This window comes from Gavia stellata, chromosome Z (assembly GCF_030936135.1).
Source record: "Gavia stellata isolate bGavSte3 chromosome Z, bGavSte3.hap2, whole genome shotgun sequence".
NCBI lineage: Eukaryota > Metazoa > Chordata > Aves > Gaviiformes > Gaviidae > Gavia > Gavia stellata.
Window position 1 is genome coordinate 16,212,993 of NC_082637.1, and position 71,796 is coordinate 16,284,788.

Below are 71,796 nucleotides of genomic sequence, written 5' to 3' on the forward strand. Positions count from 1 at the left end.
CTTCAGCAACACACTGTAACATATTTTCTGGCTGTTGCTGGGAAAGACTGCGCTCACCAAAAACAAAGAGATGAATGGATCCCTCAACTACACCCAGGTCTGGGACTTAAGAGAGTCCTACTTTTCCCGATTAAATCCAAACTACATTTTTATAAGACTCTTGAATTACTTGGCATTTTTCATCCAGCTTTCTTGTCTATTAGGCCACAAGCTACAGAGCTCCATTTTAGAACATGGAAGTAATACAAAAGAAATTCTTGATGAGTTTAATGGTACAATATCCCCACCATTACCGCATAAGTACAACTCAAAGCTCTCTAACAAGTTTTAGAAACCCATAACTCAGAATCTGATGTTATACCTACTTATTGCTAACTGAACTCCAAATAAGAGAGTGACTACTGAACTTATTCCAATCCTGAACTTTTTTTTTTTCTGGGCAAAAAGGGACTGGAATGCATTTCAAGACTGGTCTCTTACAAAAACCCACACTTCAGTGCAACCAGCAATTTAGTTGACTCACAAATGGAGACAATACGACACAAAGCATATCTTTTTAAATGTGAGTGTTTTATTACAGGACTGTGTTCTGTACTATCTACACTTAACAGAAACACCAGAGCTTGTTATACACCCTATGTATTAAGAGTGAGGTTTTTTATCCTCAAAGGAGTATGCAGCCAATTATGTAAGACATCATTTATTTCATGATATATTTAAGAAAAAAGACCATACTATATTAAGTGCACTAAATAAATAAAAATGTTAATTTTGAATAATGAATTTTATAATTAAGTGCTATCTATGCAGGATTTCACGCCACACTAGTTTGTAGTAAAACGTTATACCTGAATCGACGGTAGACCTTTTTCAGGTGCCTCATGCGACCAGTACCAGTGGTATTGCGTCTTTTAGCCTTTGCACTCCAGTTATCTAAAACACACAAGTTACTGTTACTCATCTGCACTAAATAATTAGGATGCATATTACATCTGTGTAGCATAATTATTCAATCTGACAAAAACAAAAAAATAATTATAAATTAATTCAGTTTCTATGTAGTAATACTGCATGTTAGCTAGAATACAGTTAAACCAGCATTAATTTGAAAAAAGCACTGAACAATGCAAGATGACACAGTGTTCTTCCTTGGTTGAAAAAAAATCAGACTACTGAACAAGACAAAGAAACCCAGGCTTTTAATCTCAAGCTAGTTAAAAGTTTGTTACTTACACTTTCTCTTACGCTTAGCAGGATAACCACATTTCCCACAGGTAGATTTCTGCAGATGGTATGCCTTGGACCCACATCGACGACACAAGGTGTGTGTCTTATTTCGTCGCTTACCAAATGACGATGTACCCTTCGTCTGAAAAGCATTTCAGGACACGGCATGTTAGACATATCACTAGCACTTCCAAGTCACGTAACTAAAAAAAGAGTAAGCTCCCCTAAAATACACGCACAAATCCACGAAGTCCAATGAACATGTCAGAGGCACACTGAACTGACACACCAATACAGTTTCGCCTACAGACATACTTCATTTTTTTAAATAATTTCCTTACGCCTCTCGTCGCCATTTCTCATCCCCCCCCTGCCCCGCCGCCCTGTGCCGAAATAAAACGAAGCCACCGACTGGTTATCTCCAGCTCTCATCTCCCCCAAATTCATCACTAGTAAATAATAAACTGCTTTTTCCAGAAGAAAGCTTATTTGCTTTACACAGATCAGCCGCACGCTCACCACAAGAGGCTTTGGCGACTGAACCCCCTCTTGCTACATTATCCGCACGGCTGCCTCTGCCACGGGGAGAGCGCCGGCCCGGCCAGGCCCGAAGCAAGCACGGAGGAGACCCCGAAGGAGCCCTCAAAGGCGCCCGGGCGGCAGAACCGCCCCGCACCCCACCGCGGTCTCCCTGCCCGGGACGAGACGCCCCACGCTCCCAGCTGGGCCACCAGCAGCAGCAGCCGCGGCGGCGGCCACCGCCAGGCCCTCAGGCCCCGGCTCCACAGCCTTCGCCCTGCAGCGCCGTCCGGCCTCCGAACCCGGCCTCAACAGGGTGCAAGGCCTCCCCGCGCCCCAGACAAGGCCCGGAGCCCCGTAGGGACCGGCGCGGCGGCGGATGGCAGCGGATACCTTACGCCCGCGCCTTAGCACTCACCATCTTGCCCGGCCGCCAGCACCGAAGAGGCCGAGCCCCGCCCCACTTCCGGTATAGCCCGGCAAGCGCTTCCGGGGGCGCGACGGCAGGGTCCGGTCCGGTCCGGTCTGGTCCGGTCCGGCTCGGTCCGGCTCGGCTCCGCTGCGGCCTGTCTGTGCCCGGGAGTCCCTCCCGTCCCGACAGGCCCGGTCTGCTGGGACAGTGCGGCCCACCGAAGGCCCCGGTGAGGCCCTCGGGGGCCCGGGCCCTGAAAGCTCGGTTGCCCCCGGTGAGAGCCCCGCAGAACTGGTCGGTGGGGTGTTGCAATGTGTCCTAGGCCGTGGTCCGACTGCTCTGGGAATAACGGCTGAGGGGTATCTGTGTGTAAATAAGCCTCGGCCTGGTAAAGAAAATGTTTAATACACCTAAGCTGACATACTGGAACATAATTTTTAACTCTAATGCTGCTTCTCTGTAGTAATGCCAGTGCTGCTATTCAGAGGTGCATACAGCTCTGCTTCAGACTGCAGAATCAAGTCCTGGTCCTACTTAACACCTTCAGCTAAAATGATTTTAATGAATGAAATTCAGGGATGGGGTGCTCTTGGCTGTCATACGTGCTTTCAAAGTGAGCTGCCTTAAAAAACAGGCAGCCTTTCCTGCGCGCTCTGCTTATCCATGTACCCCCCAGGCCCCCACGTGCCATGTAGCAGTCTGCTTGCAATCGAAAGCATTTCAATGGATGGACATCATTAATGCAAAATCGTTTTTTATTCAGATGCACTATTTAAATTCTCACGTGCCAGCCTACCACGCATATTCAGTAGATTCACAATCTATAAGCAATTTTATCCAAGAAGAGTTAATTTGGGGGAAATAACATGCACAGAGAGAAATTGAAGAGATTTGTGTTTATCTATTCACCAGTTCAATACCTTGTTATCTCAAACAAAGTCAGAAATTGATGATAAAGCCAGTTTATTGATCCTTGATTGTAGAATTATATAACCTTGTAGACAGCTCTTGATAAAAGTACGTATTTATCTGGCAGGCTAGATCTTACTCCTTCTGCTTCTGGTTTACTGAGTGAAAACGCAGTTATTCCAAAATACAGCTGTCTGGGCCTGCCACAAGCCAGCAAACTGTGAGGAACCCTCCCATGATGAATGTGTGGACAGTTGAACCCCTGTAACATGGAGTTTGTTGTCCAGAAAATGGGATCATCCCATCGCACAATCCCCAAAGCAGTGAAGCTGTGTCCAACTGCTGCATTTTCACTCCTGGACAAACCAGCCTTGTACAGTTGTCTCAGTGTTAGTTTAGCCTCACTTGTTTCCTGAGCGTGGCCTCTCACTGAATTTCTTTGGTGCTAATTTATGTGCTGGGAGGCTTTTGTCCTTTGCTAAGGTTAAGGGCAAAAAGCCATTTTGACTTTAGCTGCATTGTTTACAGACACACAAAGGTGTGGTCCAGGCTGTTCACTCAGCTCTCATTTTGGTTGACAATTTCTATCACCTAAACAACACCAAAGGCAGAGGTCTTTGCTCATATTCATTTCACCTTACCTGAAAATCCAGACATTTAGTCCATCCATGGTCCCGCTGTAGTTAAAGGAGAGAGAGAAATGGTTCCAAAGGGTAAATCATCCCATCTTAAGTTAGGTGTCTAAAGCAGGCTGGAAAAATCATCCTTGGGAGGAACCTTTCTCCTTCCATTAATTCTAACAGGAGCCTAGGCAGCCCCCTTAGGCTAGGCACATGTCTGGCTGAAGTTAGGTGAAATGAATTTTGCCCTGACTGACTTAATGCAAATGTTTTCATAGCAATTATATCTTCCTTGCCAAAAATCAAAAGAGCAAACTCAGTGTCCTATGGATGAAATGCCATACAGGAAAAAAAAAAAAATCCCAAGTAACTCAGACAGTATGAATACATCCTACAGGCTGGACTAGAGCCATATTTCTCCCAGCAACCTTGCTGTGTGTCTTTTAACTAGTGCCTCCTTTCCTCTTTCTTTCTTGTTAGATCTCAGAAATCTGGAAGATGCTGTGAAGACATTGGACAGATGCCATGGCAACAGCCTCCAAAGGGAATATGTTGGTTTGGCTGCCTGCAAGGATACACTGCCAGAGGAATTATTCTTGTCCTTTGCAGGATAAAAATAATCTTGTTCATTTACATGTCTTAAAACCTGTTGGGAAAGAAAGATTTTTGGTATCGTCATGCAGTTGTCTTTAGCATTCAGAAACACTGGATACTTTTAGGGTAGAGACTGGTCAGAGCTGTGGCTGACTCAGTGCCATCTCAGAAGCTTGTAGTCCCTGTGCAGGTCACAGGTGAGGATAGAACTCACGGCCCATAGTAAACTCCAGCCTGCTCAAAACCCACAGACTCATGTACTGTCAGCTGCTGAATGGCTCCAACCTAAATTCAGCACTGGGTAATTCACCCTTCTTTGATGCATAGGAAGTAGTCCAAAATTTAGAAGGTGACACGTCTGGATTTCAGTACTGTCTTTTTGATGTAGGAAACAGCAGTCTGTCACTGCAGCCGGTGTCCCGTTGCAGCTTTCGCACAGTACTTTTGGTCCAGCCAGGTCCAGTGATGGGAGAAACTCTCTGTCATGCCTGCAAACACCGATCCTATTAAGCATCTAGATCAGGGTTTACTGAATACTGTGGAGGTGAGTGCCTTTCTGTATCCGCTAGCACCATGTTCTGCAGCCTGTCCAATCTGGTTGGGGTTGAAAAACTGGAGCAAAAATGCAACACTGGATATGCCCATCTGCTTTTCCTTCCATCCCTCTGGGCTACAAGTCCCTCTGCCTCAGGGCCCATAGACCTTCCTGACCTCCTTGCTCTGTGTTGGCACTTTGCTGGGGAAGAGGAGAACCACCATTTCCAGTCCCTCCCACAAATAAAGCAGAGCAGCCTTACGGGTAAGTCCAGCTCAGGGACAGGGAGAACAAAACCAGGGCTGGCTGGGCAGTAGAGAGGAAGGTGGTATGAGCACCAGATAAACCTCAGTGGCATTTGTTTTGCGCAGGTTTGGTATCACGCTACTACATCACACCGTCACCAGGGTGCAGAACAGCCATACAGTCCCGAATGTAACCATGGTGGGATTTGCTCCAAAAAATAGAGTAGTTGTACTCGTTCTGTGAAACTTGAACACTGCTAAAGGACTTGTGTGTGGCAAATGCAAGACTGATACCCAAGCAATTTCTGTCTAATATCATATGGCATCACTTATTTGTGCACATGTGTAGCGCCCTTTGCACAAGGACGGATGACTTCAAGGGACAGGAATAGTGAAGATACAAGCTTCGTATATACTAGAACCTAGTCCGTGCTTGATACCAATTATCTTAGAGGTGCAAACAAGCTGAAGTCTTTCTTTCTAAATGTGATCTCTTAGATCAAATGAATGCCTTTCAGTATCCTCTTGGATATTGATGTCCAACAGGATAACAATGTCTCAGGAAGGCTGCAGGAGAACTGAGGAATTCAAGGACAACATTTTCATGAAGGTCACTTCGGATGCCTTTGTTTCTGGATATCATCTTGATTTGCAGAGGTAGACACCTCGGTTGGAATTAGTGGGAAGAAACTACACTGAGTAGCTGTTACCAAGCAGCCACAAGAAATGTAACTTTATTTGTATAGTATCCAGATCCTTCAGTTTGAAAAGAAAACTTTCATGTGTGAATTTGAAGCAGAAACATTGGTCACCACAAGATGTCAGTGTAGTTCAACTAAAAATTTTCTCCTGAACAAGTCGGTAAAAACTCTGAACAGTAACAGTAAATTAGGTTGATAAATTGAAAACAATATTATCTGTACAGTTCTTAAATCTCTATGACAATAACAGAAAATATGAGCAAACAGCAATGCTTATGAAAAAGGCTGTTGCATCCTGCTAAGAAACTAATGATTATAATACAAAAGGCTTTCTATTTGTTTAAGATGAAAATGGATAGAAGAAAATTAAACAGCTGTCACTAAATCACAAAATTGCTTGTTAAAATATAGTGGAAATCAAAAAAATTATAAAACCTCTTTGTATAACAAAGCTTATACAATGTGTATAAAATACATTTGATACTGTTGCTTCCTATAGCCAGTCCTGAATGGGAAGGGGAGAGCCCCTTTATCACAACTACATACTCTTCCTATGCATTGAGACTCTTCTTTTCCATAAAAAACAGCACAAGATTTGACCTCACATTTAGCACACAGAAATCAATGCCAGAGTTTAATAATAAAAATTACTCGAACTCACACTAAAGAAAGTCTCCAAGCGTTTTTCTCATTACTGAATTAGAAATTTTCATAATCATCCTTTCTATTTGTGATGGCATGAATAGGTTCATACTGATGATCACATAACACCTCTTCTACAATGCTCATGAGCGGTGCTCATACTGGTCAGTTACATTAGAAGAGCAGTATTTTGTTATTACCACTCCTTAGCATTGGACAGAGAGACCAGATAGTAGTCTTCAGACCACTGGCAAATGCTTGGAGAGTGTCACTAAATACTGGGTAGATCATGGTTGAAGCATGACTACCATGACAGACATAGCAGGAGCAAGAGCTTCCCACTCATTTCCTCAGCTGCCTTTAACCTTTACCTTAGGATAGCTGGGGAGGATCCTAGGTCCTTCCCCACCAGAAACCTCACTAAAATCTTTCTTTGTTGTTCCATCTAGCTAGGGAAACAGGGGCAGCATACGCTGTACAGGAGAAGAGGCTGCAAACCTGGGGCACACCTGTTACACAGTGCAACAGCATAATTCAGAATTTTAAAATTTCCCTAGGTTTTTTTTAATGCTTATACTCAGATACATTAAAGGGTTGTAATGCATTGTTGCACCAAAGCAGTAAGTCTCAGAGAGGATTCCACTGGCAAGCCTCAAGTTTGCAGTGGCAATCTGGACTGAGCACCAGAAGGGGTGCATAGAAGAAAGCCACAAGTTCCTTTACAAGGTGACAGTCATTTTCTTCTCTTCTCTGTTGCATAACAACTAAATATTTTTGTCTTGTTAGTATTATTTTTATATAAAAATTGATCTTTTTTTGTTTGATACTGTTGTCTTAAACCTTTCTTTCATTATTCATGCACAAATATATGCACACACAAGCCTAAAACAAAATTTTCACTGGAGATGCACAAAAAGCATTTGAGCCACCAGAGTCTGGACTTGTAGTCTGCATCGCGTTCCAGGTGGAAGGGCCCAGCTTCTAACCACATCCCCCTTACATTGCAGCAGAAAATATTTTAGTTAGTCATTAGGAAAATTTTTCTATCGGTACAGAGTGCAAAGCACTGGACTTAATTTTCTTTCAGATGGTTCTGGAGTTTTTGAGAAAAGACTGGGCGAATGGTTGTCCGAAATGGCATAGATGTAGCAGATCTTATAGTGGGAAGGCAAATAGGCTGGGTGATCTTCTGAGGTTCCTCCCAGCCATACACATCACTGCTGTGATTTTATAAGAGGCCTCTAAGTATAAAGACATAACTGTATCTCCAATTGCCCTGGCTGTCATGTTCTCAGACAAATGCATTTGACCAATTTCATGCTTGGAAAAAAAGGTCTGATCTTGATGAATTCTGCCTTCAAATTTTGTCTGCTTTTCCCATTATGATGGTTGGCCAAATAAATGCTATGGCCTCTACCTTACAAGCTTGCCTTGTGCTGACAGGCCTGCTTTTTAAACATCTGTCCTTCCCCAGGGTAATGTAGGTATCTGACTTGCATTTTCAGAATTATTCTAAAGCACATTAAACCCAAAAGATTTATTACTGAACAAATTAAAAGCTGATGTTGTCCAGTCATATGTGTATATATGTGTGTATCTCTCTGTGCAGGCACATACACATGGACGGTACACACTTAGCAGTACTAGCAATGTTTCCCTTTTTTTTTTTTACTAAAAAAATTATCAAAAGTTTGTCTGATTCATGGCTAGACAGAGCTTATATCTAAGCCCAGACGTTATGGCTGAAATTTGCTAACTTGGAAGCCCAGTGTCTAAACATAACTTACAGTGTCAATTCTTTTATACTTCCAAATGTTCTGATACAAATGATACATGGGTGTACTCTTTCCTGCAGAAATGTTGAAGGAAAAGTCTTTGTCAGAAGCTCAGGAAAGGAAGCCATCTTAAATTTAAAGTTAGATTCAAACAGTTGGCTATCTCACCCTCTCAGTTTTCTCACTTTTTATGTGGAATTACATGCTTGCCTAGGTATATCTCTGCCATCACATTCCCTCCATGTGTTACTCAGCTGTGCTTCAAGTGCATATGTTGCAATTAGAAGTACCCAAGTGTGTGAATAAATAAAAAACTGCGCACAAATTGTGCATTAGGTAAATATAAGGTGTCTGATTTTCTTTCAGAAATATGTATTTACTTCACACAAATATTCACTGTTCATACATTTCAAGTTTTACTTTAGATTTAATGTTCAGGGGAAAAAAATACATATGTCTGCAGTAAAGTGGAATGTGAGAGAAGAAAACATTGGAGAAAACTGGGCACTCATGTTAAATCTGAAAACCAGTAAAATAAGCCTAATATAGTATTTGTTATTTATTTACTTTATCTCACATCTCACTTCAGTCATCCTGAAGAATTTACATTTATCTTGCTCTGGGACTACTACAAATGACTGCTTTCCCTGCTCACTCTATCCCTTCTCTAGAAATAAAAATATAAGCTCACTTTAAAGTAGAAAAACGTGTGACTTGCATAAAACTCTTTACCCTATACGGAATTGTGGGGTTTGCCTGTAATATTTGGTTGTGAGACACAAACCGTAAGATAAAAAAGCTTTGCAGTGAAACAAAGTGGACAAATGCAAGTTCTCTGTTTGTTGAAGGTAAAGCATGTTTCCCCAGGTAAAATAAGTTCACCTTCCTTCATCAAAATCACTGTTGCATTTTATTATTTTCACTAGCTGAGAACCTTCCTTAAGTACAACTGCTTTGCTAACAAAGGTCAGCTCAACTCTGCAGTTACTAACGTTCTGTTTATTCTGGAATATGTTTTCCCTGTATCAGCTATTTTCAGCTTTGCATTTACTGGAACTGAGGCATACTGGCTCCATCAGGGAATTCCCCTAACACCCATGCACAATTTCTCTCTTACACTATTTCACTTTAATAAAAACAGAGGACAAAAAAGTGCCTGGCCTTATTAGGATGTGCAAAGAGGACACAGAAAAGAAATGGAGCTTTTTGAACTTTTCCTTACCTGATCACAATATGGAGGTCACGATCCTGTGGTCACAAGACCTAGACTGGACTAGCACGTGCAGCACAGCCAGTCTGCTGGGGGGGAAGGCTGTGCACCAGCTCGCAGAGCACAGGGAGATGCTGTTACTGGTCTGCCTGCCGAGGCAGCAGATATGCAGAAAGGTTTTCCAAAATGTCCAGTTAAGTAGCTCCCATTATTATGACTGGAGCTATACCTTAGCACCTTTCTGTCTCTGAAAGGCTGCCTTTGGATGAAGCAGGGCAAACTCAGCTTCGCCAGCACTTACGCAGATAGTGGATGGAGAACATGCCAGTACTTACAGTTTTAGATTTAGTTTATCATGTTAGTTAGTACTTGTTAACTAATTGCTGTAAATTAGAAATGTTTTTCAGTTGTGCTTGAACATATGTGAGGGAGACATGGAGCCTAAAAAGTGGCTGCTTGAGAAGGGAAAAATGCCTAGAGAATGTTGCACTGTAAAAAGGTCACAAAACTGTGACAAGTCCAAGCCTACTTATTCTTACTGTATTTCAACACCAGAATAAAATGTGGTAACCCTCGAAGCAACAAAATTGGTAATTGACTTTTTCTGCTGAGTCTCTCAACCATTTTACAAGTTTGTTACTGACTTCAGTCAAAACCAACCACTAACCTTTCTCAAGGTACCTTTCTCATGGCTGATATATTTTTTAACGTGGCAGTATTTCCCTGCCCTGGCTTCATTACTGCCTCAGAAGACGCCATATAGTAATCAAAAAATGGGAAGAAGTGTGTACCTCTCTTGCCATGAGCCCACACAAAGGAGGAAACAGGAGGCTTCCTCATCTTTTGCAATCACAAGCCTTACATTTTCCATTCTCTCTTTGGAATGATCAGTATTTATCTCTTTTTTTGATAATTTCTAAAAATCTCAAAGCCATTTGCTAGCTCTAAAAAGTCTGGACATTGCTGTTTGCTGAATACTTTTTCCTAGCCATTGGTTTGCTGAATACTTTTTCCTAGCTACAGAACCTCCACCCATATTAGAAACACCAAACTTTTAATCACTCTCATGATGGTCTTTCAACCAAATAAGCACAGAATGGGGTGTGTTTACAGGCTAATTAAGAGCAAGCACCATCTCCAGGAATTCAGATACTTTCAGAGATATTGAGTGATATGGTCTGCACTACCAGATAAAAACATTTCCAATTTAGACAACCCCAAATCAAGTTTTTCCATACTAATCAAAATTGGTACATACCAGTAATTGCATAGCTTGACAGGCAGAAATTGTCTGAGAATTTTATATCTGGAAATAAGAAAGTACATCATTAATACAGGCACAGAAGGAGATATGTATTCACCTACACAAAAAAAAAGAAAAAATATATATATAAAGGGAGTACTTCGACCCTCTACTTCAGTGCTGCTCCTATGAACTGAACTGCAAGTACAGACGGAAGCCAGAATAACTCACAAAAGGACATCACGTCAATTCTAAGGGCTCATAAGGTTGTTGTAGAAGAAGTGACAAATGTTGAGCACTCCTAAATTTCTCTGGAGCTCAGGTGAATCTCTGCAACTATATCAGCCTTTTTTTGTTACTGGTATGTGTTTCCATTTATTGCAGTCTGATGGTGGTTGTATGCATAGCCAGCCCAGAATCAGGGAGGGCAAAAGTCAAGTCTATGTCATTTCTGTTTCTAAACAATGCTCTACATCTCCATTGTCTCTATGAAAGTATGCAAAAGCTTACTTTATTTGTTGAACTTTGGTTCCAGCTGGAAGATACAGAATCATAGAATGGTTTGGGTTGGAAATGACCGTAAAGGTCATCTAGTTTCAACCCCTCTGCCATGGGCAGAGACACCTTCCACTAAACCAGGTTGCTCAAAACCCTGTCCAACCTGGCCTTGAACACTGCCAGGGAGGGGACATTCACAGCTTCACTGCGCAACCTGTTCCAGTGCCTCACCACTCTTACGATGAAGAATTTCTTCCTTGTATCTAATCTAAATCTACCCTCTTTCAGTTTAAAGCCATTACCCCTTGTCCTATCACTACATGCCCTTGTAAAAAGTCCCTCTCCAGCTTTCTTGTAGGCTCCCTTCAGGTACTGGAAGGCTGCTAGAAGGTGTCCTCAGAGCCTTCTCTTCTCCAGGCTGAACAACCCCAACTCTCTCAGGCTGTCTTCATAGGAGAGGTTTTCCAGCCCTCTGATCATCTTCGTGGCCCTCCTCTGGATTTGCTCCAACAGGTCCATGTCCTTCTTATGTTGGGGGCCCCAGAACGTGGTACGCCAGGTGGAGTCTCACAAGAGTGGAGCAGAGGGGCAGAATCACCTCCCTCAATCTGCTGGTCATACTTCTTTTGATGCAGCCCAGGATACGGTTGGCTTTCTGGGCTGCGAGCGCACATTGCTGGCTCATGCCCAGCTTTTCATCCACCAGTACCCTGAAGTCCTTCTCCGTGGGGCTGCTCCCAATCCCTTCATCCCCAGCTTGTACTGACACCCGGGGTTGCCCCGACCCACGTGCAGGACCTTGCACTTGGCCTTGTTGAACTTCATGAGGTTTGCATGGGCCCACCTCTTAAGACTGTCAAGGTCCCTCTGGATGGCATCCACAGAATCACAGAATCACTAAGGTTGGAAAAGACCTGTAAGATCATCAAGTCCAACCTAAAAAAAAAAAAAAAAAAAAAACAAACCCAAACACACCAAAAACCAACCCACCCAACACCACACACCACCATGCCCATCAAGCCACATCCCACAATGCCACATCCACATGCTCCTTGAATACCTCCAGGGAGGGTGACTCTACCACCTCCCTGGGCAGCCTATTCCAATGTTTCACTACTCTCTCAGTAAAGAACTTTTTCCTAATATCCAGTCTGAACCTCCCCTGGCACAACGTGAGGCCATTTCCTCTAGTCCTGTCACTTGTCACTTGGGAGAAGAGACCAACACCCACCTCTCTGCAACCCCCTTTCAGGTAGTTGTAGAGAGCGATAAGGTCTCCCCTCAGCCTCCTCTTCTCCAGACTGAACAACCCCAGCTCCCTCAGCCGCTCCTCATAAGACTTGTGCTCCAGACCCCTCACCAGCTTCGTCGCCCTTCTCTGGACACGCTCCAGCACCTCAATGTCCTTCTGGTAGTGAGGGGCCCAAAACTGAACACAGCATTCGAGGTGCGGCCTCACCAGCGCCGAGTACAGGGGCACGATCACCTCCCTACTCCTGCTGGCCACACCATTTCTGATACAGGCCAGGATGCCGTTGGCCTTCTTGGCCACCTGGGCACACTGCTGGCTCATCTTCAGCCGGCTGTCAACCAACACCCCCAGGTCCTTTTCTGCGGGGGAGCTTTCCAGCCACTCATCCCCAAGCCTGTAGCGTTGCATGGCGTTGTTGTGACCCAAGTGCAGGACCCGTCACTTGGCCTTGTTGAACCTCATACAACTGGCCTGGGCCCATCGATCCAGCCTGTCCAGATCCCTCTGCAGGAGGGTGTAAGCACCCAAATCCCCGGCTGTGGCACCAGTCCTGTAACCATTTGTTTACTCGCCAGATTCAACTGGCCTTTTCAAACCCCTTCCCTCTGACTAGGAGGATTGATGAAAAAACTAACTGTGCTCCAGAGTCCCTTACCACCACTGCCAAGGCTCTGTAGTCCTTCTTAATACTTCTCACACTGCTCCTGGCTGGATCGCTGGTGCCCATGTGAAACAACAGCAGCGGGTAATAGTCAGTGGACTGTATAAGGCTTGGTAATCTCTCAGTGACGTCCCTGATATGAGCCCCCAGTAAGCAGCACACCTCTCTAGAGAGTGCGTCAGGTCAACAAATGGGTGCCTGTGTACATCTCAGAAGAGAGTTGCCTACTACTATCACCCATTGACTTTTCTTAGTTGTGCTGGTTGTTTTACAGGGAGCAGATGGGGCTGCCTCAGCTCCAGCGTCTCTCCTGGTCTCCTCTTCAGTCTGCAGAGCAGTGGAGCGGTTCTGCAAGGGCATCTTAGGCTTCGGGGAAGTTTCTTCCTCCTGCCGGTTCTTCCCATTGCAACCGCCCATTCTTCTGCATTATTGGCCCACCTCACTTCTGTGTGTGCTGTTGGGGGAGTTTTTGGCTGTTTGGCCGTGGGCTGTGGGTCCACTGCAGACTGTGGTTGGAACAGCAATCTAACTCCTTCTCAGCCTCCCTGATGTTATGCAGCCTTCTCACCACCTCCCGCAGCTCAGCCACCTGCTGCAGGAGATCCTCCACCCGGACACACCTTTTGCTGGTGGGTCTGCCACCTGTCCCTGCCCCAGGAGAAAGGTCTAGGCACTTCCTGAGGTCTGCATTGCAGCCTACCCCTTCAGCAGCTCTGTCTGGGAGGAGGCATCGGCCACCACTGGGGTAGATGGTGCAGACCCCCCAAGCCAGAGCTGCACCCTTTCCTCTCAGACGAGTGCCCACCATTCTGCCTTGAGGGTCAGGTAGGATGAGTGCCCTTGACCTGTGCAGATGGTCACAGAACGGTGCCCGGTCGCTGCATTATGTGTGCTTCAAGTCTCCCATGCAGCCAGTGGAATGCCCCTCCTTCAAAGAGGGGCCCTCCTGTGGGAACTGCGGAGCCCTGGCTGATGCGTCACACCTGTGCCTGTCCCGGTCGCAGCGCTCCCGGTCGCTGGGGCTGCCTTTTGTGGGGGTGGAGGGCGGCCGCCGTTACTCCTGGCCCCACCATGCCTTGTCAGCCGCTCTGGTGAGAGCTGCCAGCTCCTGGCAGGTCTCTGTGCTCTCCCGCGGTTTCTCCAGCTCCAGAAATTCCCCTGCACGCCACAATCCCCAGCTCTGCTGCAGAACGCACCTGCACCGGAGCTGATGGCCTCTGTGAGTGACAAAAGCTCGTTCCAGAAAGTTGCACAGTAGTAGTTAGGGTTAATTACTGACTTCTCGAGTAAGATGACAAAATTTTAATGAATTTCAGATGGTCCTAAAAATGTTGTAGTTCAAAAAGACATCCTAAAAGATCTGTTTCTTTGAAGTTCTGCCTTCATTTTCTTCCCTAACGCTCCTTTATAGGAGAGGAATCTTTGTTCTGCTGGTTGAAAAACATTATTTAGGTTTTAATTTCAAGAGACTTGGAAATTTTCAGAGGGAGAGTGATGGACTTTGATGAAAGATTTTTGTTCAAAGTTTGCTGCTAGAAGCATTTAGCTTTCCAACTAGTTACAATAATAATTCTATAAATATGTAACGAGCATACACCACTAATTCAGAAAGAACCAGAAATATAAAAGCATGGGCAATGTTGCTAATGGCTGATGTTTGACATTCTAATTCAGTCTACAAAGAACACTTAGAAAGAGATGATATTTTGAAAAGCACCAAGACATCAGGCTAAAAGAGACCTTCTGGATCATCAACGTGAGATGCTGCTGGCTCGGGCAGTCATATAAAGCTGCTTATGAATTTATTAAACTGTATGAGTTAAATTCATATTTAAACAATGTAGAAAAATGCAAGAAAAAATCAACAAAAACGTCAATCATTGGATACTTGTGTTAGCTTATTTAAAGTGCTGAAATCATGAGACCACCTCTGGTTTGTGAAATTCACCTATTTTATGTATGTGTGAGCCTCTTTGTTGCTGGGCAGGCAAGCGAGAGCATATAGGTCTGTTGTAGACACAATATTTCTGCTTCTGCACATATCTGGCAGGTGAACTCTCAGAAGAGCTTGTGCAGAAGCCCTGACCCCTGTGAGCTCTGTGGGCATGATTTTCAGGTTGAGAAGGACTCAGGGTGGACCTAAGCCTGCTCCCAACTCTCAGTGATGAAGGCCATTGAAAATCTCACTCATATTTACTATCCATACTTTGGCTGCAGTCATCTTCAAAGGCAGATGGTCTGAACCATAGCAGTTTTTTCAGCCTGAAAGTGGGGTGTCTCAGGGAGGCAAGTATCAGTAATGGTAGAAATGAAAAATAAATACTCAACTTCAATGAACTCCTAAATCAGGCCTCTCTGGGCAACGGATGACTAGATAGGATGGTGAATTTGGATGCCACTGTCCTGTCCAGGAGAGTCCTGTGAAGTAGTGAGCAGTGGGGTGGTTTATATCTGCTAGTCTAGGATAAGCAGCAACCAGAAGAGTTTGTGCAAGGTCGTGGTTCACTGGCACTTGAGCAGATGAAGTGGCTGGCTGCACCTACAAGCAGAAGGCTCTCCCACTGCTCTCCCTTCTCTCATGCTTCCCACCTCTTTTCTCCCCTCTCTCTCTGCCATGGCTGTATGTTTTTACCCTTTCCCTGCGTCTGTTGCACACCAGACCTTCCTGGGAGATGATCTAACTCATTAAAACAGCACAAAACCACCCAGATTTTTTTTGCTGGATTTATTTTCTGTTGTTGTTATAAATTAAACTGGCTTACTGAGAGGACTGAAGTATGCCAAAGTCACCACCAGATGTGCAGAAGGAACATGTGGTGGGGATTGGAAGTGAAAGCAGGGAAAGATGTGGAAAAAACAGAATAGTAACTCAACCATTTGGGGCAGTTTCAAGCTGCTAAATTTGTTCACCATGTCTTGTGTCCTAAGATCAGATCTAATGCTAAAGAACAGTAGTTACTTGTTTGCCCAGTGATAACCTTTGTGTACACACAAGCTGCCCTAGACAAGTCTGATTTATTACCTATATACTAATAAAGCTCTCTGAATTTTGAATTTTAATAACTTGAGCTCTTTTCTTCCAACCCAGTTCATTCAAGCAAGAACTCTCACAGCCCTTGTTAGTTTGTTGTAGTTTCTGCAGCATATGGATTCCAGTATCTAAGGCAATATCTTTCTGTGAGGTCCCCTGAGAGACAATCATCTGCATTACAGTTAGCAAAGCTTTAATGCTATTTGACATATTTCATACAGGCACATCTCGAGGCATTGTCATTAATCCCTGAAATGTGACAAATACATTAAAAGCAAAACATGGAATTAAAACGCTTTAAACAAAAAAAAGTGAGATGGCATTAGCAAACCGAAACAATTCCAAAAACTCTCCAAGTCAATTTCACAATTTAAAACCATAATGACAAGATGTTCTTTCTCCACTCAGTTGTCACTGGATCTTTGGCATTTGCGGCAGTCACAGAGCACAGACTGTCTTTAGGGCCGTAACACATAATGAACTTGGACAATGAAGACACAAGACTATTTAAAGCTTGGTAAACTATTGAGTAACCTTAGCATCAATCCTATAAAAGGCTGGAAGTCTACAGGGAAATATCACTGATATAATTATATTCTGGCTGACCTTAATGTGAAGTACAATACAGACAATACCATTTCATGCTGTCTCCAGACTAGGCAGGATATCATTAGCCCAGCAAGTGAAGCATTGCATTAGTCATTCTTGTGCTAGAATTACCATTTGGTGCAAGACAAGAAATGCCTTGCCTTATGGCTAACCTTTTGTGTCTCTGAAACTACTCCTCTTTTACCCCCCTAAAACATGGTTTTTAAGCCTAAAGACAGTTTATTTCTGAATAGTCAGTAGAAATGTTCGGCCAGAACTTAAAGTTGCTATGATAAAACACATTTTTAACTGCAAAATTGTTAGTAGATTGTTGCCATTTTCACTAACAGTAAGGGAAAATCAACCCCGTCTTCTCTGTAAGTTACACTCTGTTCCTCACTACCATGCAGTCAGGGGAAGTAATTGAGGAGCTCCTTCAATCAGGCCTTTTATTATAATTTATGTTATTGTAAAAGTGCCTATCAGTCAGACTGGGACTGTGCTACATGCTGCATAGTCCTTCATCACAAAATTGCAGTGTAAGTAGATTATCCTGCAACTGCACATAGCCTTGAGTATCAATAACACACAAAAGTAGGAAACTATCTAAGTGGTCCAAAGCCTAAATGATAAGTAGAAAAAAGTTACTGTAAGTAACTGAAATGAAATAAGAATCAACCATTCACAGTCCCACTGTTGTAGAGGAGACTGAGCATCCATCCACTGCAAACCAGTAAAGTGCCATGGGACCTGTGGACTCACAGTCCTAGGAGCAACACAAGTCCAGCTCTAACCTCCCTCTGTTTTGCACCTTGTCAGTTCAGTCTCTTTGCTTTTGTTACTGCTGAAGCCAGGATCAATAAAAAAGCAGGATCCTGTTTCCAAATGGAAGAATATAAAGTCTTTAGGCTGAGGTACCTGAAAATGTGTACCAAAAGAACTATTATACAGCATCTGCCAAAGCAACATTTTTGTCTTGCTGAAATGCTTCTTGCAAGAAGATGTTCCATCAATATAAACTCATTTTCATATGATACCCATTACTCTCAATGATTTTGATACCCATTTATTAAGAACAGACCCCCCACCACCACACATACTTTCTTTGCTAGCTGTATTTGTCTTCTTTTATGTTTATTTGCATGTTTTGCTTGTGAGCAAATTACAGTATGTCTTTATCTTGAGGGTTATTATAGCTAACGATGTACTTACAGAAAGTGAAACTGCTATCTGTCTAAGCCATTAAAACCACTAGCTGTAAGATCAAGAGAGATAAAATATTCTTTGGAGTTCCCGTATTCTAGGCCAGCTATTAAAGGGCTTAACTCAGTTTTAATCATTTCCTTCATAGGCAAATGACCACTGACAGCGTTGCACAAATTGGTCATAAAACTTAATAGGAGCATAAGGATTTCGATCAAAAGCAATAAAATATATACAGAAGTGATGAAAGCATATGACTTACATTATCAAAGAGATTCATAGTCCCAAAGTCCCAAAGACAGACTCTGCCTTAGCTACATTGGCTCTGGGGCTGCAAACTTCTGAAGAGTGGACATAGGCATCCCTCACATGGATGGAGTATTGTGACCCAAGATCTAGGCGTCTTCTAAGGAAAGCAGACCATGCCAACAGAGTCCAGGGTTTAAAAGTCACCATGTAGTGATGCTGTGACATGAAGCATTTAGTTTTCTGAGGACTGTGTTAAACTGTTCAAAACAGATGTAGTATCTGAGATGTAGTATATGAAGAGTTTTCAGATAGGGGTGCTGTTTTCCATGAGGGCTTCATCCAGGCTCAACTAGGATAAATTCATGTAAATTTCCCAAGCAGTGGCATTTTCTTGCTGTTTGTGGAATGGATCAGCTCTGGAAAGTGAAAAAAGTCAAAAGAAAAAATAAGAGGGCATGGAAGGGTGAAGAAAGAGAAAGTTAAATGCTCTTACTTATATAAAAGCATCCCCACAAAAAGTCAGCTCTTGATGTGTCATTGAAACCTGGGGCTGTGTATGATCTCAGGAAGTCTTTCACAGGCAGGACCATGCCAGAATTGGCCAAAACTTGCATTCAGATCCGTAAGCTGATTTTCAGGGTGAGAACTGAGCCACAAAAATCAGCATGACTGCAGAAGTGGAGACTGAAGATTCGTGATCAAAATTAAACCTTAGCAACATCAGCTTAATTCTAGAGCAGCTCTTCCTACTGAAGCTGGGGTCTCAGCTGTGGTGTGGTGTATGTGACACCAGGACTGGCCTGGGATCTCTGAAAAGTCATCTTCAGAGGAAAGAAACTGTGAGAGAGAAGATAGGGAAAAGACAATTGTTCTTCCAGTAAGCACTCTTCACAACTTTGTGCCAGCGCAGTCAGTACCTCCGAGCCTTGATTTATATGTCTTAAAAACACTGAGCAGCTCCCAAAGCAGGCTGTGTCCCTGGAGAGGACTAGATGGGTTAAGATTAAAATTCCTTGGCAATATTCAGCCTTTTTAGGGAAAGAAAAGCAGAATAGCAAGACAGAGTGAGAAGAGATGTACAGTAGCAGACAGACTGACTGACTCCTTTGGCTGCTGAATTGAGTGGAAGTGCATTTTCCCTGGTAATTGCTGGATATCTGAGTATTTCATCTAACATGAAGGTAAGACAATTGCTTGCTTAATTTGTACTGATGAAGTGAATATGGCAAGTGTAATGAAATATTAATTTATATGGAGAAATACTTAGCTGAAAATGTAATTGGGCGGTACTGCAAGAAAGAAGAAAACTAAAAACACAACAGCTTGCACAACAAAGCTGAGGAAAATCAGCATGATGGTGTCCTTTATTTCTTAAGGTGACTAGTGTAAAGATTGCAGAAAGTTACAACAGCTGCACAAGCTAATGGAAAAAGCAGAAAAGTAAAGTAAGTTTGCTTTTGCTCCTCTTCTTTCAGGTGCTGGGGATTTTTCTGTTGCTGGAAGTTTCAGGCTTCTTTTCCATTTTTTCCAGGTGAATATTTCTGTAGTAAATTACATGCTGAAGACTAAGCATGTATGATTTAAAAGACAACTTCTGGTGCGTGACATGGGGCAGGGCTTGAAGTAGTCTTCAGATATAGTTCCTGGGAGAGGAGACACTGTTTGGTGTCAGCACTGCCGCTGCCATCAGTGGTGACAAGAGTGAGGCATTATGGTGTCCCTCACCTCTGCCCAGAGGAGTCAGCCACCCTTCAGGAAAAGAGCACACGGTGGTGTGAGCTATAGCAAAGCACATCTGTGAAACACAGCGCAGCTTACCCCAAGCCAGCCCCAGTCTTGGGGGCAGGTAGCACCCTTAATGCCTCCCATTGGCAAACTGGCTGTTTGAGAGCTGCCGCAGGAAGGTCTGCTGCGTGCGTGGCACACACAGCCCCTGGCAGCTCCCTGCTGATCTCCAGATGTGGTCTGGCCCCTCCCTGCTTTGCAATGTGAAACTGGTCTTTGAAGCTTGTATTATGGGTGCACAAAGTCCTTGCTGATCTTTAGGCTAGGTGAATGTATCTAGTTTCTTCTTTTCAGTGATCAGAAAGCCCAAGCTGGAAGTGATTTCATTCCTACACATGAAAATCAAATCCAAGTGGTTTTAGAGGGAGCCGAATTGTACCCCTAATAGTTACTGAAGGCCTGCTTTGCTGTTTAGGAAAGTTTTGCACTAGTGCTTATGGATCGAAATCTGTGATAATTTTCCTCTTTTTTTTTTTTTTTTTTAATGCAAAAAATACTGCTGGAGCAGCCCTTCACCTCCAGTCCATTGCCGCTGGAATTATTTTGGCCCTTGGTCCGAGTGCGATGGCTGTACTCAAAAACAGGTATAGACGGACACACATTTTCTGTACTTATTAATTTATAATCATATGCTTTTTCCCAGTAATTAAGGAGATGCTGTATCTTTAAAACCCTAAATAAGGTGTCAGACAAAAGCCCCAGCAGAACAAGAAGGCTGAAGAACAAAGAACTCAGAAGGGAAATCCTCAAGTCTGTCCCCAATATGTTCTCATTCAAAGCTAAGATATTCACGTTGTAAGATAATTTGTGCACTTTTTATTTTGGTGATGGTTCCAAAAAGCTCAACTGAACTGTTCGGTAAACTAAGACGTTCCCCCGCTGATGCTGGTTTGTACCAATTCCATTGATTTTTCATTAATGGAGTCACGTCTCAAGGAAAGAAAACTTGGTTGCAGTCTTATCCTCAATGAAAACAAGTTGATGATTTTTATAGTGCAACTCTATTGATGTGCAAGACACTTGCTTTTGATTTTCCTTCTCATTCTTTTTGATGTTGCATCAATTAGGAAGAGGTTAGTCAAAATTGAAGATGTGCCATGAGACAGTACTTACTCTTTTTAGAAGCAAAAAGTAGCCCACTTGATGTTACATTTTATCATCTTTCTTAATGACATGGTTTACTTTGAAGAACTTCAGCAAATTCATGTCAGGCATGATTGGTCCTAGTAAAAATGTAAAACAACACTGAAATTTGTCAGCAGCTTTCTCTTGGTTTCAGTTACATATTAGATTTTTGAACAAACCAGCCAAGCTTATGCATCAGTCTAAAGACCTTATAGATAAAATAGTTGTCTTTCTATTAACTTGAGAGTTTGTTACCATATTGTGGTAATACCAAGTGTGGTTGTTCTCAGAAAAAATAGCTGTAGAGTGGTAGCATGGTCTTGACACTAGTAAACTATTCCTGCTTTGCATTTGGATTTTCTAAGATCTCCCTTGATTTGCGTTTAGATTCGGAGACGGACAGTAGCAGTTTATGGCCAGTATGGGGGAAACCCCTGCTCTGGGGATGCCTTTGAAACAAGACCATGCACCCCCACAAGGGGATGCCCAACAGAGGATGGCTGTGGTGATCGGTTCAGGTGTTTCTCAGGTACCATCCAAGATCTTCTTCACCATTTTCTGGTCATAAAGTTAAGAAGATAACCTTGTTATCTTTGAACTTTAGTAAATGAGCAATGGCTTTGCAGAGCTGTTGACCTACAGATAAATTTGATTTAGGAGGATGTTTCTTTTTTTCCAGCCATGACTAAGCATGGTTTTTATTACATCTGGAGTGTTACAGAGCTTTGCAGGTACTATGCTGTAGCCCCGGTAGCCTCTCTAAGCCAATTTGCCCTAGAGTACAGGTTTTTTCCTTACGAAAAGGTAATTAAGGAATGCAACCTTAAATGTGATTGTTCAAAGCTGTTCTAGGCTAAATCCAAACATCTTGGACATGACCTGGGTCATGGAAACCAATGCTCCCTAGAAGAGTCCTTGCATCCAAGCAGCTTCCATTACCTTCACAAAAAAGCACATTATCTCAGTAGGTAGATGTTTGTCACAGAGGAACACGATAAACATGTTTTGGTGCTACCAGAGAGATAATCACAGCTAATCATAAGTGATAGGGTCAAGGGATGAATGCTCGGGAAATAAATCTAGAAGTCAACTGTTTTATTAATATATCATAAGCCTTGAATGGCTGTGGTTCCCTCAAGTGTACTATACGCTATTTTTTATGTCTACATTTATTGTTGTTTCACAAGCCCTCCTGGGCACAGACTGTTTATCGAGTGAACAAGCTAATTAATGTAGCAGATAAGTGGGACTTTTGCTCTGATTTTAGGTGGCTTATTTTTAAATGAACAAACACTTCTCCTTTCCCCGTGCATTTTTGTTCTGATTTAGGTCAGTGCATTAGCAGATTTCTTGTGTGCAATGGAGATCAGGATTGTGAAGAAGATGGTGCAGATGAAGATCAATGTGAAGAGAGGACGACTGTATGTGACATTGATAAAACACCTCCAAATTCAGAACTTACAGGAACAGGGTAATGTTCTGTGCTGCACTCAGTAGTACTGGTGCCAAATGCATTTACATTTTTGTTGTATTTATAAGCTCTGGCTGTACAGATAGGCTTCCTGGACCTATGGTAAAACGTCCCATATGCAAAAGGGTTCAGTACAATGGCCTCTATCATGCCAGTGGCTTGCAGCCAGGGTGTACAGGCCCTTTGATCTGAAGCACAGAATAAAGCTTTTTATCTTTTATTCCTGCTAGTGAAAAACATCTTTTAAGATATGAAATGGAATGTCAACCAGTAACACATGATCATCAGGATGGAAAAAATGAGCCAGCAATGCTCATTCTTTTGGTTCATTGCTGTTGCATTTAGTACTGTGAATCCATATGGATTTCTGTTTATACATCCTGTCTGCAACCTAGAAAAATAAGTATCTGAAGTTTCTTTAGCTTAGTTGTATCACTTGGTGTATATATATATATATAAAATTCAGATGTAATACAAAAACCATTTTGGAATGGATGTCCTGTTGTTTCTGTGTTGCATTAATTGGTGGAACAATAAAACTTAATAAAATCAGTTGTGATAGATATGAATGTCTGAATGTTCAGAGATATTGGTATATGTTCATATTTGTTGACAAATCAAGAGCAACATTTTGCTTTCCATATTGTAACATGCTATGCACACTGCAGTTCTACAGGTGTAGAAGTCTATCAGTTGATAACCCTTTTCTTGGGTAAATCAGCTTATGATCTTAATCTGCAGATACAGCTTTAAGTTATAATGGCCCTCCTATAAAATAGTTTGCTACATCTCTGTCTTAATGATCTTTCATATTTTTCTTCTCATAGCATTGATGCCATTACTGGTGAGACGAGGGGAAGAGTCATTCATACAAAAAGTTTTGGGGGACAATGCAGAAAGGTCTTTAGTGGCGATGGGGGAAAATACTACAGGCTGAGTGAAAGCGTTCTTGCTTATACTTTCCAGGTATGTTTCCATTAAGCACAGATTTATATTTAGAGTTATGACTAAAACTGTGAGAATGATGCCAGGCTGTCTCTTGGCAGTTAGGTTTCCCTAAATGCAGCTGAATGACACCTGTTCCCTCTCTGCAGTCGTTTATTATTTTGAAATACAAACTGGTGTATATCTTGCTAAAATGAAAAGAAAAAAAATTATAATTCCTTGGATGTATTTTCTAATTCTCTCAAAGTTAGCTTGAATCTAAAGCCATCTCCTTAACATAAGTAGTGGCCTGAATCACCCTAAGAAATGTTACATGCATAAGGCTTTGGGGTGCTTTGTGGAGATACATGCTTTGTTTGAAGTCACTGTCTCAGAGATTTGGTTTGTCTCACATTTATCAAAAGCATGCCAAGCAAACCTTAATGTATTTTACTTCATAGGGTAAATACATAATGTACAAATATACATAAAAAAACCCCATATGTTATGCTTTTCCAATAGCGTTCAGTACTTTTTATGAAATCAGAAATGGATTCAACCTGAAAAACACATTGGATTTTTTGCATCAGGAAGGACTTGCTCTACTCTATAAGTTTTTATTTTTAACACCCTTCATGAAACTCTTTATACAGAATTCTATCTTTCATCTTCTAGGTTAAAATTCAGAATGATTTCACTTACGAGTTTTTCAACAGCAGTTGGTCTTACATGAAACACACAGAGAGGTATGAAAACTCAAACAGTGGACACAGTTATTCACAGAATAAGATTCTGCAACACAGTCAAAAGGTATGTATAATTTGTCACTGTGGCTTAGTATTTTGCATAAACATTTTCTTCATTTTTTTCATGTGCTTTTATAGTGAGATGCAAGTATTTCTTTTATCCAGATATTTTTGGCACAAAGTGCATGACAGAAAAAATCCCATAAAATCTTTACAAAGAGATTACTGGTTTGGTTATCAATTAAGAAGGGTTGGCTACTGTTTTTACTTTCTCCATTTACGTCTTTATTAGTAATTTATTTATTTACTAGCTGTTTTCCTCCCTATTTGAGGAAGAAAAACATTGGCTTCTTCTCATAATCTTTTCCATTTTCTTGTAATGATTTACTGCCCTTTTTCTTTCTATTACCTCTGTCAGTATCTTGGAGTAAAAAAATTGAAATAATTCTGTGATAAAAGTTAATTTATTTTATAATACATTTTCCACTAGTAGAACTCCATTAAGAGAGAGATCTGGTGTCTTAAACAGCCAGGAAGTCACAGTGCTTATGCCTTTGACTTATTTAAAAAGGAGCATTAGGTAAATAATTTGAGAGTAACTCTCAATTATGAAGTATAATCTCTTATCTTATAGCAAATCAAATCAAGTAACAAATTTATACATTTTATGGCCCCCAAGCTGACAGAGAACAACCTCATTTGACCACACTAACAATGACAAAGTTCAAAAGCAACTTTGAGAGGCTGAGGTGAACAATATTGTATAGGCATATAGGATTTTAGAGTTCAGCAGCATCCTCAAAATGGCTAGAGCCCCTTACAAAGAAAGGCTTCTCTAGACAAAACAGGGTGCAAAGAAGACCTCTCTAGTGCCTTTGATTTGCTTTCAGACAAGGCTTTTTAACCTGCTACTGCCAGGCTTCTGGTGCTGGAAACCACCAGTAGCTTTGAAGAGTGATATTTTCCTTTCTTATTTGTCCTTATGCTAGCTTTCAGATACACAGGAGGAAAAGAAAGGTGTTGCAGCAATTATAAATAAAGGTCCAAAAGATACTTCCTAACTTCAGGGTATTCTTTTTTCACTCACCGAGTTGCTTAGACATATCTAACAGCTCTGTAAAGCTGTTGATTAGCAGCCAATGTAACGTGCATGTCATCTGGCTAGTAGGAACCACCCTGATAGTGACACGGAGCATGACTGACGTCTTTTTCTTCCCCCAGAGTAAGCAGCTGATGGTTATTGAGAACAGTGTGGAAGTTGCTCAGTTTATTAACAACCGCCCAGACTTTCTCACTCTTGCGGAGCCCTTCTGGAAGGAACTGGCCAATCTTCCAGTCGTCTATGAGTACAACATCTACCGAAGACTTATTGAACATTTTGGGACTCATTTCTTACACTCTGGATCTCTAGGAGGACATTACAAAGTTATTTTTTATATGGATACTGACAAAATGAAAGCAGAAGGTAGAGTACTAGAGTATTTATTACAAGAAACAAAGCGAATAAACAAGAATAAAAATTTATTTGCATGTTCTCCCAGCTAATATCTAAAATCAAGTAAGAGACTTCTACTCGTCACCATATTCTCTTCACGGGCAAAAGAAAGAAGACTAGAAAAAGTGCTCAAACCACAACATTTAGTTCTAGATCCACATCTGTGACCTGCAGTGCTCTGGGTAGCAAAGATTTGATAGTTGGCTCGGGACCTCATCAGGCTAAACTTGAATTCTGGTGACAATCTAAATCACAAATAATGTTAAAGCTTAAAAGTTACCTGGAGATGAAGGTTGAGTAAAACTGTGTAAAGCAGAATCAATTACAAACAAAGCAAATACCAGAGTGACACATATGATAGTACTCAGTGTGGAACAGTGATGTAGATTTAGAGACTGCTGAGAAAAGAGATGAAAGAAACTAAACTTTTTCCAGATACACCTCCTATCTCTCAGCCTTCATCCATAGGCTTTAGCAACACATGCACCTTCGCATAGGACATGCTAGTTAGTTGCCTTCTAATTTAGGCATAATACTTCATGACCTCTCAAGTCAATGGGAAACTCAGAAATGAATCCAACACACTTTCTGTGTACAGTATTGTTAATGGATTGATTATCTGCAGGTATGAGCATAACAGATATGTACGAGTGCACCACATCAGGCTGGAACGCATTCATTGTGAAAAAGAAGAAAGTAAAGTGCTCTAAACTGGATGAACTGCTACAGACTTCTTCAGGTGAATGTTCAACAGTGACTCATACAGTTGTCATGTCTCCATCTTTCTTCTTCTCCTAAAGAGCGGTCAAAATGAGGAGCAGGTGTTGATAGCTTTGTTGAACTCTATCTTAACATGCTGAACCCAGACACCAAATGCCTGGTTTAAAAGGCGCTCCAACACTCCTCAATCATTGCTAGTGCTTTCCCAGTAACTAGTACTTTTCTGGACACCCTAAGTCAGGGCTGCCAAGGCACCTGCAAAACCAGATACTTCTTATATATTATCAGTGTAGGAGCTCTTGATCCAGGCAAGCTGCTTGATCTGCACTAATGAGCCCTTTCACTACTTGCTAGCACAGTTTCTGCATGTACTGTTTCTGTTTCCATTTGTAAATATAGCAATGCTGGTATTTTCTGTATTTCCCATCCTGAATCTACAGGAAGCAGTGGTAATAAGATTAAAGGAGACCCCTACATAGAAGGAGGAAGCCCAGGTGCTGTTGCTGGCCTTAGTTATCTAGAGCTGAATAATCCTGCTGGGAACAGTCAGAGATACTCCTTTTGGGCCAGATCAGTGACAGACTATCCCAGAGTAATTAAAAAAAAGGTAAGGCTGTTTTCCTGAAGCAGAGATGAGCAGATGGGATCACCTCAAGGGGAGAAATGATTAAGCTATAGCTGAAGCTGAAACTGAAGCTATAGCTGGTGATTGATGAGGCTGTAGTCTGCAATGATTTTGTTTTCAGATCACTTTATAAAAAAGAAGCATTCACAGGAAGAAAATGGCATGAAACTAACATGATCAGCTGCATCACGAATCTAAGTCCTTTGGCAAGTCAATACCTACAATCTTACCAGCCTTCAGTGACTTTAGTGGAGTTCTGCTTAAGAATAGAGGGTCACCCTAGCATTTGAGAAAGCCCAGATTTGAGATAGCCCCTTTCCTGAAATGCATATTGGCAGGTCTGTGTGGCTTCCACTCAGCTTGCCAACTTCTGTGTGTCCCTTTTATCCCTTCTCCTTCTCTCTGCATCCAGAAGTTTAGCATACTGGAGATTCTGGAAGCCAGACACTTCAAAGTTGGGCATGGTCATATTCACTGCTACCTTATCTAACTTTTGGGAACTGCCCACATACTGAAGAACAGTATAAACCCAAAAGATTCCTGTCAGGAAGTTTTCAATTAAATATAAAAGCACAGAATATCATAAAATAGGCAATAGAAATGCAAAATGTTTTCGCTTACTGTTACCTTCAATCACTGCTCAATTAAATACCATAATGGGTTGTTTAAATGTCCAGTTTTTTAGGCTGGGAATAGTTGGGTGAGAATTCGGGTTGCTGTACATTGGTGGTCTGTGTTACACTTTTATCTCAACCATAATCTCATAGCTCAAATATGTTTAAACATGACTAATCTACCACTAGCTTTAAGGGATGCTGTTAAGCAACGCTAACTTTTCAGAAAAAGGCTAATATTAAATACTAATGTAAGATTTTAGGTAGCTAGCTAGCAAATTAGAATATCTCTCAACTCCCATGTGCAGGAGCATACGTCACAAATTATTTTGCGTGACAAAATGTGCTTATAAACTCTTATTTCCCAATTATAACTATTTAATATACATGTTTCTCTACTGTGTGTAGCTAACACCATTGTATGAGCTGGTAAAGGAAGTGCCCTGCTCCTCAGTCAAAAAGCATTACCTAAAACAAGCCATTGAAGAATATATGGCCGAAAATGATCCTTGCAAATGTCAGCCTTGCCAGAATGGTGGTGAGGCGGCCATGGAAGGAACTCAGTGTGTGTGCTACTGCAAGCCGTACACCTTTGGAGCAGCTTGTGAGCGGGGAACTCTCGTGCAAGATCAGCCAGGTCAGCAGCCTTTAAACTTGTGTGAGTTTAGAAGCAGCAAAGTGTGCTCTCCTGGTTCCAGAGTCTGTTTGTCCCACTGCACAACCTGAATGAGTGGCTGATGTGCAGTGGCTGCTTGGGTCAAATATCGCTGCAGACATACAGCATGGGGAGGGTCATGGTGAACCTGAGTCTTTGCTTAACATGTCCAAACAGTACTTAACAAAGAACTGTTTTTATTATTATTGTTAAATGCAGTGGACAATACTAACCACGCAAAATGTAATCATCTATAAATAAGTATATATACTACATGAATATCAATAACGTAAAAAAATTTTGCTTTTTAATTTTGTAATTAGTGTATTTGATAGCTATTTTTATGTTCTCTCAGACTCTGATAAAATACAGATGCCATGGAATTACATTTATGTAAAAGGCAAGGTTGGGAAAGATGAAAGATTCGATCACTGCAATCCAGAATTCTCTGTAAGGGTACAGTGGGGACTATCACTAACTTTGAACAGCCTGTGTCTTTAAACCACCTACAGAATGGTTTAATGTGAAATATTCCCAAATGCTGCATAGGTGTTGTTGATGGACACTGGAGCTGCTGGTCTTCCTGGAGTCCTTGTTCAGGGGGAAGGAAATCAAGGAGTCGAACCTGCAACAACCCCTCCCCACGTGGTGGTGGGAAGGCCTGCATAGGAGAGCAGAGTGAAAGCAGACCATGCGAAGATGAAGAGTTGCAGCATTTTCGGTAAGCACAAAAAACCCCATTTGGAGCAAGACTACAGGATGATTTATTTCAGAAGAGTGCCTAAGCTATTGAATTCAGGGAGAAGATCACTTAGTGAGCTTTCATATCTAAGTTGAAACAAAATGAAATTCAGAAGCTGTGAATCTGAAAGGTAAGAAAGAGTAGAAAATTGCGTAAAAGGCAGTAAACTTCACACCATTCTATTTAGCACTCTCTCAGATAGCCTGGCAGTGCCTGATTTAAGTATAATTGTGATGTAAATGGGATGCATAATAGTCCTGAAAATGGGCTTCACTGAGAAGTGTGGAATTTTGAAAGGGAGACTAAATTCAAATTAAATCATACTTTTGTTTACTTCATAGCTTGATTGAACCACACTGTTTTGATTTATCCATAACTCCTACAGAATTCTGTTCACCTCCTCCTCTCTTGGAAAATGGATTTGTTCAAGTAAGTTATTTCTGTTACCCTGTTATCTCTCCTGTCCCTACCTGCAGTGTCTCTATTACAGTTAATACAGATATTCACCTCCAAATTTGTATTTATCTTGATAAGCTTAGTATCAGAGCTACTGTATAGCAGCTCTCTCAGCAATTCTCCCTGGCTGAAGTTTACATGACATCATCCAAGACTTCTTACTAAAAATAAAAGAAAAGCAAAAAAGCCCCAGCCCCAAAACCAGAACAAAATCGTTGCTTTTCTGGACCATGGTACCTACAGAGTAGGTCCTTTACCCTATATATGTATTAAAATTTTTCTGAGCCACATGAATTACATACTAAAGCACAGGAAACTAGAGAAAAAACAGCACAGAAGGTGAACTGTCCAATGTCATCCAGCAAGTCAATAGAAAAATTATAAACAGATTTTAGGAATCTTCACTCTACACCCTGTAACTCACCATTGCATTTTCTTGTTCCCTGGCAAGGTATTTGGCTGTAACTTGGGTCTATATAATAACGGAGATTAAATTCCTCCCTTGGAGGAGTGAATTATGCCTTGTCCATGTTACAGGGCTGTCTAGAGTATTTTTGCCCAATAAATAGATGAAAGGATTATTTCAAAATCTATTAGTAGTTTGCACAACTGCAACCTGAGGCAAGATCCAAAATTTTGTGCTCCCTCTTTTGCCAGTGATTTTTTGGGGGAAAATTTTCAGACCCTTTGGGATGTAAAATGAGAAAAGATTTGTGTCTTCAAGTCCAGCTCTTTTGAGAGACCATATCCCATTAACTTTTAGCAAGCTGATAGCATTCCATCTAAGAATTAGCAAAGCCATATACTCTTTTCTGATCCCCCCGGAAGGCTGTTCAAGAGCTTATGTTCCCCCTCTAATGCTTGATAACAGCCATATTTGCAGTCAGTTTATACACTGGCAGGAGAGCGCTGTTCCATCACTGTCCACTGCCAGACCCCTGTCACAGGGTACCTTCAACTCTAACCCTCCCTTTGCTAAGTTAAGGTAGCCCAAATATTCTGTATTCTACCAACTTATTTGCAGCATCGTCTCCATTTTGATCACATTTACGGACTATTGATAACCACAATTGCCCTCAGTATTCCAGATACTCTCATCAGTGCATTGTAGAGTGACATTAATACTTCTTACTGTCCTCAGCTACTGCATCCCAGAATCAAAGGGAATTCAACACTGCTGGTGGTTCTTAGATTGTATATCCAAAATTTCACCTGTTTCTTTTCTTTTAGAATGCTGAAAACTCATACCCTGTTGGAAAAAGCATTGTTTATGCTTGCAGACATGGATATTCTCTTGTTGGTGATCCTGTTGCTAAGTGTGGCAGTAATTTACAGTGGCAAGTTGGAGACAGATATTGCCAGGGTATGTCTAACTGATTCTTGTTTTGAAATACAACTCCTTCCTGAATTCCAGTGAAACATCTCTGAACATCTGCTTTCTAACAACAGGGAAAAAATAACACACCTGCATTTCCCAGATCCCTAGACATAATCAGGTCTAAATTGAGTTTTATTTTTAATCCAGATATTGTAATACTGAAATACAAACATGCCCATAAAGTCTGGTTTTGAGGAAGGCTGGAAGTGAGGGAGACTAAATTCCAGTCAGGAATTACTTCCCATGGAAACAAACATTGTTACTCAATTCAGTCCCATGGCTATATCCAAGAACCATGGGAATGAGTCTGTGTCTAAAGCCAACTGAGGAAAAGGTCCAGTGGGCAGCACTGGGCAACCACAAAGTTCTCAAATAACCGTCTTGTCATAAGAACACAACTCCAAGGATCACTTTACATCTTGGATGATCTCCCCACTTCACTTTTTTCCTCTAACCTGGTCACCAAACATTAGGGTTTCTTTTTTCCCCTGCACATTTTATTTGTGAGTCAGCTTTGAGTGTGATCATATAGACTTGGGAATTTTTAGACCTGCAGTTCAACACCATCCTTTCCTCCTTCCAACCAGTACTGACTGCCCACAAATGCTAGCCTGCACTGTTTAAATGCCATCTCTTTGTGTATCAGTACATGGTCTCCCAGGGTCCTGTGTGTATGACCTCTCTCTACTGGGTTGTTACTCTCTAGTATGAACCCTCAACAGAAGCATGGGTCCTAAGAACAGAGTAGCCCTCTTCAAGCTAGGGCTGGACCTGCAGGCAATAGGAGAAGATACTGTCACTCTGTCCTTGGTATTGCACATGTTTGGCTGGTGTGATGAGTTAATATCCTGTGCTAACATGATTGGTACATTTCTACAGGAAAATCAGCTAGTCTTACCATTCAAATTGTTAAGGAATTTAGGAGAAGGTAAAATATGCAACTGCTTTCTGCAGTCCACTGATCCACTGTGGCTATCTCAAATGCTTCAATCCTTAGAAACTGCTTGTCTCCTGCCTGTACTGGAGGGTGGTTTGCAAGGAGAGCCATGGAAGCCTGTGTATGAGATCGGTGAGAGAATAACTCTGTCTTGTCCACATGGCATGCACTTAGAAGGGGCACGCTCCATTTTGTGTGAGCCCAGTCTCAAGTGGTCTCCTGACATGAAGACTATCCAGTGCAAGAGACCAGGTAAGCCATTGCAGTCCTCCACTTGCAATGCAGGAGTTTCTTTCCTGGGCAGACTATGGCTTCTGTAGATAAGATATAGACAGAGCTATAGCTGATATAGTGCTAGAGAAGCCATACTTATATCACCATCAGGAAGCACAGAAAACGTGAGCATGTGTTTTCTGTGGGCTGTTCAAACAAGATGCCTTAAGACATTTCTTGTGAGGTTTCCTTATGGCTTTTTGCTTCGCACTCCCCTATTGCTATCAAGTATTGTCACTAACAATATTTTAAGAGATTGCCTGGGATGTATGCTGCCTGTTCTGCCACTCAAGTATACTTCATTTTCCACCTATATTGTGTAACACCATCACCATGTGAGGTGCGCCTTAGAGATATGGCTTTTTGGTCTGAAAGCTGTTCAGTACACCACAGCCTCTCATGGCAGAGAAGGACATGGCTGGATGACTCCTTTTGCTCATCTGACAGTCACACAGCTGCTATGGAGTAAATCTTCAGGAACTGGAAGCAACTAGAAAATGCTGCTTCGAGTTCATGGTAACAGCTGTTTAAGATCTGGGTTGATACTGGCAGGCACTAGCAGAGAGGGAAATGGGCTATAGCATACAGAAGCTCTGAGTCATCTTTTCCAACTGTGGAAAGCAGACGAGGCTTTCTCTTGAGCACTCCTATGATGCTGATCAGTGACATACAGGCATCCAAGCAGCTTGCTGCTTCCAGCCAGTCGCATCTTGACCGGAGGTCCCAGATGTTCTCATATCCCTGGGGACACCCTTGCTTGGGGACAACAGCCACTGCTGTAGAAGACTAGGCATGTCTCCTACATTTCACTTCTGTCCTTTCCTCAGCAGCCAACTGCTGCCTGAGGTTGCCTCACCTGAGGGAAGAGGTGGGTGACAGACAACGGCAAAGTCCTGTGAGATTCCCAGTGTAAGACATCTGCCGCTGTGTCATATCCACATGCACAGGAATCGTAAGGATTTCAGAAGTAATAACATAACTGTACATAAATGGCTCACTGTTGCTAAAGTGCTAAAGTACCAGTGCTGAAGAACTGTTGCCAATTACTCCTTAGGCTTAGCCTTAGTGACTGATTTTCCTAATTTTTTTTTTTTCGCTACATCATGTGTTCAAATTCCCATAATAATTAGAAACAGATTCAAATGCTTCCATCTTTATAAACAACTTGTGCCTGGCTGTATGGGAGCATTACGTTAGTACAAAAGTTAAAAAACAAAGAAGGGACAACAATTAAATTAGAATAACAGTTAGAAAAATAGTGAAAAAACAAAGAATATGAGATAAGAAGGGTAAAAATTAGGAAGATATGTATACACAGACACAGTGGCACACATCTTTGAATGAGAGTATTAGTCAGCAATAGTGTCAGTAACAGCCAACTATACAACCAACAGCCCCAGGGATGGAGACAATGCAGCAGTGATTTTTGGTGGAAATTTCCCTTCTGCAGGAAGACAGGATTATGCCTGTTGTCTGTATTGCAATGCACTACAACTCTTTTTTTTTTCCTTCTCTGGCAATTTCTGCCTGTCTATTTTGCTTAGCAACTCTTAATGCATAAGGGAGTGGGTTTTTGTTTGTTTGTTTGGTTTTTTAAAGGCAACAATGTTCAGGGGTATTAAAGTTTCATGTTAAAGTAGAAAACTACAGACGCATAATCTAAAACACAAATCAGGATAAGCTTTCTCAGAAAGTGCGCCCGTACAGATTTAACAAATTCTTGTCATTACTTGCTACAGAAATCTCCAGAGGAATGTTTAGCAAAGGCCTATCTCATTTTCAAGCTTGGAATACAACTCAGCACTCAAAGAATAGTACATGTGCAATGACGAAAATTCCCCAAGAATCACTATTGCTTTTTTTTTTAATGTTAGTGCAGATTGAGGTCTAATGATGGAACTTACATTTTTCATTACCATCAGTGTATAAGGATACTCAGGTTCACAATTCTACACATGACTTTGGAGCCTTGGCTTTTCTACTGACAATAGTGGAGCCAGTAACTCTGAAACCTAATGTTGAAGCTGTTGCCAGCTATGGTTCAGCACTGCTAAGTTTAGCAGAAACAAACAGCTGCTGCAGAAATCAGATGAATGTTTAAGCTTGAACATAGTATCTGTCTCCTTCCATCTGACTAATGATCTGTAGTTAAATTACTAAAAAGTAACTTTGCAAAGTGTATCCTATCTTTTTAATAGTGTTGATTCCTTCCATGCATTAGATACTTTTAATGAACATGCAGGATGTGACTTTATGTCATGGTTGTATAATTCAGTGCCTTTTAAGCTCAACTGATAGCGTAATTTCAGAGCAGACCTTTAACAGCCCTTGTTTTTCTGACCCTTAATGGCACTGTCTGTGTTCTTCTACTTCAGTGCCCAGTGTGAAACCAGAAGTGACAGAGCCCAAATGTCAGCCATGGGAGAAAGTTTATCAGTCGCAATGTGTGTGCAAAATGCCCTATGAGTGTGGGTAAGTTCAGGCTGAATTTGGCAATGATTTTCTCACTGTATTCAAGACCAATTAAATTTCTTATGTCTTCAGTCCATGACAGATGAGAAAGCTTTACTCATACGAGAAGGCGGCATTGTACTTTGTTTGCTTTACATCTCAATCAATGTCCTGTTCATCACTTACCTGCTTTGTTAGAGCTGTCAGTGCGTTTTAGCAGGGATGGAATTTGGTTGGATGACTGAAGGAGAAGGCATAATTTCAGCTCCACTTGATCCGTGAAATAGATGGAAAAAGATAAAATGATATTTTGAAGATTTAGAAGATTGAGGAAAAGTTAGAACAGAGGCCCTTGGGACATAAACCATCAAAGCAGTAAGCTAGTGAAATAAAGCAGATTTCCCTGCTGAAAGACTGGAGAGTTATGAAAGGCACAATAAGCTAATCTCCCATTCACACAGCAGTTTGCACAGACCAGTCACATCACCTTTCCTGATCACCTGGATCACTTTCCTGATCAAATTGGAGACCAGAGTTTATTGTTTCCTGTTTGATCTAAGCCTGTATTCTGCAATAAGCAATGCAGGAGAAATGTAAGGAAATGAGTAACTGTCTCAGTTCTTTGACAAACATGGAGGTAACAGAACCAAAACAGAGGAGTAACAAGAATACACCTGAGACCAGATGGTGCTGGTGGCCAGAAGTGCTAAAGAGCTCAGCACTCCAAAATCTGTCCTGGTTTGCAGAGACTGGATGAATCATAGAATTGTTTAGGTTGGAAAAGACCCTTAAGATCATCGAGTCCAACTATTAACCTAACACTGCCAAGTCCACCACTAATCCCTGTCCCTAAGCACCACGTCTACGTCTTTTAAATACCTCCAGGGATGGTGACTCAACGACCTCCCTGGGCAGCCTGTTCCAATACCTGAAAACCCTTTCAGTGAAGAAATTTTTCCTAATATCCAATCTAAACCTTCCCTGGTGCAACTTGAGGCTGTTTCCTCTTGTCCTATTGCTTGTTACTTGGGAGAAGAGACTGACACCCACCTCTCTACAATCCCCTTTCTGGTAGCTGTAGAGATGAAGTCTCATATAAAGTCATTAGAGTGGGTGTTAGCTCTGGATATGTGCTCTGGCCAGGTTTATGTCACAGCAGTTTGGAAACTCTGGGATAACAGACCAAATTGGTCTTATCCTTGTGTAATAGGAGGAAGAAATTTTGAAGTCGTCACAAGTGATTTCAAGGTAGCAGAACTTCTCAGTGGAGCATGCGTACTTTCCATCAGCCACATAGTTCAAGAGTGCCCTGCATGGTGACTCTGGTTCTAAACTGAAATTAGCACACTTTGAACATCTCAAAACTAAAATTGGTGAGCTTAGTTCAGGTTTTGTAGATCCACTGGGCCCTTACCCAGGGTCTGAGGCCATTGTCTTGCATGTGAAGATAAGTGCCAAGTTTGTAACAATTCTTCTAAGACTCTATTCCTATCCTTAAACACCTGAATATTTTAAATAATCTGGTACTACTTTTTTCATCTCAGTACTCATTAAAATGAGGCAACAACCTCTCCTCTAGTTCATGGGTGTGTTGAGGTTAGTTACATAGAAGATGAAGGGAGTCCACAATGCTAGGGAAGGCCTTGGGCCTTGGAAGTTAAATGAATAATCTTGGAAGTTAAATGAATTACATTGTTATGCATTCAGGCTTCAGTTATAATTAATCTACTACTTGCCTGTTTCTATTTTTCATAATTATGTTCAAAATAGCAGGAAGATAGATAACAGTCACTTCTGTTACCTGATGCCATCTTTTCACTCTGTCTTGAAATAACACATCTAATAATAGAAGGATAAATTATCAGTTGTCAAAGCAGATTAATCTGCCAGCCTGTTAAGGCTGTAGGAGTAAGGCATGTAAGCAGATCTTGGTCCTTCCTCAGAGAGTAGCAGTAACTTGGCTTGCTTTGCTGTGGCAGTGACTTTCAGCAGCAGCCTCTGCTCAGAAGGGAGCTGGGAACAAGAGTTCACATGGGAATTTGGGAACTGCATGCTTTCAGAGCCATCCTATATCCATTCAGTTTCCAAGAGACTAGCAACCAAGACTTCCTGGGACAGCACAAGAACCCCACAACAGGCTGGTGAGGGGTAAATTGTCCCTCATGATGTGGTGCCTTAGGCTATATCCGTCCTCATCAGCTGGAGCAAGGGAATGATCCTGGTCACCAGCGCTGCTAAATTGCTAAAGCAGCTCCTGGTAGAGCTTTGGCAAGGGCCAACTCCTGGATAATTCCCAAGCACAGCACAGGAGTTACTATGGTCAGGGACCATTTCAGTCTGATGCAGTCCCCATCCTTTGGGGGCAAAGAGAGTTTAACAGTATGGATACCAGCTATTCTGTGTCATTTGGCCCTAGTACAAGGAAGGGGTCAGAGCACAGTTAGTGTGTTAATACAGATGAAACCTCAGCCTCCAGTAGCTAAAGACTATCTCCACAGTGAAACATGAGATTTGGTCATTTTTAAGTACTATGCCCTCTTTTTTCCTCCAAATTTATTTGCGTAGCATCTATGTCTCTCCTAAGCATTCTTCATCTGTGTTATATTAAAATTTACGGTCTTGAATATAATTTTAAGAAGTTAAAATCATTTCCAGCATGCTGAATTTTTCACTGTTTACTTTCACCAAAAGTTGCCTGCCTCTCATTGTAAGTGAAAGGAAGAGAAGGTATTTGCTGACTTACATATGCTATTTCATTTCTCACAAGATCTGCTTTAGTAAAAGCTTGTTCTTATCCAAGCCTTCTTTTTCAGGTGAAAGGTATTGAATTTCTCACATTCACTTTACACAAGGATTCTTCCTCACTTCTAGTAATTTTTATTGCACTACTGTGACACTCCCAGCTCTGTAATATTCATTCTCAGCAATGAGTGCAAATTCTTAATTTCTCTTATGAATACAGATTCTCCATCCTTTTTCTTATTCATCTGAACAGGTTGATTTCCAGCTGGCTTTCTCCTAGCTGACCCAGCTCTATAGCAAATATGTGAAGCACTCTCAAGACAGTTTTAGGGATTATACTGTAGTGAGAGACTATGAACTTCCTGGGTTCAACCTTCAGCAGCTGGTTAAATCAGCCTCCCTCTGCTCTTTTGGATGTTGCTAAAGTGGTACAAAGCAGACAAATTAATGCATTTGTGTCTGGCTTTAATCTTTTCAGCTAAATTAAGCTGCCTCATATACAAGACTTTGACCTTAAGACTCAGGTATTGAGATTTATCACTTAGGCAAGTAAAGGACTCTGAACAATTATAAACATAAACAACTTAATTACAGATTAGATGCTTTCCCTGGATCACACTTTGTTCTTCCAAACTTAAGATGATATTTAAAGATGAAGTTTTTCTTATACCTCTGTCTGTAAAGATAACTTTTACATTATAAATCAGTGCACCACAAACTCACAGACTGTGCAGCCAGAGAGCAAACAATATAATGCAGACAAATGCACCAGCTTCCTTTATCACCTGCTTCGTGCTGCGTATCCATTGGGCTGTCCTCTTGTTGTGCCTCAGAATAAGAGGGTTAACCTCATTCTTTATGTTAACAAAAGAGCATTAAGGAATATTCAGCCAACAAACTTTACTAGGGATTTAGTGGCTAGTATTTTGACTAAGCACAGCAGTTAAGGGACCCATTTCAATTGGGGTTGCTAACTTAAGTTGGAGGTGTAATACAGTTAATAATCTTTGAAGACGTATTTGGTTGCAGGAAGGTGCAGCAAAGCTTTCAGGCTCAGCTAATGAACTCTGTGCCAAATTTTAAATATCTTAAAGGTGCACTATGTTACTTGTAGTTTAAACTTTCTGTAAAGCCAGCTCTTTTAAGAGGCTTCAAAACCATCTCTCAAAGAATCATTCCCAAAGCTTGGAGCAGGTGCTTTTCCTCAGTGCCTTATTTATGTATCTACCAAAAGACACTTGCTAATTCCCAGGACAAAAAAAAGAAAAATTACCTTAACACTTGGCCAGCAAATGAGCAAGGTTTGATTCAGAACTTTATTACTAGACCTTCCCTCTTCCAAATTCTTCTTCCCTACTCTGACAAGCCCCTTTCACAGGGACTGTTATCCTCCCCTTCACACAGCCTCATGAAGCTCATTAGGGACATTTTCCTGTTCCTCATCAGCTTCTCCTCCCCACCAAACACCTGTTTAGCTGAGGTTGACCCTCAGAACTGACCCATTAGACACTAAAAGATTCTGTAGGAGTGTTTGTGAGCTCAAAAGTAGAAGCTGTGCTGAAAATAAGCCTTTGGGAGCCATATTTCAAAGCCCTCCATCCCCTGGGAGCACTCTCTCGTGCTCTGCTTAGTGCCTTACCTGTGGCTGTACAGTGCATGCAGGAAAGCACAGGCATGCCCTGCTCTGTAGACACACTTTTTGTTCACTCCACACAGATGCCACTGATTGCATGGAGAATAAATGGAGAAGCTTGGGGTTTGAGATTAAAACCCAGAAATAGTGGAAGGGCTTTTTCCTCCCCTCCTAAACTTACAACTTCCTGGAACTGTCCCCAAAGCAAACACTGTTTAAGGTTGTCCAAGAATTGTTATTATCACTTTTACAAGCTGGTTTTTGTCATTGTTAGGACAATATCTGAATTTCAAGAAATAAACAAGCAAATTCCCTGGATAAATAGAGCAGGTTTTTCATAGCATTTCTGTAGAGATGTATGCGTATTTCCAGAAATAACTTTGGTCTCTGATGTTGGATCATAACATTTTATTTAGTAAAAGCTGAGGCTTTTTAAGGACAGCAGAGAAAAGGTCTTTAAGTATATTGTAATGTCTTATAATTAAGAAATACTTATAAAATATTTTAATATATGTGCATGTGTGTATGTATCATTATATGTATATGAAATGTTTTCTGTATATGTACTTAGGTGCATGCACGTGTAATATATTAGAGAATAATTGAGATGTGAACTCTTTTTAACTGAAGTCTCACTCTCACTGCTGCTGAGGTCAATGGCAAATACCCAGTAATATCCCTGTCCTTCAAAGGGGACAGATCCTGGCTCTGCTGGGCTGCAGCATACTGTGGAAAAGGAAGGAGCCTGAATTATTCACATGTCTATGTCTCAAATTCCCGTGCTGCACTTCTAGGATTGTGGTGGGTTGACCTTGGCTGGATACCAGGTGCCACCAAGCTGCTCTATCAATCACCTCCTCAGCAGGATATGGAGGGAGAAAATAAGAAGAAAAACTCGTGGGTCAAGATAAAGGCAATTCAATGCAGCAAATGCAAAGGCCACCCATGGAAGCAAAGGAAAACAAAGATTTATTCTCTGTTTCCCATCAGCAGGCGATGTCCCGCCACTTCCTGGGAAGCAGGGCTTCAGTATGCGTAGCAGTTGCTCCAGAAGACAAATGTCATAAATAACGAATGCCCCGTTCCTTCCTTCTTCTTCTCGTAGCTTTCATTGCTGAGCAGACGTCATATGGTATGGAGTATCCCTCTGGTCAGTTTGGGTCAGCTGTCCTGGCTATGTCCCCTCCCAAGCTCTTGCCCACCCCCAGCCTACTGGTGAGGGGGGAATGTTGGAGAGACAGCCTTGATGCTGTGGGAGCACTGCTCAGCAGTAGCCAAAACACTGGAGTGTTACCAACACCTTTCTAGCTACCAATACAAAGCACAGTACTGTGAGGGCTGCTATGGGGAAAACAAACTCCATCTCAGCCAGACCCAATACAAGGATGTACTTCAATGAACGGTGAAATTGGAACTGAACCCTGAATGTTTTCCACTCATTCAGCTCTTTTTAAGAGGTGTCTTTTACCAAGATAAAACACATTTAAATAGCATGATCCCTGCTTTTGTTTTCAGTCCTTCCCTGGACACCTGTGCTACAGATCAAAGAACCAAGAGAAACACACCTTTAACTGTTTGCAAGATGCATGCCTTGGAGTGCATGGGCAGAAAATATTCTCTTACTAATGCAGAAAACTGCAAAATATCTCAGACAGCTGAAATGTCATGTGGATCATGCCGTTTGTGGGAAAAATGTGATGGTAAGAGATTCTTCACAATTGTAAGCAAAATTGTTTATAGGACAAATGAAATCTTTATCCTGTTACTCATTAGCTGTAGGTCTGTCCTGGTATGGTATCTCCAGACCCTCCCAGAAGCACCAGGCACTGCTAAGCTGGTTCAAACCATCAGCCCAGTGTTTGGTGTCCAAATGTTGCAGGAAGCTCCAATCATAGAGAAGAAGACCTCGCAGGATATCGTAACAAAATGCACTATCTACAGCAAAAGCTTATTCCTCATCCTTATTAAGTGAGTTACCCTGTTGGTCCTCTGAAAGTTTTGGGTGAAACACTTGCCCTACTCATTTTTCACTATATCCACCTGTTTTAAATTCCTTAACAAAGTAATTGTGAGAGTCCTTACTGCCCACAGGAATAGCTAATCCTTTCCTGTAATTTGCAGAGCAGTCTCCCCAGCAGTATCTTGTGGCAAGGAATTGAATGTCTTACTGTATGCTATCTAGGAAAGCCACTTACTTTTGTTTGTACTTCACTGCCTATCCCCAGTTTCTCATATTATGATCAAAGGTGAATGTCTCTTCCCTCAGAGGAAATAGCCCCAGTCTTTTGCAATCTGTCTGCAGTGGAAGTTTTCAAATTCCCTGATCTAATTTCCCTGAGTGTCCTACACTACATTGCATTTAATGGAGGGTTGCCAGAAATGGGAGGATAAAGAAGTAAATTAGGTTTTTAGAAGTGCCCCAAATAGAGGCACAGTTATTGTCATATTTTGAAAATAAAGAAGATTACTTGGTGGGAGTTCATCTGTTTTGTCTAACAGGGTTGAACAGACAAAAATAATAAAAAAAAAAGATAATCAAAACAGGCTGGAGCTTCAGCAGAGACAAACACGGGCAAAAAAATAAACATACAACACCAAAACAAAGACACAGTTATGAAAAATAAATATCAGATGGGACTTTCTTCTTCTCTGATTATTTAGCTGTTGTCACTGATACAACTATGCACATTTATTTGTAGGAATAGATCCTTTGATCTTAGCGAAACAGCCTGTATGTAAATCAAGATACCAGTTGTTAAGTGTCTGCATGATCAGTTTGTTACCGTCCAAGGACAGATCTCTTATCTTACATGTTATCTGGACTCTGGAGCAGTAGAATCATGAATCAGTTCAAGCAGTAACATTAGAGAAGTCTTTGAGAGCAAAATCTCAGGTACCTTGAGCAAGCTTTTCCCACAAGCACAATCAGCCTTTCCAAGCAGAAGAAGCCCCAGCAGTGCACCACTTGTTTCCACTTCTAGTTTTTCCACGGAACCTGAATATCAGCTGATGTTACTTCTTGTTAGGAAAAGAATCATAGAATCATAGAATCATAGAATCATAGAATGGTTTGGGTTGGAAGGGACCTTTAAGGGTCACCTAGTCCAACCCCTCTGCAATGAGCAGGGACAACTGCAACGAGCAGGGACAACTGCAACTAGATCAGGTTGCTCAGAGCCCCTTCCAACCTGACCTTGAATGTTTCCAGGGATGAGGCAGCTACCACCTCTCTGGGCAACCTGTTCCAGTGTCTCACCACCCTCATCATAAAAAAGGTTTTCCTTATATCTAGCCTGAATCTACCCTCCTTTAGTTTAAAACCATTACCCCTGTCCTATCACTGCAGGCCCTATTAAAAATTCTGTCCCCATCTTTCTTATTAGCCCCCTTGAAGTATTGAAGGGCTGCAATAAGGTCTCCCCAGAGCCTTCTTTCCTCCAGGCTAAACCACCGCACCTTTCTCAGTCTGTCCTCATAGGAGAGGTGCTCCAGCCCTCTGGTCATTTTTCTGGCCCTCCTCTGGACCCACTCCAACAGGTCTGTGTCTTTCTTGTACTGAGCACCCTCCAGAAAATTGCTGTCAATCCTACAATTTTGCTGGAAACATTTTAGTCTGGTTTTCATTGAGTCGGATGCCATCCTGAATGTTTTTCCTCTGTGCTTTTGCTTAGTGCAATCCAACAGCTGTGTTTGTGATGCAGACGGGCCGTGCGAGGCGGGAGGCATCCAGATCTGTGCGGAAGTGAGCGGCTCTGCTGCCCGTCAGACCATGACCGAGTGCGAGGCTGGGCGGCTCAGATGCCAGGGGGAGACTGTCACCCTTGTCAGCATAAGGCCCTGCGACATACAGAGCAAATAAGATATGTTGCGGTTCATTTTGCTTGTTGCCATGGGGTGTGTCAAAATGTGTTGACTCTTGGGCAGGACATGCTTCAAACCTTGCTCTACCAGATGAAAGCTTGGCTGTGTGAAGTCCACCGCAGCTGATGAGACTGTGCATCAGCTCTGGTCATCTCTGAATCAGGGTCCGAGGCCCTGCGTTAGGCAGAGCTGCACTCGCCACTACCACTCATGACACGGCTCTTGCTTAGGCCCCGGACTTAGCACTGGCAAGTTTACTTCCCATTGCCATCAGAATTAAAAAACGTTGCTGAAGTGCAATTGCCAAAATAGCATTTATAATGACGGATTACAGTGTGTAACTTTGTAAATACCTTTTACTTAAAGCCACACAAACATATGCATGCACTGATTAGATTTAGATTGAAAAAAATAATAATAGGCTTTACAAAGTAAGACGCATGATTCTTCTCTTCTAATAAAGTAACTTCTTCCTACTATACCTTATTCAGTTGAGCAAACAGCATGCACAGCATCGAGCCTGTCATTGAGCCTGGTGCTCTTAAAGGTCAAAGCAATGTGCATTAATAGTAAAGCCAGCTTAAAGTAATGAGAAGACTTTCTATGCTCGCAGCTTCTCGTACACGCAACTGCTTCGTGAAAAATCGCCATTTTACATTGTCATGGCTATCATGGTCAGCTACATTTGTAAGCACAGGTAACTGTTGCATTTGTCACATGCCTTTATGTTTGTGCTGAGACCAGTTTGCTTACAGACCATTGCACATAGAGGCCTTCCACCACAGAAAAACTTTCTCAAAGGCAGCTATTAGAGAAAGTGCATGTTCACAGAAACGGAGACACTCTGCACACAGTCCTAAGACTGTTCCTAAATAGAAGGAGCCTATTACACTCTTTCCTTACACAGCTCACATATGGTGTACCTTGCAAGTCCGTTCAGGTACCTGTCCTGGCAGCCTGATCCCTCCTGACTATTCTCAGACGCAAATAAGGATAAAGGGCTGGATAGCAAGTAGGTGATCAAGCAAGTGCAGTACTATCAGCAGGAAGCCTGTATGCTTTTTAAGAGACAGATTTTATTTCCAACTATCAATAAATACCTACCAGATAAAACATGTCTCTTGGTTTTCATGTTTGTACCTGTAGCTTCCTCACATAAACCTTACCCTCAGCTGGAAGAGCCTTGCTTTCCATGTGCTGGCAATGAGGATTAAGGCAGAACAGGAGCGGAACACTTTCCTTTGGAGACTCCCTTTCCCAGGAGCAGCTATGTTGGAGGGCAAAGTTGCCACTGCACTGACTGAAAGGACCTCCTGAGCTTTATGCTGCCTGGAACTTAACAGCACTTTTTTGGTTTTCGAGTACATTGTAAATTTTTGCGAACAGCTTATAGATGAAAACAAGTAGAATAAAAGCCAAATTAATTTAATCAGTTATTTGCTCTGGATTATTTGCTCAGGAGTAGCGTCTTTGGAGAGCAGCCTGATGTTTGCCCCTGTGTTACTCCCAACTCCCTTGTCCACAATTTCTAGTTTTTTTCTTGGGGCAGCTGACACAACATGTGATTTGACCATGAGCCCACTGGGGAGCAATAGCTTCCATAGCTGCTGGAGGCAAGAAAGAATCATCTAGAAATTTCCTGATAGATAGTACAGAAATAATAGTGACTTGGTGATTCATGTCTTCAAACATAGGGAAATGTAGAAAACCAGCACAGGGCCCCAGGAAATGTTGAGAATTACTGCTTAAGAAACAGTTCAAAAAAACAATAAGGTTGCCTGATAATCATCTCGATACATCAGCAGGAACAGATCTCCACGTCCATAAAATAAATTAGTCTGAGATAAGACAGACAAAATATTAATGAAGGCTGCATTTCAAATGCTTCATCCAGTCCCTTACATCTCACTGTTTATCTGACCCATCTAAATCTTTGCAGGGATCCTTTTTCTCTCCTTTTTCTTTCTAATTACCCACTCCATCTTTTCCCCTCCTATTTCTCATCTCAGCCAGCTCCTTCTCTGTAGATACCTCATAGACCCTTTCCCTCCCAGCCACTTGCCTGCATGTGTCCAGCTAGAGTCTGCTCCCCTTCGTGCTGTGACACTGCAGTTGTTTCCCTGCCTGACTTCTGCCACGTACTGTTTTCAGTCTTGTATTTGGCCAGGTCAGCAAGCACTTCAGTTCCATCATCCCTCCTAAAAATCTGAGGACATGATGCCTTTTTTAAAAATTTAAAAATAAAAAATATTTTAAATATTTAACTTTAAAATATTAAAATATTTAATATTTTAAAATATTACCCTCTAAGAAGCTGCTGAGAGACAGAAACCAACTGGGAAATTGAGCAATGCTGTGACAGATGAAATTTAACTCAGATCAAAGTAAGGTAAACTTGTTATCCATACTGATGATCCAGACTCATGGAATCATCTGAGGCCAGTGACTTGGAAGATATCATCACAAACTTCTCAGTAAAAAGGCTTACCTGATGCAGAGCAGCAGGTGCAAGGACAGAGGGACCTTTATAAGACAGCAAAGCTGAAAAAATTCCTCCTAGTTAACACTATTTGGTAACCAGTACCAGCATGTGAAATGAAATTCAGCATTGGTTGTTTCCTTGAAAAAAAGTGGTCCCCTGAGCCACAGCACTATCAAGACCTGGTTTTCTAGGAATTTATTATTTTTATAGATTATCTATCTGATGAATAAGAACAAGTCTGCACTGCATCCTTTCCCTTGGGGAAGACACAGGAGAGATCTTCCTCTACCCACCTGCCTATTTTCGTGAAAGTTGGGACATCTAACCTTCTGTTATATGTTGTTAAAAGGTAGACAGCAGGTTCAAATACTATTGAAGGGGCAACACAAGCAGATAGACTCCTGCTCAAATGGCGCTGTGACAGGCTCCGTTTCTGAAAAATGGCAAGCTGGAAAAGGAAGAAGGAGATGCCCCAGAAGCAAAGGTGGGAAGGATACAGTGGGACTGGCACAGAGCGGTAGTGGCCCCATGTTAAGCGTAAGACATGGAGTATTTCCAAGCAGAATAGACAAGTAGCCAGCAGAAACAGGAAAAATAGAGCGCTTCTGATGTACCTTTTCCTAATCTGGGAGCAGCAAATTAACACCTGAAGAATGACAGACACTTTCTCTTCCTATACAGTGACATGGGAGAAGCTTCCCAACTTCCCCCCAGATGGGAGCCTGCCTGCATGGAAAAGATTTGGGACATGTGGAGACTAACTGAAGGAGAGCAAGTAATGTCCACCAACTTGCTGTCATTAAACTAATAATGGTAGCACTAATCATGTGGGCTACCATTTGCAAATCTCTTTTTCACAGGAGACTGTATACTCCCAGTGTGCTTTTCATGGCTCCTTGAGCTCACCCCTGGGCACTGATAGGTATCCTCCATCTTTCATGGTGAGAGACACCTGGAGCGGGGAGGCTGCGGTTCCTGAAGCACTCCCTGATCTGCAGCCCTGGGCAGGAACCTCCCAAGTGGCAACAGATCAGCAGTTTAGTGCCCTGCCTAAAGCAAAACATCGCTAACTAAAACAAAAATGTTTTGAAGAAAAACGTAACTTGAAAACATTAAAAAGCCAGTGTAAATAACATTTGCAAAGTATATTATTCTCTCCCACTGAGAAGCCCATTTTCTCTCCTGTTCTGTTAATGTCTTCTTTAGATAGCTTTGGTCACCGCTATTCCATCCCTCTTCTTGTAGAGGGCTTAACTTGCTATTTTCCCTCGCTTGCCAGTTCATAACCTGATGAAACATGCTTGCAGTTTCTCTGGGGACAGATCTTTATACCTGATTATTTTGCCAATTGCTTTCAACCTGGGAGCTGTTGCATCGCTTCTTTGTTCTTTTTCTCTCCAGCCCCAATAGAAGCTTAATCAATAACCTCTTGCCCTGGTCTTGTCACCACCTAAAGCCATTGCATCACCATATTCATAACGTTATTACAGATCGGCTCCATTCCCACCACACTGTGGCTCTGCTGCATTGCTCACTGTGATGAGCCACCACTGTAAGTAACAGCAGAGCCACTACTGCATATGACAGGAGGCACAGGAATGTAAACTGCTATTGATTTCTTTCTCTCTCTACTGCAAAACACAGAAGAGTTGTGTCTGAACACCAGAATGATGGTGCTGGCACCCCAAATCTTCTGGCCAAACTCAGGAGACATGTTAACTGCTCGGGGCTCAGCCTCCAGGTCCTGCTCTCCTGCATATGTTCCTGAGGCAGTTGTTTTCATCTCTTGTATTCAGGGGCCAATGGGCAGAGCCCTGCCCCACAGCAGGCAAGAGAAAACTATTAACTCGCTTTAGCACTTCTCTAAATGGATTTTTATTATATTCAAGCCTCTAAGAACTGCATTCAATGTGAATATACAAAATAAAATTTAGCAAGAGGGAAGCAGTGACAAGCAGCTGCAAACAGTGCTTTTGCGGAGAGTAATAGTTTAACCAGACTAGATCAGCAGCTTTTGGTAAAGCAAAGTCATGGGTTTATATTTTACTGTTGACAGCAATTACACTGAGATTTTACAGTGATTGTAGTATTTGCTTCCTGAATAATTACACAATGTATGATACTAACTGAACTTGCTCATACTACAGGTCTTATTGATCTAAAGACAACCATCAAACACAAGCAATATTCTTGTATTTTGAGAAGTTTCTCAGGTAATCAGATCTTATGATGAAGAGAACTATATGAGTCACATGCATAAAGCAGGTTAGAGCATTCCACTTGTGCAATTAGCCTAGGCACATATAGCAGCAAAAGCTGCTGCAATCCTCTCCAGATAGAAAAAGACGCCAAGGCTAGCATTTCTCGAGTGAGAATGAATTTATTTGGATCATCTCCCATGACATGTACATGCTGATATCTCCCTGAAAACAGGATTGCCGTCTTTGTTTCAGTACATACCATTGCTCCCAGCACACAAATACTGGATATTGTCTTTCTGCATGAAGCTCCCACCAAGATGCAGTCAGACTGCTTCTAATCCTTAGCTGAAGCAAGAGGAAGAGGTATTGTGACTCTCAGTGGGAAAATTCAGGGGCTTTATATACAGGATAGTTGGAGTTTTATTCTTCTTTTCTCTCTACATTGTTTTCTCTAGATTTTATGGAAGATCACCAATAAAATGCCTTTCCAACAAGACTAAATCCCCCTAAGTCCCAAAGATGGCCTTAGGCTACGCATATCTACTCTCCCTGCTTTTTAAGCTGTCTAGACACAAGATAGCCTGATCTGGGGACCGTGTAGCTGCACTAGGGTAATACTCAGCTAATTAGCTGAGCTAATAAGCCCTGGGGAGATCAGGATGAATTAACTTGAGCACAGGGCAGTGCTTTGAGACTTCAGCCAGCTTTTAGGCTGAGAAGAGGTGGCACAAATACAGAGCCAGGGCCAGCAGTGCCAGCCACAACTGCATCAGGCAAGGACTGCCTACTCGAGCTGTTTTGCTGCTGTACTCAAGATGTTTCTCGTATTTACAAGTCTTGTTGATTTTTTAGAAAGAGAGGACATATATCATAAGGCTAAAAAGTAAGCCGAAGTCCTGACACTGTGTTGGTACCTACAGGGTCAAGAATGATTAAGTCTTTGGTGAAGTCCCTCTGTTGTTCATACTCACATACGCAAGCTAGCTGCAGCCTAAACAGGGACTGCAACGTCCATGGCTGTATCAGTGGTGGGAGCATGTGGTGATGTTGGTCAGTGCTAAAGCATTTTCAATCCCTCCAGTAAATGTATGTTTTTGCAGATGTGAGCAGACACATACCCACACGCACACTCAAGCACACCCATCAAGCCAGTAAGGAATGCAGCTGCTACACAACTTTTTCTCGGCAGGGCTCTGCACATTGTGTCAGCCAAGAAAAATCTCACATTTACAGGAAAACCCACTGCTGTTCTCACCCTGTTACACAGTAAATAAAAGCGTTGCACAACAATTATTGACACAGTAACTCTCAGAGGAATTTCACAGGCAAAACAACCATGTATTCACAGATGCTAACAAAACAACCCAGGATTTCACATGTACTTATTAAGAAGTTATTCCCTAGTGAGCTAAACCAAGGATTTGAGATGATTATCATAAATCATCTGATACCATCAGGTATTGCACTATGCAGGTTTAACTTGAGAGAGCTTGAAGGAACATAGGGTATTGCTTGAGGTTTCTGCCAATGCTGAAAAAAGTTTCTTAAAATTTCCCAGCCCCATTTAGAAATCCCAGATGCCTGAAACAATATTGTCAAGTTTCATTTATACATAAAGAACTAGAACATTTCTCTGGCCCTGAACAGTGACCCTTTGGACTGTTGTCTGTCCCTAGTGCATGCTAGAGAGTTTCAAAACAGATATGGGCATGTGAATGAAGTAAATCAAGTCTAGGAATTCCTGGGAAAGAGCAAATAACCAGTGCTTATAACAGTAAATAGAACTGGACAGGCCTCATTTTACAGTCCCAGAGGCAAAGGGGTATAGGTCAGTTCACATCCAGCCAGCTAATCCCCTGCCACAAAGATAGTTGTCTTGCTGGAAACAGTCCTTGGCCCATGTGAATGGTTGAATTGGGCCCAAATGCTCTTTGGGGGAAGACTAGCTAGCACAGACCAAAACCATGTTAAATAATTCAACAGGAAAGATAATCATGTGACCTTTCCTGAAGCCCATGGCCTGGTGATCTTTCCTTTAAGTAGCACAGACACAGCCAGGCTGATCGACAGAGGACAGAAACGGCTGCAGTGTTGCAGTAATCCCACTCTGCTGCTTCTGGGGACGCAGGACTAAAAACGCTCCACTCGCACAATATCCTGAACTTACAGGAGCAACAAAATCTTAAGCGCAACTGCTTTATAAAGTAACAGTTCTGAAATAATTCCAGAAAATTAGCCCATTACTAAGGTCCCCATCTAAAGTGCTATTTATTTGCTAGATAATTTTTATTTCTTGGATGATTGCTGTTAATAACAGTAGCTCCCAAAATGGTTTCGTAAGAGAAGTACTTACTTGCCAGACTGATCTTTACCTTTCAAACCTCTGCAAATGAAATAAGCAAGTACATGCAGTACAAAGCTTTGTAATCAGCACTCTCAGAACTTTTGTGACTCCAAGGACTGACCATCAAAATTGGCTTTGTAAATGTGAGACCTAAATCAAGGCATATGAAAGTTATACCTAATGCATTTCCCAGGGGTAGCAGATGTCATACCTGCAGGGCTGTTTCCTTCCAATCCTCACTGAAGACTTTTTCTTTTCGATAGCCTAGTTCATGTCAATGTCACAATTACAGGGACCAGGACACAGGAAGAGGGGTTACTGGTCATCTAGACATTTTCAACCAGATACTGGCAATGTGGCTTCATTCTCTTCTATTCTGCAACTTTGACAAGAACACAGATGTCTCCAGAGCTGTCGCTATCAAAAGAGAAAAAACTTAAAATGAAGCAAAAAAATACTTAGTCCCCAAACTCGATAAAAGGCCAGTTAACTTTGGCATCCTGTAATCTAAAGCATGCTTGTTGAACCCGGCAGCCTGACCAGCGTGTGTTGTGGTTCTTTGTTCCTGCTCCTGTTGCAGTCCTTGGATACGTTTTTTTTACATAGATATTTTTCCTTTTGCATGGCCCTGGTGAACCAAGACCACTATTTTTCTGTAATGCAATCTAGCACTACCTGCTACATATTCAGGTTTGAAATCACATCACCCTGGCTGTAAGTACAGTTCACTTTTAATGGGTTATTTTAGAACAGCAGTTTCAGGACTTCTGGTTATTTTTAGCTCTTGTGGTAATAATCTCAGGGAATGGAAACACCAAACTTCCCCACATATTCTTACCCACAGTCTTCAGCTGTAGCCATACAGATGCGTTGGGATCCAAACTGCCTTGTCCAAAATGACAATTATGCCTTGAGCTCCCCTGAAAGGCAGCAGGAGGTGTCAGGCAGCATTCATCTCAGCTCCTGGGGGGAGCACCGATGGGCTTCAATGCAGTCAGGGCCTTCCTCACCCCCCAGAGTGGCTGGCGTCATATTCAGTGACTCATTTCTGGAGAGAGACTGTGGCAATGGCACCTATGCCACCTGCGTACCGTAACCTGTATCAGCCTGGTTACATGTGTATGGTAAACATTAATTGTGAAAATTAGGAAAAAAGAATCAAGTGTTTTCAACTAGTTGTGGTTTATTCTTCTGTAAGTTTCAATTATCTCTAACCAAGCTGATTTCCAGGAACAGATATTCTAATTGCTGCTCTGCTTTTAATTGCAGCTCTCTCTCCAGACTGGTAATCTGAAGCTATGGATCACTGCTTTTGCAGTGCCATGTCAGAAAGCCTTCCTGAAACACAAGTAAACAGCCAGTGAGCTGAGAAAATAGCAGATAATCAGCTTTATTTTTTCCCTGAGTGGGTTTTAACAGACGGGTCACATTGACCAGGACCTGAAGTCTCCGAGACAGCATTTGACAAGACCTACTTGTTCATCAGGGGCCTAAAATTCCCCGTTGGCACCCACTTACCCGCAATCACTCGTGTGTGATAGCTTTTGTAGTTGATTTGTCTGGAAAGTAAGACACCACCACGGGAAAACTAAGGCTCTCCTATCAGCTCCGCTATTTACACTATGCTTGCAGAAGGATCTAATGAAAGAGGAAGACTGTTTTTGTTATTTTAGCAAGCTCTCAGCAGCAGAGAGCAGTAGAGGGAGAAAGTCCCTGGTAACCAGGTTTATGCCCAATAGAGAAAATATTAGAAGGTTGCACTTGCTGACATGTTTATGACTTCCAGGTAAAAGTGCACTTCTTTACCTTCCTGTCATGGTGCTGCAGGGGCCGGGGGCTCCCTGGGGACCCCCAGGGCAACAGGCAGCACCTGGCAGCCCAGGCCTGTCTCAGCCCACACCCAGGGAGCCGGGTAGCCCCTGCCCTGGGCACCTCCCTGGGGATGGGGACAGGCTAAGGCCAGTACGGGACATTGGCCCACAGGCAGGGATCCCAATAACAAGGTCCATGGCCAGGCAGGGCAGGGCCTGTTGGCCTCCGGGGGCTGAAACGGGGTCCTGAGCCATGGGCAGGATGGGGGAGGCCCGTGGGAAGATGGTCAGGGCTATAAGTGTGGCTGGTGCCCTCATGAGCCTATGCTTGAGACACCTTATGTGCTCTAGGTAAATGATTTCATCACGTAAGGATGATGCTGGGTGAAAGGGTCTGCTACCCTGTAAGTTACGGAAGTAACAGCTTCCAAAAACAAAATGGGAATTTTAGCATACTTCTTTACAGTAATTTCTTGTCTTCCTTTCAGCTCATTTGTGTCAGGCCGAAGACCCCTTGACTCTCAACTTAGAGTATAAGGGGGCTCTAGGGAGGGATAATAAAGCAACCAGGATTCATCTAAAAAGCAACATGTTAAAATCAAGTCCCTTCTGCTCTGGGTTTTGTTATTGCAGACCCTGGAACAACTGGCCCCCAAACCCCATTGCGTAATGAGCAGGGCACAATGCACTAAAATCATCCCGTCCCCAGTTTGCTGGTGGCTGGCTGTGTCTCATACAGACAGGCTCGTATCTTCCACCCATACGTGAATAACGCTTGACAGTTCCTGGTTCACAAAGAATGCGATGGGAAGGAAGCACAGGCATCTCATTTGGTGCTCAGCACTCTTTCGGGAGCCTGTCTTAAACCTTGAGTCATCACAGTGCCGAGCCCCACAACAGCTTTGGTCCTTTGTGGATGGAGTCAGTTATTCCTGAAAAGTGGCAATATAAATGGCACTGATCTGGAAGACAAATAATCCAGTGCTGGCAATTAGATGTTAGGAGTATACATATACTTTCACATTTTTAAAATAGATATATATATATGTATTAATTTTTAAAAATAGAAGAGGTAGGATTAATTTCACCCAATTTTAGACATCTATAGCATAAATACTTGTATTTATTTGGCCTAGTCACCCCCCAGCTCCCTTTACAGTCAACAGAGGAAGACAGGCACCTTTAGGGCATGATTCACCCCGCCTGGTTTTAGATATCTACTAAGAAGACAGAAATCCTGTCCTCTAAGGGACTGTTTCTCTCCTCCACTGACTAAAAGGATAGCGAAAGATGATTAGCTTGGATGCAGGCATACACCTTTAGGGTCATCTCACTCCCAGTAACCAAGGAAGGAAGCTTACCCAAATCCCTCTGCATTGGCAATCTTCACACCTACCCACACAGAAACAGATAGAGCCTTGGGAGCTGGTTGAAAGACCCCTTATAGTAAAATTGACACCTCTGAGCAGAGGGTTTATTAAATCTAGTTAAGTTTTAACTTATAAACAATGTTATTTGTGGACACTCATAAGTCTATGGGGCCTGATGGCATCCACCCAAGGGTGCTGAGGGAGCTGGCGGAGGAGCTTGCCAAGCCGCTCTCCATCATTTATCAACAGTCCTGGTCAACGGGGGAGGTCCCGGATGACTGAAGGCTTGCCAACGTGACACCCATCTACAAGAAGGGTCGGAAGGAGGATCCGGGGAACTACAGGCCTGTCAGCCTGACCTCGGTGCCAGGGAAGGTTATGGAGAGGCTCATCTTGAGGGCGCTCACGGGACACGTGCAGGATAACCAAGGCATCAGGCCAAGCCAGCACGGGTTCATGAAAGGCAGGTCCTGCTTGACCAACCTCATCTCCTTCTATGACCAGGTGACCCGCCTAGTGGATGAGGGGAAGGTTGTTGATGTTGTCTACCTGGACTTCAGCAAAGCCTTTGACACTGTTCCCCACAGTATTCTCCTGGAGAAGCTGGCGGCCCGTGGTTTAGACAGGTACACTCTTCGCTGGGTAAAAAACTGGCTGGATGGCCGAGCCCAGAGAGTTGTGGTGAATGGGGTGAAATCCAGTTGGCGGCCGGTCACAAGCGGAGTCCCCCAGGGCTCAGTTTTGGGACCGGTCTTGTTTAATATCTTTATCGATGATCTGGATGAGGGGATTGAGTGCACCCTCAGCAAGTTTGCAGATGACACCAAGTTGGGAGGGAGTGTTGATCTGCTCGAGGGTAGGAAGGCTCTGCAGAGGGATCTGGACAGGCTGGATCGATGGGCTGAGGCTAACCGGATGAAGTTCAATAAGGCCAAGTGCCGGGTTCTACACTTTGGCCACAACAACCCCATGCAACGCTACAGGCTTGGGGACGAGTGGCTGGAAAGCTGCCCTGCAGAAAAGGACCTGGGGGTGTTGATCGACACCCGGCTGAATATGAGCCAGCAGTGTGCCCAGGTGGCCAAGGCGGCCAACGGCATCCTGGCCTGTATCAGAAATGGTGTGGCCAGCAGGAGTAGGGAGGTGATCGTGCCCCTGTACTTGGTGCTGGTGAGGCTGCACCTCGAATACTGTGTTCAGTTTTGGGCCCCTCACTACAAGAAGGACATTGAGGTGCTGGAGCGTGTCCAGAGAAGGGCGACGAAGCTGGTGAGGGGTCTGGAGCACAAGTCTTATGAGGAGCAGCTGAGGGAACTGGGGTTGTTCAGTCTGGAGAAGAGGAGGCTGAGGGGAGACCTTATCGCTCTCTACAACTACCTGAAAGGGGGTTGCAGAGAGGTGGGTGCTGGTCTCTTCTATCAAGTGACTAGTGACAGGACTAGAGGAAATGGCCTCAAGTTGCGCCAGGGGAGGTTCAGACTGGATATTAGGAAAAAGTTCTTTACTGAGAGAGTAGTGAAACATTGGAATAGACTGCCCAGGGAGGTGGTAGAGTCACCCTCCCTGGAGGTATTCAAGGAGCATGTGGATGTGGCATTGTGGGATGTAGCTTGATGGGCATGGAGCTGTGTGGTGTTGGGTGGGTTGGTTTTTGGTGTGTTGTGGGTTGTTGTTGTTGTGTGGTGTGGGGTTTTTTTGGTTGGTTTTTTTTTTTTTTTTTTGGTTGGACTTGATGATCTTACAGGTCTTTTCCAACCTTAGTGATTCTGTGATTCTGTGATTCTGTGATCTTTATCCCATAACACTCCACCAGCAGAGTTGAGTCAGTTCTGTTACAGATATTGCTGAAGCCTCCCTTTTCTGAAACAACTAGCCAAAGCCTACTGCTCAGGGATCTCTGGGTGAGGAAAAACATGATGGACCTCTTCCTCTAAATATGTAAACAGAATATGTTGAGCTGGAGCTATCATGAATGCCATAAATTATGCTGCTGCTGGAGGTGCATCCCTGCACTCCCTGGAGTGCAAGCCCAGGAGTGCGTTGGACAGCAGTGAGCTCTGCAGGAACCCAGTGGGAAAAAACTGGCCGAGATCGTCTCTGGTTTATCACTCACTGGGAAAGTGGCACTAGCAAAAGCTCTGGTACCCATCTTCTACTGTGCTCACTGCATCTAGTGACTTTGCATTTAATAGTCCCAGTCATATTTTGCACCAAATTCTTAAATTAAGAGGTGTTTACCTCTCACATAGCAGCTGAAATAAAGACATCAGGACTCAAATATTTAATATAAGATGTTTTCTCTCATAGCTGTAACAGGAAACAGTAATTGCTCTAACGAAGCAGTGATGCATTGACAAAAGTTTGGCAGTTGATATTTAAACCTATATATCTGCCTTATCTTCAAACCCTTGAGGCAAACTCTGGATTACCCCTTTCTGAGGTTGCACAAGGATAAACATTATAACAGACACTATACGTATGTATATTCAGTTCCCTTCTATATTTGGTCAAATTTTGCATTCTATGTTACAATTGCAATAACTGTTTATACACAAGTCCACAACAGCAGCTGCTAATTGTCCAGCCATTGAATTGTGTCTCAGCTGTCTCACTGTGATAAGTGTATTCTACATACACTTCACATACTCTTGTGCTAGTGAAAAATTAGATATGCTTGGATGTTGTATGGAACTTTGCGTCAGTGGAAAGGCTCATTATATTGATTTTGGATAATGCCTCCTCTCTGACGTTAAGAACAAATAGATGGGATTTTTCTGTGCAGTAGAGAAGCTGCATTACTGAGAAAGCTGTCCCTAGAGAATTGGTCAGGTCTCTGTGACCGTGGTTACCCTGACAGATTCAGTTCAGGTTTGCTTCATCTTCCCCAATTATAATTTATGACCCAAGGCAATGATCCATCAAACCAGATAACATTACTTGGAGCTTACAATGGCAAAGGAGGGACAGCATTTCCTGCCACCAGTGAACAAGAAAATTCTATTATTACCTAACATAAGTGTCATGGATTGATACAGAGTGCACTGGAACAAGGTGAAGCTCTCGAACACCTGCAGTATATTGATGACATCATTGTGTGGGGCAACACAGCAGAGGAAGTGTTTGAGAAGGGGAGAAGAATAATCCAGATTCTCCTGAAAGCTGGTTTTGCTATAAAACAAAGTAAGGTCAAAGGGCCTGCACAGAAATTCAGTTTTTAGGAATAAAATGGCAGGATGGGCATCGTCATATCCCAATGGATGTGATCAATAAAATAACAGCCATGTTTCCACCAACTAACAAAAAGGAAACACAAGCTTTCTTAGGTGTTGTGGGTTTCTGGAGGATGCATATTCCAGGTTATAGTCTGATTGTAAGTCCTCTCTATCGAGTGACCCAGAAGAAGAACGACTTTAAATGGGGCCCTGAACAGCAGCAAGCCTTTGAACAAATTAAACGGGAGATAGTTCGTGCAGTAGCACTTGGGCCAGTCCGGACAGGACAAGATGTGAAAAATGTGCTTTACACCTCAGCCGGGGATAACAGCCCCACCTGGAGCCTCTGGCAGAAAGCACCTGGAGAGACTCGAGGTTGACCTCTAGGGTTTTGGAGCCAGGGATATAGGGGATCTGAAGCCCGTTACACTCCAACTGAAAAAGAAATATTAGCAGCATATGAAGGAATTCGAGCTGCTTCGGAAGTAGTTGGTACTGAAGCACAGCTCCTTTTGGCCCCTCGATTGCCTGTGCTGGGGTGGATGTTCAAAGGGAAGGTCCCCTCTACGCATCACGCAACTGATGCTACATGGAGTAAGTGGGTCGCACTGATAACGCAACGGGCTCGGATGGGAAACCCCGACCGCCCGGGAATCCTGGAAGTGATCATGGACTGGCCACAGGGCCGAAACTTCGGAGTGTCACCAGAGAAGGTGACTCGTGCTGAAGAGGCCCCTCTGTATAATGAATTATCAGAGACTGAGAAGCAATATGCCCTGTTTACAGATGGATCCTGTCGTATTGTGGGAAAACATCGAAGGTGGAAAGCTGCTGTGTGGAGTCCTATGCGACAAGTCGCAGAAACTGCTGAAGGACAAGGTGAATCAAGTCAGTTTGCAGAGGTAAAAGCCATTCAGCTGGCTTTAGATATTGCTGAATGAGGGAAATGGCCAGTACTTTATCTCTATACGGACTCATGGATGGTGGCAAATGCTCTGTGGGGGTGGCTACAGCAATGGAAGCAGAGCAACTGGCAGCGCAGAGGTAAACCCATCTGGGCTGCTGAATTATGGCAAGATATTGCTGCTTGGGTAGAGAACCTGGTTGTAAAAGTACGTCATGTAGATGCTCACATACCCAAGAGTCGTGCCACTGAAGAACATCGAAACAATGAGCAGGTGGACCAGGCTGCTAGAATTGAAGTGGCTCAGGTGGATCTGGATTGGGAACATAAGGGTGAGCTATTTATAGCTCGATGGGCCCATGACACATCAGGACATTTAGGAAGGGATGCAACATACAAATGGGTTCATGATCGAGGGGTGGACTTGACCATTGATGCCATTGCACAGGTTATCCATGAATGTGAAACATGTGCCATAATCAAACAAGCTAAGTGGCTGAAGCCTTTTTGGTATAGAGGACGATGGCTGAAATATCAATACGGGGAAGCCTGGCAGGTTGACTGCTTCCACTGTTTCTTTTTAGTTATAGGGGCGACGGATACAGTGCCTGATTTACTTCCCCTCTCTTCTCCCTGAGGGTACTGCATAGTATCAAGCAGTGTTTGGTAGATGCTGGCCAGGGCCCAGCACAGCGCGGTAAGTTGTGCCTCTCTGGAGTAGCCATGGCATTTTTTTTTCAAATATTCTACCACTTCATCAGGATCCTGTAGTTGTTCAGGGGTGAAAGTCCAGGTCATTGGAGGTGAGAAGTTCTCTAGATACCTGCCCATATTCTCCCATATGCCGTGCCACCCATGACCATACTCTTGTGGAACCTGGGTCATATTCCTAAATTGCTTGTTGACCTTAGAGAAAACTGAAGCAATATGTCTAAGGAATATCAATAGAAGTATTTTAACTGCCCAAGGATGTTCAAGATACTGAGAGGTCATTGTCATGAGGGAGACAACATCACAGAAGAAGGAAGCAAGGGTGTTGTTCTGTATTTCCTCCACAAAAAAACTCTCAGAAGAAGGAGCATAATTGTTAAGTATCTCCACAAGATGGTACCCGAAGTACAGTAATGGCTTCAGCGCAGAGACCAAACACCAGATTACCCAGCTCAAGGTCAGTGTTTTAAAAACAAATCTTCCAGGCAAAATGTCACTAATTACTGCAGAGCACAGCATACTGAAAAAGCTCAGGCCAATCTTTAACAGATACAGCAAAAAAAAGATCATGGTGCAGATTAAACAGACTAATGTTGACCTATAACTTTTAAAAGATAGAAGTTCTGTTATTATCTCAAACCCTTCGAGCCCCATGTTGGGTGCCAAAAAGGACTGTCGTGGTTTAAGCCCAGCTGGCAACCAAGCACCACACAGCCGCTCACTCACTCCCCCCAGGTGGGATGGGGGAGAGAACCAGAAGAGTAAAAGTGAGAAAACTCGTGGGCTGAGATAAAAACAGTTTAATAGGTAGAGCAAAAAACACCGCGTGGAGAAGCAAAGCAAAAGAAGGAATTCATTCACCACTTCCCGTCGGCAGGCAGGTGTTCAGCTATCTGCAGGGAAGCAGGGCTCTATCACGCGTAACGGTCGCTCGGGAAGACAAACGCCCCTACTCCGAATGTCCCCACCTTCCTTCTTCCTCCCCCAGCTTTATATACTGAGCATGACGTCATATGGTATGGAATATCCCTTTGGTCAGTTGGTGTCAGCTGTCCCGGCTGTGTCCCCTCCCAACTTCCCGTGCACCCCCAGCCCACTCACTGGTGGGGTGGGGTGAGAAGCAGAAAAGGCCTTGACTCTGTGTAAGCACTGCTCAGCAGTAACTAAAACATCCCTGCTTTATCAACACTGTTTCCAGCCCAAATCCAAAACACAGCCCCATACAATCCAAAACACAGCCCCATACTAGCTGCTATGAAGAAAGTTAACCCTGTCCTAGCCAAAACCAGCACAATAAGTTATCACAGTAGAAGAGGAGAGCTTATCCAAGAAAAAGATAGGTGTTGCAGGAAACAACTGAGAGCTGCAGTCTTTGATGTGAGGGTTGGGCATCCCTGTGACAGAGCACAGCAGGAAACCTGAAGTCCTTGTGAGTGCAGTCCTGACCCTACTGAAGCCAACAGCAAAACTCTCACTAATTTCAGCAAGCTGAAGATTTCCTCTGGATTCAGTTTATGGCTGAATCACCACCTTTTTAGTGAGTGACAGATGATGTCTCCATTCTGTGCAATAATGCTCAACTGTAAAACAGAAAATACTTGAGTTATCCCCATGAGCAAGGGAGAACAATGCAAGCCTTTACGTGAGGACTCACACAGCACCCAGCCACTCTGAGACCAGAGGTGCTGGAGAAAGGGGGGCAGCCAGGGAGCTCTTGGCTGCCTTCTGTTTGCCAGGAAATAACTTCATCTGGCAATTTATCATGGTGAAAAGTGTCAGGGAAAAAAATTCTTCCTATCAGAAACATTGCTAGGCAGTCACACTGGAATCAGAGTCTGTAATGAAAAGCTAGTATTAAGTTTAGAGGGTCAGGAGCAAGAAATCTTCATTGCTTGTTGAGGGTGCAGAAGGCATACACAGCCATTCTGAGTGATTATTACTCCACAGAATGCAACCAGCAAGAAGAAATAAGGGCATTAAAAAACAGTCTGGGGACAATCAAATTTGCAACCTCTCCTAGACCATCACCAGCATATTAGTATATATATCTTCAGTTGGAGGAAAGAGATATAGAACTACAAAGGCAAACCTATCTCAGTTTTTTATAATAATTTTTACTACACAATTTAAGCAAGAAACCATAATGGTTTATTGCATTTAGCAGCAGGATTAATTGCTTCTTTTCCTTGAGCTCCATCCAGTTGAGACTTGTTGCTGATATACGGAGCTTGGCAACATCCCAAATACAGGGGTCTGATATTTCCTTGGAGGGAAAATAACCACTTCACATACAGCCCGCTCTCAGCTCCCAAGTGACTCTGCCCAGCCCCTGGCGAGGTGTGACACTTATACATGAGGCAGGCTATTCACCAATGGACAATTCTCATGCTTTTTTTCCTGATTTTCATTATTATGCTGACTGCTGGTGAAAAAAAGTGACTGTCAGTTTTCCCCTTCTTGGAAGGCAGGTTTCTAATCTTCAGTTTTGTAAAATTCTGAGTGTTGAAGGGGAAATTCTAATTGTAACTGCTCAGAAGTGGTAATTTGTGACCAAGGAATGATCTGGCATGGAGGGCAAGAAGGCCCAACTGCAAGAAGAGGTTAAACTGGCTGGAAGCAGAAATGACAGAGAAAGAGTGACTCCTTGCAAGGGAGTGAAGTTTCCCTTGGTGATGAGGTGAGAAACAGCCTCAGCATCATCTTGTAGCCGTCCTGGAACGGGAGTGCTCAGGGGCCCCAGCTCAGGGGCCACCTTTGGGCAGCAGAGCTGGGCTGGGAATGGACCCAGGGCCAGGCTGAGGTGCCCCATGCAACTGCTCTCAGGACTGGTACTGGTGCAAGTGTATGTAAGGAATCTGCTTGTGACACATCTTTGCAGACTCCATGTAGAACCATGTGTTCCGGTAGGACTCTGCCCAATGCATTGTTCATTAATTTTTTCTCTTATATTTAAGAACAAACCTGTGTTTAATTCACCTCGAGGGGTACCATAAAAATTCCCCAACAGTGTCTAAGGCTCAAAACCAGCAAACCAACCCAGAAAGCGAACACTTCCTCCCTTCAGTTACTCTGATTAAAAATCACATGGTTTTGAAGACTTCACTCAATCATTGCATATTTGTGGTTTTCAGTATTTTGTATTGCTCCCTGAATTTCTATCATCAGTGCCCATACAGGTAGCCTCTTTCACGATCCCTTTAGGTGTCAGCGGGAACGTGCAATGATGCTGAAGTGGCTGGTCTGCCTACCTCGATGATAAAACAAGTACTCAAACAGCGAGACAATCAGGGTACGCAGCAGTCACAAGCACAGGGGCAAAGCAACAAATGGCTGAGGAAAGGAAAAGTCTCATCCAGCACCAGGGGAGACCAGAGGCAATGCTCCTCTTTCTCCTTTTCCATCCGCTCCACTCCCTCCCTCTGCACATCCACAGTTACCAGCAGTGACAGCGGTCCCTATACCCCACTCCCCACATGATTTTCAGACCAGAAAAAACCCACTGCCACCATTCTCCCAAAAATCTGTTGAGTGAGTTCTACTTTTTTTTTCATCCTTTGTTTTTGATCTACTTGTCCTTTCATAACCAGCCAAGTTTTTTCCAGGATGGAATGTGCACGGTGAGACGATCATGGTGGCTGCCAGGAGAGATGATAGGTTACACCAGGCATCTCCCCTGCTCCAGCACCTCCAGTTTGATGCCAGCACACTTCATGGCTGCCAGCGTGCAATGACTGACTGTCCTCCTCCTCCCTGTCGACTTCATTTGGATGCAGTGAAGGTGGCTCTCTTCTTTGGGGCACTGGTAAGGCATCAGGCAAGAGCACTGGGTCCGTGTCTCTGGGAATGAACGTGTTGGAATTTTAGCTGCAAATGTCATGACTAAAAACATATTTTATAGTTTGACAACATTTCGAAGTCCAACAGGGAAAAACACTATTGGAGGTTCATGATACATAAGTTACAAAAAGCCTATAGTGCACAAACTAGATGGTAGGGTATTAGGAATAGAAAAAAAAGCAGCTTTAAATATCAGTTTTTGCAGCAGTAGCCCATACAGAAGCAGAAATGAAGTATCTAACTCTTTTTATCCAGTAGCTTTCCCTGACCTTCTAAACAAAAAGATATTAAGTTGACTTTCTGTTCCCAATTATCCTTGCAGACAATGTTGCTGTGAAATGGAGTCTTAAGGTCCATACTGTGTCAGCTCCTATTTCATTAAAGTTCCCTTTATGAATGCTAAGCTACCTGCTGCTGGCCTGTGGTAAAGCTCAGTCCTGCCAGTTATTTCATTACCCATTTCTGTTCTAATCAGATTCTGACTCTTTATAATCTTTCCCAGAAATTCCCTAAGCAGGAAACTAAGTTTCTGCCTTCCCTTTCTTAAAACATATGAAAAATGTGTGTTTTCCTCCATTGAGCTCCTTTCACATGGTACTGCAGTATCTTCTGCCTCTGTGTTGATACCAACTACTCATTCTCAGGAAAACAAAACTTCCATTGCCTACATGTTTGTGTACACTCATGAGCAGGAGGACTTTTGTGGAGGTGGTGAGGAGGAAAGTCCAATTCAAACCTCTTGAGCACCACAATGAAAAATTATTTTGTTTAATGTATATTTCTCCTCTCTCTCCCATTTTTCCTCACTGAACAGGGCTCCTCTGTAGGCTTTTGAGAGAAAAACACTGAGGTGCTGGCACAGGATCCAGCTTTAAGCGATTTCCACAGTGGGAGCAGATCTAGGCTTCTTAGGGGCTCCTGAATAAATAAGCCCACTATTTTTAAAAATTGTAACCACCTTCCAGGCGCCCAAGGTGCCTAGAGGCTCCACCACAGCATGTCACTCCAGGGGCACACCTGGTCGTGCCCTTTGCTTCGGCCCCACAAGGAAACATCTCGTGGTAGTTTTACAGCCACCTACTTCAAATCCTGTGCTGCAGATATCTTGCATCTTCAAAACAGGGTTTTAGGATTGCTGCACATTGCTGTTGCTTTATTTATCATAAGCAGACAAGGTGTGATAAGGATCACATTTGTCTGTGGAAGCAAGTGAAGGAATGAACGTGGCTGCCACTCAGCCTTTTCCTGGCAAGCGCTTGACGTGCACAGAGCCAGCCAGCACCTCAGACATTTACAGGAAAACGCACTGCCCTTATCACCAAGTTGCACAGTAAATAGCCAAGTTGTGCAACAGTGTTTATAAAATAATCCTCTTAGGGATTTCACCAGCTTACCTAGTTTATTAAAACTCTTAATAAACACAGTTTTCACATATGGGTATTTGCAAATTTTACCATTAAAATCCCATTAAGCCTGATGGCCCCAGTCTTCCTTTTTAAGTAGTATCATGATTTAATTTCATAATTTAATTATACGCTATAGAGGGTCTGGCCCAAATTAACTTCTGAAGTACAAACTAGTTGTTATAGTAGCCTCACAGGGAATGGGTGATAACATTGCTGACTATGTTTTTGTGATTAAAGATTCAAATGTTAATTCTCCTGAAAAAGTTCCCTTAATCTCCAAGTTCCTTTTGTGCCTTAGTAATGGGAAGTGGCAATGCTACACCACTTGTGCCTAGGGGAAAAGGCACATATCTAAGCGTAACACTTGGTAGCAGGGACACAGGACTCACTGCACTTCCACACCCCTGTCACCATAAATTGCTCAGATGGACCACAGCGCCTGTAAATCCCATTCTTGGAGCAGTGAAGGAGTTGGCACGTTTTATTTTTAGATCCAAAGGGCTGGATAAATCCCACCATTCAGAACTCATACCTGGACACTCCTCCCAGTCATAGCAGGTGTCATAGCCACAGGGCACTTTCTTCAAGCTATTTGTAGAGAGCTTTGCCCTTTCAATAGCCCAGTCTAGGTTGGAATCACCATGGCAAGGGCCAGTGTGCAAGAAATGAAATGACTGTTCTCCGAGGCACAGTTCAGCTGAATACTGGCAGCTGGGCTTGGTCACATTCTGTTCAGAAACTGCATGTAGCACACAGATGTCTTCTGAGTAGTGGCTGCCCCAAGGAAAAAAGAAAAATTATTTTAGCAGGCTGTGGAACAAGTCCATGTTTCTAAATGCTCCACCAGCATCGGATGAAACACAGCAAAACCATGTCCAGATTGGTTATCTGTCTAAAGACCTAAGGCTGTCCCAGCTGCTGCAGGACCTGGACCTGATACAGCATAGTGCTGTGAGATGAAAAAGCTTTGGTCCTGTCCAACAGATGGGAGGTGAAGGACATGTGCCTGTGCAAAAAAACAGGAGGTGCTGTTATCTTCACAAGGTGTGTGAAATTTCCACAGGCCCTGGGGTTGTTTGTCTGAGTTAATGCAGTCCTGCAGCTGTGTGTGCAAGTCTGCCTCTGAGGCACAGTTATTTTGGGACCAATGGCTGGCATACCCAGCCATGCTGCTTGTAGTTTCTTTCTGTATTGCTCTTGGTTACTGAGTGGATTCGTTCTCAGCAAGTGCAGGCATTTCCAAGCATCATCATTTTGTGGAGCTTAGTCATCTCCCAAAGAGAGGGAGCAATTCAGGTCACCTTATTTAAGTTCCTGAGTTAAGCTTATAGCTTTAGTCCACAAAACCTCTCTGGTTTTCAGAGGATTTTGCCTATGTACTTTCGACAATGTCTATCACCCTCTGAACATGCTCTATCTCTACACAAGGAATCTTGAGAGAGAAGATACCTGGGTATTTGAACGTTGACATGAGTGAGATTAATCCCATGCCAAGGGACTTAGCTTTGGTCACACAGGAGCCCTGTGGCAGATCTCAGCCCTAAAACTGCCCAGCTAATATCCAGTCTGTGCTCATCTTTCCTATCTCCAGCCCCACACCACACCTCCGCCCTAGCCAGTCATTTACTAAAAATCCTCTAGGATAACCCTCTATTCAGTTGAAGGCTTAATGGTCTGTGCAGGTCATGTTGTATAAAGAGACAGTAAATCCAAGTCTTATGTATTTTTATATGCTCTGGAGACTGAAACATAAAGTGTATTTTGCAGCGTGTTCATCTGAAACAGGTGAATCTCAAACACAAGGAGCATGACCCATTATAGCAAGGTGATGACAGTGAAAATATAGAAATTGGAGGAATACAGAGAAGAAAAGGAAGAGTTGGGATCTCCAGTAGCCGATGGTATTGTAGATGAGAAGGACGTGCCATGGTGTGCCATTTGGTTAATGTAATTGTTCATTTATTTCATAGGCTATAAATGGGGCTGCAATTTGAATAATATTGGCTAATATTGGCTAATATTTGAACAGAGAGTAGCCCTGAATTGCTGTTGTCTTTTGTTACTCTTCCTGTTCTGTGTCATAATGGACTCTTGGTCTATCAGTGGAGAAACTTCAACTTTTCTTTTTCTAATTCAAGGACTTAACTTACCCACAATTTTCTTCTGGAGACAGACAAACACACTGAGATCCAACTTGTTTTTGTCCTGGATTGCAAACACCTCTAATTTTAGTTTGCACATCTGAAACAAAAGAGTGAGAGTTATTGTAACTAGTAACAAAGTGAACAGAAATGTCTTAGACTCCTCCGTAAAACCTAAAATGGATTTATTTCCATTTATCCCATATTTCTCTCTTCAAAAGCTGCCACGGTTGGGATTCCACAAGTATGCATCAGTCTTTGCAAAACTCACTAGAAAATCTTGTACAAGAGAAGAGCTGAAGTTTCAGTAGAATGCATTCTCCTACTTTACTTTCATAAAGCTTTGTTAATACAGCTGGGGTTTGTTTTGTTTTGTTTTTAAGAAAACAGTTTCAGTGTCTCAATTTGATAATTAAAGTGTACAGTACATTGCACCCAAAAGTTCTGAACTTAATGCAGAAGTTTAGGGCTGAAATTATATGGCATTGTGCTAGGCACAAAGTAAAATCAAAATTAATGAACAGTTGCTATATGTCTTAAAACCAGCTATCTGCCTCCTAGTTCTAGCTAGCTAAAATAAACTGTGCTGTTAATACCAGCAGTATAGAAACAGTAAAGTATCTGCAGGCATACTAACCTTTTTCACATGTAATAGATCTCAAAATAGGAGGTATCCAGGACAGGTCTTTCCCACAAGTATACTGTGTTTGACCAGTGACTATAAACCCAGCTTGGCAACTCAGTTTCATGGTTTCACCAATGTTGTACTGTTGCTTAAATGGGGAAATTGTGACACTGTCAGATGTTGGTGGCCTGAGGCATACTGAAGCTGTAATAAACAGGAAAAAAGTATAATTCTTGTTGTTTTTATCATGTGCAGATATTTACAGCAAGTCATAATGCTTCAGCTGAAGAGCCATAAAGACACTCAATAACACTGAACATTTGAGTGACATTCAAAATTAATAAATATTTAACATAGTTAACTCTAGAAATTTTCAGTGCACTGTCACAGTCTTTAAAAATACTTTTCAGTCAATAACTAAATAATTACAATGTGTTTCTAATGTATGCTAGTATGAGTATTTTTAATTTTACAACTTAAAAATAACAAGAATGGCATTAACAGAAAATTCTAACTTTTCTTTTGAAATGAAGCTATTAACAAAACAATTAAAATGAATGACAATAGAAAGCTCATAGATATATTCAGGTAAATTTTTTGATAAAATGAACACTAAGTCAAGGAAATCACACTGAGTTCCAGAAAACTACTGGAATCTCTCCTGTTAGCAAACCCCGGTCAATTCTGATCCTTAATTCTTAATTGTACTATAAATACTTCAAGGCATTGATTTATTGTGGGGATTTTCAAGGCAGCCTGGGGGTGGTGGTGGTTAGAGACACATCATCCAGTTAATAAAATAAGCGGTAGACAAATTCCTCTAAGAACACTTTCTTAAGCATAACTGTCATCAATATAAAGATATCTATACAAGTCTGGAAACAAAAGATGAGTCCTTCTGTTAAAGATATTTAAAACTAGACAAGAGAAGGATCTCACAGTGTCCCTCTAAGAGTTTTCTAAAGCATTGAGTATTACAATACCCTTACAGAGCACATAATAGTAACACTTCTGAATCAAAAGAGGAATGATGCAGTGATTCAGTAGGTTTTTGACATCTCTAGCGTGAATACATGAAAAACCTTCTTAAAATGCTATCTTTTCAGATTTCATTACAGATTCTTTTGTTAAAACCTGTATTAAAATCTATTTTGTGTCTTTTTCTTCCACTTCCGTTTTGTTGCTGGGCTAACTTAATTTTCTCTTTCTTACGTTGACATTCAACAGGTTTCTGCATCCAGGTTTGATCTGGCAGACACCGAAGGAATTGATAGCCACTGAGGACATGACCACTCACACAGGCAATTTCGGCTTCTTCCCCCACAGCATACTGGTTCTTTTCATTCTACAAAAAAGAAACAACCCCCCCACCCCAAAAATCTATGGTAATGAGACTGGACATTGTCAAAAGAAACAATGATAAAAGCCTGATGGTATGATGTAATGAATGTTGCTTTTCCTACTCTGAAATATGAGTCATCTACTCACCTATATAATGATATGTTTGTCCAGCTGCACTAACTGATGTCACAGTTACAAAACTAGGATTCAAGGACCACTGTTTGAAATGGATTTTAGCTTGCCTTTGCTTCAGTTGCCGGTGGACTTTGGTGGACTAGAGTCCCACAGCATGCCACATACACAGCAAAATGGTCACCAGCACAGTAGCCAGCTTGGGTATCAGAAACATGTAGCAAAGAAGCTGTAAAATTTCCCAGCTCTGCAATTCCTACACTTTCCTTCTGTATCACTCATTTTTCATGCTCACCCTGATAAAGCCGTTTTCTGGTGGGTCTGGCCTGGAGCATCCAGACTCAGGTTCACCAATCAAGACATCCTCTTCTCTCCCGGCTTCATCATCATTTATACAAGGAGCACCTCTGAAAAGTAAAAATTTGCTGGTAAGGATGTATCTTAAGCATTGGTGTCACCAAATAACAATAGCAGAATGTCAGGAGCTTTGGACAGGAATGCTGCAAGTGTGTCCCGTCCCATCCCCCCACTTTTGGACATCTAAAGTTGCAGGTATTGATAGGAGAGAGACTGTGAGAGCATTAAAAAAGTGATAGATACCAGGCTACAACTTCTATTGACATAACTCATGAAATACTATTATAGAGTAAGAAAAAGAGACAAAGAACAGCGTATGGAGGAAGTCTCTAAGGAGTCCACGTGATTTGCTTGGGTTTAAGATCGCGTACTCAAAACCCACCTGTTGCCATCAGGCAATGGTTAAAGAAGGCTTATCTCTGTGAGTGTACAGCCTGTGGTGTCTAACTGAGATGGGTGACAAAGAACTGTGGAGCCCATTGCTTTTAATCCTCTCCTACCCACTCCAGAATCTCCTCTGTAGTCACTACAGCAGGGATGATGAAAATCCTGCTTCAGCTCTTGGTTCCAGTAGGAAAACTGAATCTGTACAAAGCCTTGCTCTTGAAGATGCAAGAAACTCCAACTTTGGGGTTGGAGTTCTGTTTTTAAGTTGAAACCATGCAAAACTGGTACATCAGACATACTCAGAGAAGGAATATGAAAAGGTTGGTAGATTCAGTGGAATTCTCTCTGAAACTGAGTTCAGACCTAAACCTCTAGAGAACAGGATGTGATATTTGATATTTGAAAAAAGGAAACTGCAAACTCCCATGAACAGAAGCAGATGAGTTCTCCATGGTTTTGGACAAGAAGCCGTGCAAAGTAGCCTAAGAGATCTAAAGGCATACTTTAGTATGTAATTCATCAGCCATTTTCTAGGAATAAACAATTAATAAATCCAAACTTGAAGCAAGCTGTGAAGATTTTCAGCCTTTTCTTTCTCTCAGCCCCACCACAGAATTTCAGACAGGACAGTTGTCTGCTATTTCTCCTCAGTGGTCACAAAGCCATTCTGGAGGGCTCCTTAACTCTGCCCCATGACTATGGACATCTTTTGATCTACCATCTTCTTACCTATCCATGAACACAGAGACATAACAGTCCTCCTCTTCTTCCCATTCACCTTCACAGGGCTTCCCACCGTTCATCGGGGAGGGGTTATTACACTCCCGGGTCCTTCTTGTTTTAAAGGACGCGTCACATGAACTCCATTCAGACCAGCAACCCCAGCGGCCATCTACAGCAACTGCAAGAAATAAAAGAAAACCCATCTTTTGGTAGATCTGTATAATAAATAGTATGTCTCTTAAGGTCACATATGAGAGGGATGGTGATACATTCATAATAGCTGTTTTCAGAGGATTTAAAATTGTTACTGTTAAGGGAGTAGATTGTCTCTAAAACATGAAGTTTTCCAAAGAGATGGTCAGCCAAATATCATCTGCTTCATGAAAAACTAAAATATATCTTCCTTTCTAGTTTTGACTGCAAGTAACATTCAAACCCAGAAGCAGCATATTTTCTATTTCTATTGTACACACAGATGTCTGAGTTTTCATGGTGCTGACAACATTTTTAGATAGCTCAATATTTAATGAGTTATTAAATAAATCTTAGCTCTAACACCACGTCTAAACCCCAAATCTACATCCCATGCAAGCTAAATTAAAACACTACTGTCTTTTCTTAACCCCTGGGGTATTTTGTCTGTGTCACCATGAAGCATATATAAAAATTTTTATTTACACACCCTTTCTTTTCTGCATCCAACACATTTTCTACATTCATCTCTATCTGCATATCTTCAATTGTTTATTTCTTTCAAAATATTTCTTTATCAGGGTCAGATAATGAGACCTGTAGCTGCCTAAGTGACTTTCCTTTCTGTCCCCTTTTAGTCCTGGAATATAAATATATGTAATAATAAATATAATACTGTAAGTCACTTCTGTCTCCCATAGGTATGGCACTAGTGCCAATTTCATTCAAAAACTTGTTTGCATGAAATTGTTCTTTAAATTCTTCAGAATGATGATCATGTTCCCTCTCCTTAAGACAACTGAGTTTTTCTTCCACATTGTAATCAACAATTTTTATCTCCATTAGCCATTCAGTCTTAAGCATAAGAGGCTATAGGGAAAACTAAGGAATGGGTTTCTTAATTTTTGCATCAATTGTCTTTGATGTCAACTTTATTCTTATTGCTGAACAGCTCGTTACCTATTATCTTAATTATATAGCTAAGGACCCTTTTACAATGTCTTACAATTTCTTTTGAGCCTTGCCTATTCAGTTTGATTTTTTATTTTTAATCCTACCTTTATTCTTATACTTTCTAACCATCACCGTATGGTGAAAAGTGCTATGGACTTAGTAAGGGAAGGTTATGCCAGATTCATCTTTGACAAATAGATACGAGAAGGACCATGTTTACATTATGACAGTATCACCCCAAATACCTGATTTGTAACCCGGAGCTTGTGTCTCACAATTTTTGCCATAGGTGCCAGCCTGGCACAGGCAGAGGCACTCCATCCCGGAAAGCACAGGCCTGCCATTGTTGGGGCACGGGGCACACTGGCAAGGGTCAAACCTGCCCACATATTCTCTCAGGGCTCTCCCCAGGTTGCGACGTTTGGTTACAGCACATGGCACGTTCTTCACCAAATCCACAATGGGTGACACCTGGTAGACATCCGATCAGTAAGCAGTTACCTAGACACAGCAGGGTCCGGCTGGGGATAACTGCAGGATTTTAAAGGCACTAGAGCCTACATATGAAGCTGTATTACACAGGAGTTAGGCATATTGAAAGTTATGGAAGCTTTAAAGGAGCATGACAGTGCTATACATCTATATTATCCTGTTTATATTGCTTTTATTTCTCCAATTTAGGGCTTTGTGGGCCAGTGGAAAACCAACCAAGTGGGAAACCATGCATAAAAATTTAGGACACCATAGATGATGTGGGATTTGCTTACACCCAGTCCCTGCCATGTGAGACATCCCTACACTGCCTTCAGAAGCTCAGCAGCTGCAGTGGGAGAAAGATCACTGCATGCTGCATACAGGCAGGTTTTGCTGTTTGCTTTGAGCACTTTGCCACTGCTGCTGAGTGCCTGCTGTGCCAGCTGGGGAGCCAAGCAGCTCAGTGCACTCACAACGGTGCCGGCACGCTGCATTAAATGAGCAGGACAGAGATACCAGGGGACTGCTGTCTTGTTTCAGTTTAGCTATGTGCCATACCTTGCAACATAGGCCTGACAAGGAAAAGAGGACAGGGCAAAAATGTGTTCCCAGCACCATGCACTGCTTTCCTGCACAGTAACTAACCCCTGCCCATGCCTGAGCTCCTGCTGGTGCCAGACTAATTCACTCGTATTCCTCCCTCTTATTCTCACTGTCCATGGACGATGCAAACCTGGTGTGACTTATAAACTGACATGCACAAGAAGTAGTTCTAATAAATGTTTTGTATGTTTGTGTTATGCCCATCTGTATGTGTATTCATATCACACACAACATCATCCTGATTTAAAAGACAAAACACCTGCAGAGGTCTCTGAAGAGCTGCTAACTGGTGAGTGCTTTACTATCTCAACGTTTTTCTTGTTCTTCTCTTACCTCAAAGTCAATCACCACGGGATTGTCCTTTGTTGATTCCAGCCAGTTTGTGAAGACTGTGTGTCCTGGAAAAGCCCCCTTTTTCTCCCAGGCCAGAGCTGCTGCATACTCTGACCTGCCACCTTTTACCAGGGAGACTGACCGTTCAGCTGACTCCAAAATGGAACCTGAAAGGGGATTTCATCACAGTACTGTCAAACAAAGGTTTCCAAAGACAGCAGATGTAACAACAGAGTTCTAAGAAAAAGTGTTAGAGGATGTAGAAGAATATACTAAGATTAATCTTTTGAAGCTACCCTTGGAAAAATGAAGTCTAAGCTCAGAAAAACAATCCCCACTGTGACAGCAGCCTGTCATAGTCTTCCAAATGAAAGTGTCTGAGACTTCAGCCATGGAGATATTCAGAACTACATAAGGCATTTGTGGAAAATACAGGGAATACAGCAGGCTCCTCTAGAAGGACACACTGCAAGGCAGTATCTTTAGTCCCAGCTGTAAACACCTGAGTA

The 71,796-nt window shown here is 42.5% G+C and overlaps 3 protein-coding genes across 3 annotated transcripts in view; 1 reads left to right on the forward strand and 2 right to left on the reverse strand.

Annotated features, from left to right (window-relative positions):
- Positions 1 to 2,198, reverse strand: part of RPL37 (ribosomal protein L37) — a 2,832-nt gene extending 634 nt beyond the window's left edge. Inside the window, exons 1-3 of the mRNA XM_059834099.1 lie at positions 2,165 to 2,198; positions 1,234 to 1,369; positions 849 to 933 (exon numbers count right to left, since the gene is read on the reverse strand). Of these exons, the coding sequence (XP_059690082.1) occupies positions 849 to 933; positions 1,234 to 1,369; positions 2,165 to 2,167 (224 nt within the window). The 5' untranslated portion in view covers positions 2,168 to 2,198. The remainder of the gene's footprint in view (positions 1 to 848; positions 934 to 1,233; positions 1,370 to 2,164) is intronic.
- Positions 2,199 to 19,289: 17,091 nt separating this feature from the next.
- C7 (complement C7) lies at positions 19,290 to 42,770 on the forward strand. The gene is made up of 18 exons (XM_059833440.1): positions 19,290 to 19,295; positions 19,551 to 19,645; positions 20,408 to 20,483; positions 21,412 to 21,553; positions 22,354 to 22,495; positions 23,323 to 23,461; positions 24,095 to 24,229; positions 25,387 to 25,630; positions 26,286 to 26,399; positions 26,821 to 26,987; positions 28,028 to 28,256; positions 28,824 to 28,995; positions 29,358 to 29,445; positions 30,703 to 30,835; positions 31,848 to 32,039; positions 34,436 to 34,532; positions 40,402 to 40,586; positions 42,558 to 42,770. The coding sequence occupies exons 1-18, from the start codon at positions 19,290 to 19,292 to the stop codon at positions 42,743 to 42,745; spliced, it is 2,544 nt and encodes an 847-aa protein (XP_059689423.1). The 3' UTR covers positions 42,746 to 42,770.
- Positions 42,771 to 61,437: 18,667 nt separating this feature from the next.
- Positions 61,438 to 71,796, reverse strand: part of C6 (complement C6) — a 25,590-nt gene continuing 15,231 nt past the window's right edge. The window contains exons 9-17 of the mRNA XM_059834190.1: positions 71,288 to 71,454; positions 70,123 to 70,348; positions 68,738 to 68,909; positions 67,560 to 67,671; positions 67,004 to 67,136; positions 65,804 to 65,995; positions 65,176 to 65,266; positions 63,558 to 63,799; positions 61,438 to 61,619 (exon numbers count right to left, since the gene is read on the reverse strand). Coding sequence (XP_059690173.1) covers positions 61,438 to 61,619; positions 63,558 to 63,799; positions 65,176 to 65,266; positions 65,804 to 65,995; positions 67,004 to 67,136; positions 67,560 to 67,671; positions 68,738 to 68,909; positions 70,123 to 70,348; positions 71,288 to 71,454 — 1,517 coding nt within the window. The remainder of the gene's footprint in view (positions 61,620 to 63,557; positions 63,800 to 65,175; positions 65,267 to 65,803; positions 65,996 to 67,003; positions 67,137 to 67,559; positions 67,672 to 68,737; positions 68,910 to 70,122; positions 70,349 to 71,287; positions 71,455 to 71,796) is intronic.

Excerpts from the sequence above, each read along its gene's own strand:
- C7 (XM_059833440.1), top strand. Across the intron at positions 23,462-24,094 it reads TTCTTGCTTATACTTTCCAG|GTTAAAATTCAGAATGATTT; the intron begins GTATGTTTCCAT and ends TTCATCTTCTAG. Across the intron at positions 28,996-29,357 it reads GAAGAGTTGCAGCATTTTCG|CTTGATTGAACCACACTGTT; the intron begins GTAAGCACAAAA and ends TTTACTTCATAG.